The sequence below is a fragment of the Pelmatolapia mariae genome, linkage group LG4 (assembly GCF_036321145.2).
Source record: "Pelmatolapia mariae isolate MD_Pm_ZW linkage group LG4, Pm_UMD_F_2, whole genome shotgun sequence".
Classification (NCBI taxonomy): domain Eukaryota; kingdom Metazoa; phylum Chordata; class Actinopteri; order Cichliformes; family Cichlidae; genus Pelmatolapia; species Pelmatolapia mariae.
In genome coordinates, this window is record NC_086230.1 from 12,304,239 (window position 1) to 12,358,957 (window position 54,719).

At 40.3% G+C, this 54,719-nt stretch overlaps 4 protein-coding genes across 5 annotated transcripts; 3 read left to right on the forward strand and 1 right to left on the reverse strand.

Moving 5' to 3' along the window:
* Positions 1 to 326: 326 nt before the first annotated feature.
* rpusd1 (RNA pseudouridine synthase domain containing 1) lies at positions 327 to 8,505 on the forward strand. The gene is made up of 6 exons (XM_063470564.1): positions 327 to 408; positions 1,865 to 2,088; positions 2,173 to 2,296; positions 6,175 to 6,277; positions 6,433 to 6,534; positions 6,744 to 8,505. The coding sequence occupies exons 2-6, from the start codon at positions 1,901 to 1,903 to the stop codon at positions 7,160 to 7,162; spliced, it is 936 nt and encodes a 311-aa protein (XP_063326634.1). The 5' UTR covers positions 327 to 408; positions 1,865 to 1,900; the 3' UTR covers positions 7,163 to 8,505.
* A 3,129-nt stretch (positions 8,506 to 11,634) lies between these two features.
* Positions 11,635 to 28,912, reverse strand: clcn7 (chloride channel 7). Of its 2 annotated transcripts, XM_063471479.1 has the most exons (25): positions 28,670 to 28,912; positions 27,419 to 27,496; positions 25,593 to 25,658; positions 25,081 to 25,146; positions 24,807 to 24,939; positions 24,550 to 24,659; positions 24,072 to 24,152; positions 23,923 to 23,985; positions 23,713 to 23,796; positions 23,447 to 23,540; positions 22,441 to 22,505; positions 22,106 to 22,222; positions 21,957 to 22,011; positions 21,398 to 21,458; positions 19,883 to 20,024; positions 16,089 to 16,182; positions 15,840 to 16,012; positions 15,438 to 15,489; positions 15,209 to 15,336; positions 14,476 to 14,561; positions 14,227 to 14,359; positions 13,867 to 13,926; positions 13,605 to 13,781; positions 13,328 to 13,408; positions 11,635 to 13,187 (listed from the first exon to the last, which is right to left on the reverse strand). In XM_063471479.1, exons 1-25 carry the CDS (start codon positions 28,781 to 28,783, stop codon positions 13,101 to 13,103), a joined length of 2,400 nt encoding a protein of 799 aa, XP_063327549.1. In that variant the 5' UTR covers positions 28,784 to 28,912; the 3' UTR covers positions 11,635 to 13,100. The 2 variants fall into 2 exon arrangements, with proteins under 2 accessions (XP_063327549.1, XP_063327551.1); XM_063471481.1 differs by lacking the exon at positions 27,419 to 27,496.
* A 6,108-nt stretch (positions 28,913 to 35,020) lies between these two features.
* slc2a6 (solute carrier family 2 member 6) lies at positions 35,021 to 41,504 on the forward strand. The gene is made up of 8 exons (XM_063470565.1): positions 35,021 to 35,098; positions 36,680 to 36,951; positions 37,741 to 37,837; positions 38,693 to 38,792; positions 38,988 to 39,181; positions 39,300 to 39,475; positions 39,652 to 39,947; positions 41,069 to 41,504. The coding sequence occupies exons 1-8, from the start codon at positions 35,045 to 35,047 to the stop codon at positions 41,377 to 41,379; spliced, it is 1,500 nt and encodes a 499-aa protein (XP_063326635.1). The 5' UTR covers positions 35,021 to 35,044; the 3' UTR covers positions 41,380 to 41,504.
* An 11,602-nt stretch (positions 41,505 to 53,106) lies between these two features.
* Positions 53,107 to 54,032, forward strand: si:ch211-157c3.4 (Lipopolysaccharide-induced tumor necrosis factor-alpha factor homolog-like). The gene is made up of 4 exons (XM_063470566.1): positions 53,107 to 53,152; positions 53,253 to 53,351; positions 53,446 to 53,647; positions 53,915 to 54,032. The coding sequence occupies exons 1-4, from the start codon at positions 53,107 to 53,109 to the stop codon at positions 54,030 to 54,032; spliced, it is 465 nt and encodes a 154-aa protein (XP_063326636.1).
* Positions 54,033 to 54,719: the final 687 nt, after the last annotated feature.

Consider the following 54,719-nt stretch of genomic DNA (forward strand, 5'->3'; position numbering starts at 1 on the left):
ATCAAATATGGAGTTTCACGCTTGTTACAATTGTATAAACTGATACATATATTATATACTGTATTTCTCTGTATGTTTTAAAAGATCTCCTATTTCAAATTTTCCAAGCAAAATATGAAGAAATAAGGGGTGGTTCAAGACTATTGCACAATACTGGAGACTTTTAATCCTTGAACAAAGTAAACCAGCAACGAGGTGAATCATAAAATGTTTGTAAACGTAAATCGTTCATGTATGGTGAAATAAACACCGTCATACACGGGTGGTGGCGCTGTGCACCTTTTAAGCTAGTCTGATAACACAAAACACGCACGAAGAAGACGAAGCGCATGCGCAGTGCAGTGCGTCACAAGCGGCTGTGTTTACATCTGTTGAAAACATTTATCACTTTTTGGGTCCTTATTAACGGTAGGTTTTCCGGTTATATTAACTATAATAAGAAAGCCCTATAACCGGGCTTTCTTATTCAGAAAACATATTTTATCATACAACACAGGTTAGTTGTCTTATGCTAATAGCAAACCACTAGTTAGCAAATCAGCGGTGCTAACTAGTGGGCGCATGATTTACTGCCACACGCGCAGGTGGATGGGATGCTCTCACGGCCAAGGAAACGTCCTCGAAAATAAGACAGACTACGGCCACCGGTCTGTTCTCCTCACAGCCGTAAAGATGGTTTGGCGCACTGCGGTTGAGACCTCTGGAGGCTGTCGCTTTTTTGATACTGAAACTACATAAACGTTCAGGACCTTTTAACTCCTCCATTCTGGGTCAAATCTGATCTTTTTTTCTTTCTTTTTTTTTTTTTTTTTTAAATTTGACAGCAGTAAAAATAAATAATTAAACATGAATGTTATTGTTTTACCCTGAAATTCGACGCCTTTTCCGAAAGTTACACAAAATACGCAAAATGAAAGTTGAATCCCAAAAATATTGTTGTACACCGAGGCTATTCCGGGTCAAAATTGAGCTGTTTCTTTTCAGATGAATTTCAGATCTAAACCTGGAAAACTGTACATGTCAGGTCTGTGTGTATTTGTTATGGGAGAGCGCTGACAGAGGTGAAGGCGGAAGCTTGATTCAGTCATGAGAACTGTCACATTTGCCCAGTTTCCCAGAGAGACAGGCACCTGCTGGTTTTTAAAGGATCGTGGAGGACTCATCAAACAGTGTAATAGTAAAACACCGTAATTTTGCACATAAGGAGTTCAAACATAGGGTGTCTTGAGAGATTGTACCTTGACACAGACACGAGCATGGTGGTAGGTTGATGAGCACTGTTGCATCAGAGCAAGAAGGTATAGGTTTAACTCCTGCAGGGCTGTTCTGCATGGAGTTTGTATGCTTGACCAGCTCTAGAGGTACCTGGACTGAGTTTCCATCAGGTCCTCAAGCTTCCTTCCACAGTCCAAAAATATGCATGTCAAGATAAAGTGCTGTATGAATGTGTACTTAAGATGTTAGAAGACCTTTGAGTGATCAGTAAGCCTAGAAAAGTGCTGCATGAGCACAGCTATGTTGCATATCTATGCTGGTACTTATGCTTTGCACCTGCAAGCACAAGTATGCATAATGTAACAACAAAAAACTTAAAATCCATTTATTCCGAGTTAAATGAGATTAAAGCAGAAATCAAAGAAAGTTGTGAGAAACACTTGTGCAAGACCCAAACATGCAAGGTTTCGTACCACTGCCTGCTAGTTTATACTAATCAAGTTTTATGCTCTATAATTTATTGACTGTTGAATTAATATAAGTGGCAGCTATGAGGTTTTTTTTATACTGGTGAGAGAAAAGTCTTTAGTACTGTACTTCAAATAAACCCTCAGTGAAATGTGTCACGACAGCGACTTTGTCCCTGCAGGCCTGCAACGCTTGTGCCAGTTAATCACTGCACACGATGAGCACGGAGCCCGCTAGCCTGGAGAGCCTGCGTGTACTGTATCACAGTGATGACTACATCGTGGTGGACAAACACTGGGACATCCGCATCGACAGCAAGATGTGGTACGAGAAGAACACCGTACAGGCACAGCTTCGCCACCGCTTCCCTCAGCTGGCTGACCCACGCACCTACTATGGATTTCGGTCAGAATCCCTTTACTTCCTCTGCACTTGTCAGATGTTCTTGGTAGCAGGAGTAGTCTTATTGTTTTCCTCGTCTCTCACCAGGTTCTGTCATCAGTTGGATTTCTCCACAAGTGGAGCTCTTTGTGTTGCCCTGAATAAAGCTGCCGCTGGCCGGGCTTACCGCTGCTTCAAGGACCGCACCGTGACCAAATTCTACCTCGCTCTGGTATGGGCTGCAAATACAGTGAAACACATGCAATTGTGTTCTGACACGTTAATGAATTTAATGAGTTTTTAAGCGTTTTTTTGTTTGTTTGTTTGTTTGTGGTGTTAGAGTCCCTTAATCCATAGCATAATTACTGACAAAGATAAAATATTTTTTATCTTTCAGAATTTGATAAATAAAAATAGAGTAAAATAAAAATGATAACAGGAAATAATATAATAAGAGTAAAAGAGATAAGGATACAGTAAGTCAGATGGCGCATGGGACATAGAAATGTACAAGATCTGCTGGATAAATTAAAACGAGCTCATGTAAGCACTTATATGTGAGGAAGAATATTTTAAAATTGATCCTGTACTTCACAGGAAGCCAGTGCAACGATTTAAGAAGATGATCACGCTTCTGTGTGCCTGTCAGGGGTCTAGCAGTTGCATTTTGAAAGAGCTGCAGTTGTGTTATAAGTGTTTTGCAGTAATCCAATCTGGATGTAATAAAAACATGAATGACTTTTTCTAGTTCAGAATTAGAAAGAAATGGCTTAACAGCTGCTCTGATCTGTGCGTCTAATTTAAGAGAGGAATCAAACAGAACAGTTACGATTTTTTTTTCTGAGGCTTAAGAAATGATGCCAGCGATCATTATTTGAAGTGATAGTGGAAACTAGGGCTGGGCCATATCATGCCGTTCACTGTAATACCGGTATAATGTTGGGCAACGATAAGAAAATGAAATATCGCGATAGAATATGGGTAAAACGCGCATGCGCAGTGCCTTTGTTTTCATACGCACATGGCGGAAAAAACATGGCGGCGACGGAGAATGAGAAGGGCGAAAGCGGATCGTTGAATGAAACGGATGAACCAGAATTGGTTTGTAAAAATGCTGCAACTTCAGTGGTGTGGAACTGGTTTAGCTTTCGTCCGTCAGATACACAACAAAGCACTATTTTTGGTAGAGCATGCTAGCGGGCCGTCGTTATTACCGTGTTTTTTTGGAAAATACGGCACACTTAAAATCAATCCTTTGATTTTTCTGAAAATCGACAGTGCCCCTTATAATCCCGTGTGCTTTATGTTTGAATTCTGGTTGTGTTTACTGACCTCGAAATGATTTTATGTGGTACACGGCGCTCGAAAATCTGTCAAATGTTTTAGTACCACTTTGGAACCTGCACTGCTTGATGGATTGTCGGAGCATGACGGCTATCGTAGGCTGGAGCCTCGCGGAGTGATACGTACTAGTGATGTGTCGGTCGCGAACGAAATGGCTCTTAGAGCCGGATCTTTGACGTGAACGACGCGAGCCGTGGGTTGTTTTTTTGTTTTTTTTTCTCTTTCTCTCATCCTCTCGCACTTTTTTTCCGCTTCACTCCGCATGCGAGCCTTGTGCTTTGCGCTGAGCAGAGGGGGGAGGGGCGGTAGTTACACTCGCAGTAGCACAGGAACAGAGCGGGAGGGAGAGACAGAGAAAGAGAGCCAGGGACAACAATGAAAGGTATAGTAATCATCCACAACTATTTTCAGTTGCAGATGATTAAGGATTCAGAAAGTTTATTCATGCAGGCCCATATGACAGAGAATATGCATGTTCTTTTTGTTTTCATATTTTAATTTATATTTAATTGTGTTGTGGTTTGCAGTGTTTTGTGTTGTTTCACTTTAAATTTGTAAAAGGGAAAAGCTGAAAATTTAAATAGTTAAAAGTTGAAATGTGAATAGTTGGTTTTTGTATTATATGATTTATTTATTACATTTTATGTGGAGTGAAAAAATAAAAGTATATTTACGGTGGCCCCTAGAGACAAAGCACGTACAAACCTCAAAGCACGTACAACCCCCAAGGCATGTAAAACCCCCAAAACACGTAAAAACTCCAAAACACGTAAACACTCAAAACACGTACAAAAGACAACAGAAGTGCTCCAGGATGCTAGGCGCAGTGTTGAGCTTTTGTTACCTACTATAATACCTACTACCAACGACCGGATTTGGTGTGTGGTAGTAACAGGTAAATGAACTTTTTTTTTTTTAATTATTTGAATATATATGAGTGCTTGTGTATAAATACACAAACAATACACATATGCTTTCAATTGTGTTATTTAAGTGATCTAGGTAGCTCTGTTTTGGAAGTTCAGTTAACGCTAGAAATGTGTTTTGGAGTTTGTATGTGCTTTGTCTCTAGGGGCCACCGCATATATTTATATATAAATAAAACCACTTTTTTTACATTAGTAATTCCTTTTGTGCATAATTTTATATTATTGTTAATAATAAATTAATTAAAGCAACAAAACAACCTGAAGAGCCGGTTCGGATCCGAAAGAGCCGGCTCTTTTTAGTGAGTCGAGCCGAAAGAGCCGGTTCTCTAAAAAGAACCGGAAATCCCATCACTAATACGTACTGTGCTTCAACATAATATTAGGGCTGTGTGATATGACCAAAATCTCATATCCCGATATAAGACATCTATCGTCCTGATAACGATATATATCACAAAAATTTAACATTTTCTGTAAATTCTGTGGATCTCGGGCAGCTCGACTTGCGTGAAGTGTTTCCAGCTGGGCGTCGTGTACCTGGAGTCGAGTGTTTTAACCGATACATGAAACGATACATTTAGACATAAGTTGTAACGGCCGCCGTTTTCTTTGTGAGTATTTATTACACAGCGTGCTGCGGGGAAAAGCCTGTTCTAACGTTTGAGTCTAAGGTTTATTTTTTAGCACCTGACGGCTCTTTTTTGCTTCTCATCCGTAAACACTCTGCATACTCTTTCACGTGATTCAGTTTATTTTGAAAAGTCTCAACAGGATCTTGAACTTTATTGTGAAAGGTTTATGTGGAAAATAAACGAGCGGACACGCGATGGTTTTACCGTCGTTGTTGCTAACGACAATGCAGTCACTTGTCCGTCCGTAGTGTGGTTATATTAAATATAAGAGAAAGAGAGAACTTTAAGATATTAATATAGCCACTACAGTGACCTTCAAAAGGATGAAAAAATATTGCCGTAAACGGTTTATTTTGCGACACCACGAAACAAACGATAGCGTAAAATGAAACGATAGACGTTTTTATATCGTCATCCCGAGCAGCCCTAAATAATATTACCGTATTGTGTGTGTATAACCTCTTTTTAAGTTTTGTGGATATTATACACGGTTATGCTGAGGATATGTCGGCCATTTTCCACTGGAAATGCCTTTTGGTTAAACTGTCAGCAAGGATTTGCATTTGCACGGTTAAATTTTTATATAGCTTTAATGCACATAAAATCCAGCTGCTTGTTTAAGTGAAAATACATTGATGGGGTTTTTTTTGCACTAATAAAGTTGTGGAGTTGTAAAGTAATTTGTCTAGTGTCAATTATATCGTCAGTTATATCGTTATCGCAAATTTTCAAATGTATATCGTGATAAATATTTTTGGTCATATCACCCTGCTCTAGTGGAAACTGTAACTGCCTGCTGAAAAGGGGATGAATCACTAAAGTTTCAGTTTTATTTTAAGGTAGATGTGAGGCTTGGCAAAAGAAAACAAAAGAGGAAGAAGGCCATGAACCGGCCACAGTGTGGGTCATCAGATTCAGGCTACTTCCCTAAACTATTATGAGTAAGCTTAACTAATAGAACCAAAATTTCCAGCTCAATTAATGATTAATAGGACCTGACGAGTACTGCCGAGTTAAGGTAGAGCAGGCAGAGTGAGAGAAAGAGAGCTGACCTTCTGTTCTTTGACGACCAATCAGCACGAGGGATGAATGAGAGAGGAAAGAGAGCAGGTTAACAAGGATTACAGAAAAGAACAATAACCAGATGATGGATGTGCGGGTGCTCTGAGACACGTGTCAGTGAAAATACACTTTTTGCTTTCCAGATACGTGGGGCGGTCGAAGGAGAGACGCACACTGTGGACTTCTCCATCGGCAAGAACTCCACGGAGGGAAAAACACATATGATGTGTGTTGAGGGAACAGAAGGTACTTAAACTTGGCTTGGTTTGAGTCTTGTGAGTGTGAACAACAATGAGTAGAGACTCTGACATTTATTCCATCTGGACATCGTGTTGAAAGTAAATCATTAATTTCCAACAGTTGTTTGAATTATATTCTGTGTTCTTTCCTTCTGTGGTCAGGTTGTGAGAACCCCAAGCCTTGCCAGACTGAGCTCTTAGTGTTAGAATATGGGTTATATGATGGAGACCCTGTTACCAAGGTGCTGCTGCAGCCTCTCACTGGTAATTGCATTTGTTTCAAAGGAAAAATGAAGATTTTCTTCTTGCAGAGGAAAGCCTAGCTTCCATGTAAAGATGGCAATGCCAGGCCTGTTTTTTTGTGTGTGTTTGTTTGTTTGTTTGTTTTTTACTGTGACATTAATTTAGAAAGAAGCAAACACTTCCTAAAAAGTCTCCCTCCCGCTTCCGCTCCATTTTCCTTTTGTTCTCAGGTCGAACCCACCAGTTAAGGGTCCACTGCAGCGCTTTAGGCCACCCTATTGTCGGGGACTTCACCTACAGCTCGGGAACAGACAACTCCCCGTACCGCATGATGCTGCACGCACACCTCCTCCACATTCCCCTCGAACCTCAGCCACTGCGCGTCACTGCTGGAGACCCTTTTGTCCCAGCGGTTGATCCCAAGTGGCTCCCGCAGTACTCATTAAGGACACTAGAGGCCACTGTGGAGGCCCTGATACACCGCAGGGAGGAGGAGGACAGGAAGATTAAAAAGGAAGAGCAAGAGAGAGCGAGAAAAGAAGAGGAGGATGAGAGGAGAAAACGAAGCAAGGAGCAGAGCACTGAGGAGGAGAGTGAGGAGCAGAGGAGACAGTGCCAGCAGTGGCTGAGTGAATGGGCTGGAGATTGATTTATTATTACTATTATTATCATTATTACTTTTCATGGGTTTCGCTGTCTCCTCGTGCATGTTGAGCATGCATTTTATTTGAGTGTCCACATCTGTTTCATTTCAGCTGCATCTTAGGAGGTGGTTTAACGCCGTTACGTTCTCACAAACAAGTTAAAATCACAAAAAGGCATGTGTGAGCATAGTTTATGCTGCACTACTGGAATGTCCACACTATACCCACTGCAAGCTGCGAAACAAGTGCCTTGCTCAAGGTCAAGTTAATAAGAGTTCCTTGTTGCTTTTTTAATTTTAATGTGCCAACATTATAAGAAATTGGCCTTTTTCTGAACTACAAAAGCAGATGTTAGTTTCTCCCAGAAAAAAAACTGTTTTTAAACTCGTGTGATTGGTTATTTATGATACAAAGCACTGACATGCATGAAGTCCCACATGAAACATACTGTATCTGTAAACACTACTCAGCATCCTGCCTGGGACTTTAATGTTTGTGGGCAGTTTTACAGCTTTATGTCTGTTTTAGTCCAGTACAAATACCCTCACTTGCCACTTTGTTAGGTACACCCATTCAGCTGCTCATTAATGCAAATATGGGATCAGCCAATCGCATGTCAGCAACCCAGTGCATTTAGGGCCGTCAACATGGACAGAAAGACCTGCTGAAATGCAAACTGAGCATTTTAATGGGGCAGAAACATGATTTAAGTGACTAAGCTTGGTGTGGATGTTAGTGTTAGATGGCCTGATCTAATGTACTGGGACTTTACCACAGAAGGTTTTACAGAGACTGGTCCAAAAGCTGAGGAAATATTCTGTGAGCAGCAGTTCTCTGGTCAGAAATTCCTTGTTGGTGTCAGAGAACATGTGGGGGGGGGACAACCCATATCAGAGAGTTCAGGTCATCTTGCTGTACTCAGCGCCTACAGTCACCAGGTTTCAGTCAAATGGGGAATTTTCGCGATATGGTGGGACGGGAAATTAACATCATGGATGTACAGCTGAAAGATCTGCGTCAACTGTTTGATGCTGTCATATCAGTGTTTCCAGCACCTTGTTGAATCTGTGCTGCGAAGAATTAACGCAGCTTTGGAAACAAAAATGGGCCCAATCTGGTACTAGCAAGGTGTATCTAACAAAGTGGCCAGTGAGTGTACAGAGCACTGATGTGGTGTACAAAGTTCATCTGTCCACTATTTTTAATAATGGCATGAAAAATTTATATTTTTTACACTATTATTCTATAATTTTGGGGGGATTTTCCCCCTTAAAATCCCATCAAGTACCACAAACAACATTTGAATTTTAAACTGGTATATATGATTAAAAACTTGGGATCAGCTATATTTATGACTTTGATTAAGAAGCAGTGTTTGAACATGCCAATAAAATAAATAAAGTACCTGGCTGCCTTATGTGTTTTTTTTCCCCTCACTTCATGTTTGGATCCTGCTGATCAAATATAATGAAGAGTTGTGTAATAGATGAAATCTAGAAGTGTAAAAACAATAACACTGCGGACTGAATTGTTAGATTTGCAAACCAACACAATTTCAATCAGTGAAAAACCGTGTTGTGACACAAATGCCCTTACCCCGAGCTGTGGCGTCCTCAGTGGGTCAGGCTTTTTCTGGTGCATTCCATGGATCCTGGACTGGCTTTCAATCTTGGAAGTTTGGAGGCTGGATCAACATCTTGGTTTACAGTCATGTTGCTCGAGCGGCTCATGAGTATGTTTTGCATGTAGTTGGGGACTGTCAGTATTTGGGAGTTTGCTTGGTCTGCAGCAGTGTTTGGGTAGGTGGTCCATGTCAATATTACAAGCACATAAGACCCAAGGTTTCCCAACAAATTGCTGCTGAGGTAATTAAAAACTTCCTTCTTTTTAGTCCAACACAATTGTCCATCCAGTTAAAAAAAACTAATTCCAATCAATGTGTCATGAAATAACAGAAAATGATGGTTATTATCAGTTGCAACTAATGGAAATCCTAAATAAGTAAATATAAAAGGCACGGCCTGGGAGGAAGTGAGTCAGGGATTCTGCAGGAAGATGGTTGGACTGGACCTTTATCTTTCTTGTTACCTGATCTTTCTCGCAGTTCTCAGCTTTATGAGATGTCATCAGTCCAGATTTTCTAAGGACACTTGTGATGTTTGGATCTTGCAACGTACTTGGCACTATGTTTTTGTTATCAGTATCTAGCAATGCTCACATGGAAATGAACTTTGATTGCATTACATTTAACTTTCACAAATATGCTCAGTTGGGAAAAAAAGGTTTTAGTGAAAATAGTTGCAAAGCATTTATGTGAGGCTTAGCTCCACCTAACGGTGACACCTCTCTGACTGCCTGAGACAATTTACTCAAGCTAGTTTATATCTAGCTTTTCCTTTACACCTAGTGGACACAGACAGATGTGTGGTATATGTTTGAAAATTAAAAAAAAAACTGTTTTGTGGGGCCAATTCAAAGGATCAGTAATGAACAAGTTCTTCTATACCTTCCCATCCTGCTGTACAAACTGAAAGAAGCCTCTTTTGTTGTTTTTTTATTTATTTACAGAAATGATAACACAGTTCAGTAACATAAGTTTATAAAGTGCAGTGCTAAAGAAAGGTCAGTTAAATCTAAATCTAAATTTAACTGACTCCCCATAAGCGAGATCTGAATGACAAAAGAAGGGAGTAACAGGGAGGAGATCAAGACGTTCAAGCATTGATAGAGGATCTTCTTCAATGTTCCTGAAGAGGGTGGCCTCTGTCTAGAGTGCATTGGGTGCAGCAGAGGAGGCCAATAATGCAGATGAATTCATGAGAAGAAGGGTTGGTCTGATTTTCTTGAAGACCGGTGAAGAGGTTACCTGGTGAGAGGAATGACACTGAGGCTGAGTGGGCAAGGAGACAGCTTCACACTGATTCAGAAAAATATATTTTCTGCTCCTCCTTTGAGAGCGACTTCCACTGTGGATAGAAGATCACAAGAACACACTGTCAGCTCGTATACACAGCCACACTGCTACTACACATGACTACAGGACAGCTGGTACACATGCACATTAACAGATGCATAAATATATTCAGAGTTACACTTACTCTCTCTCCCACAGCTGCATTCACAGCTGCACTGTCACTGATATTTAGCTCTGCTTTGACCTTTGGCCTCTGCTCTTTAAGGTACAGCATGAAGGCATTTGGGGGGCTTCTTAATGTAAGCCTGGTCTGTACCCTGTTTGGTTTGATGCTTTCTGCTTCAACAGGAATAAAACCCAGAGTGAGAGCATGTGTTACCACCGTGTACAGCTGTGAGGAAAGTACTTTAAAAACATGAGTAACGCTGTGAAACTGAATGTAAGGCGACACCATTAAAGGAGGCTGATTACAATAATTCACACACACATCTGCAGATAAATGACAGATACCTGCAGATCAGTGAGAAAACGCAGCAGAGAAACTTACTTTGGAGCGCAGCTGTGGCGTGGAGGAGCTGGAAGAACAGTTGCTGTTGGGATGTTGTTTACAGGCAACTGATACAGTAGATTGTGTGGAGAGAGGGAGGACGACAAAAATCCATAATACTGACACTTAGACCAGCATTTCAAAGACTAATAATGATAAACAGCACAGAAACATGTAAACAAAACTGTTTTTCTTTCATTAGCCTGAAGCATCCAACAGGTTCAAGCACCTTTATCAATAAAAATCTAACAACAACTGTCTGAGTGTCTCACCTGTCCTTGGCTAGCTGTGCCTGGCTGACTGTACATGTGAGATGGCTGCATGGTGATTGGAGCAACTATACATGAACGTTGGTGCTCAGACAGAAGAGGAGCGGATCCCAGGAGGGTGTAGGTAACAGATCCTCTACTCTGCCTGCTGCTGGGTGAGGCAGGGCAGCTGGTCCAGCAGGGAAAGCAGGAGGAGGAGGAGGTGGGGAAAAGGGAGTGGGAGGGTTGGATGTTTCCCCCAAAATATTAACAAACACATCTTCAAGAGTGCAAGGCACCCTTTCTGACTTCATTCTTTCCCAAATACGATCCAGCTCTTCCCTGATGTCCATTTTTGGGACAGAGGGTTTATGTGCTGCTGTTCTGTGTCTGGGATCCTGTGACAAACATTCGTAGAAATTTGATCCTCTTAGACTGGGACGGACATCTTATATAATACAGAACTAAACTAAGGACTAGTATTTTGTGCAAACAGTTGACTAGTAATTACTCGTTCATATCAGGTGGGTGGCTACCCACTGACATGAACGAGTAATTACTACAAGCCACTGCAGTGAAAGCACAGATGCCCAACAATGATTATTGGCAGTAATTATTAAATTGTATCTTTTGGGCCAATTAATTGAAGTTAAATAATTTCCGATGGCACACTAGTGTACTATGGCACAGTAGTTGAAAACCACCGGTCTAAGGAGCTCGAAAAGAAAGGTGTCTGGACTCATTCTTAAATGTACAAGAGTTGTATGATAATAGTTAAAACTTTATTCATTCACAAAAAGGTTTATCCAGTGGTTATAAAATAGAGCAACATTTGCATGTTTACATCTGGAAGGGTAAAAACAATAAAAGCCCAAAGAAATCGATAACACTGCTGACTGAAATGTTAGAAATACAAACAGACACTATTACAATCAATAAGAAAAATGTGTTGTCAGGGTAGCAAAGAAGATATGTGGCACACTATTGTTTACATTCATACAGAGCTCCAATAGGGACACTCGTGGGAAGTCTTCAGTAGCAGGTCAAAGTGCAAACCTCAGAGGTGGAAAAAGTACCTTTGAGTACCAATCTAAGTAGTACAATAAATAACAGCAGTCTTTCAGTGCAAAACTACACAAACACAGATATCATTGCAAACCTTCAGTGGTCGGTAACTGTGCTTTAAACCAGCTCTTGAACACGACAACTCACAATCAGATTTTCTAAGCAAAACGCTTCAAAGTATCCTGTAGCGCAGCAGCAGGAATATAAAACACCCGTCTCACCCAATCTGAAGCAAGTTACCATCCTGTACACCTGCATTTCCACAGCATCCAGCTACACCACCTCATGAAGGAACTAACATTTAACAGTTTATGAAAGTAGGGAGGCAGAATGGGACTGACAACAGTAGAAATGCACTAGGAAAATCCTTTGGGAGCTGATGGTTGGGGAGTGGGTCCTCAGGGGTGATCCGATGCGTTCCATGGATCCTTGACTGGATTAAAAACTTGGAAGTTTGGAAGTTGGGTCAACACCTCGGGTTATTTATCATGCTGCTCATGAGTATTTTTTCCATGTAGTCGGGGTCTGTTACAATGAGGGAGCATGCTCAGTCTGTAACAGTGTTTTGGTAGGTGTCAAGATTACTTCCACATAAAACCCAGGACCCAAGGTTTCCCAGCACAACACTGCTGAGATGAGTGATTCACTTCATCTATCACTGGTTTAAATGCTGTGGCTAACAACGCAAAATATTTTCCAAGTTAACAAAACTTAAAACAGATTTGTTTAGAATATAAGCAAATTGATTTTCATTCTAACTGATCCAGTCCAATTTTATTTGGGGCCACAGACGTGTGTGTGTGTTGTGTGTATGTAAAACTCTGTAAAAGTGTGTGAAAAACAACTAAACAACCAAACGATTAAGAACAAAGACAAGAAAGTCAAGCATCATTTGTTGCCTCAGCGCAAAAAATCTGGTGAATAATTAAATAAAATACAGTTCCTGGAGTTATCCTGGAAAAACTATTAATCTGAATCCTTTAGAAACAAATTCCGTCATTCAGCGTTAACAGAGGGGTGGATGTTTTTTAGAATTATTCAAAAAAAAAAAAGAAAAAAAAAAAAAAGATCTTTGGCCCTTGAAAGCATCCTTCTGGGCTGCCAAACTGATGGTCAACAGCTTCTGAGGCAACATGTGGTCAGTCTATGGGCGTGTATATGTGGGCACACTATGTCTGGGCAAGCTGCAGCTCCTCCAGCCCATGTTTGCCCAGATGATATCTGGCCAAGTCCTTCCTTGTCACCAGTCCAATCACCTGCAGGAGGTGACAAACCAAAGAAAAATTAAAAATAAAACTAATCAGGACAATCATCATAGCAAAATAAATGTGAAGTATGTGGGGAAATACAACCAAACAAAAATCCTTTACACTGAAACATAAACACACCGTCTTACCCTGTTCTCATCATCTACCACCACCAGGTGTCTCAGTCCTAGTGCTCTGAACAGCTTAAACACACGAGGGAGTGATGTATCCTGCAGACAGAACACTTTGTTAAAATTTGACTTCATTCAAACAAAACATCAAAAACAATCCTGAAAAGCATTTTAATGAAAGAATGAAAAGAAAACTGTAAACCCACAAATTTAACATTTTGCAGCAGCAGTCTCAACTTACAAGTCTAATCAAATCTGTTGGTGCTTGCACAACTGCAGTTACTGCATCTGTTACCTGTGGTACAGTGTAAGGTGTTGGATTCATAAACTCAGTGAGGTCCATCATGCATTCTCTCTCGTCCTGGGAGACGTGGATGCTTTGGATTGGGGGAAAGCGGGGGTAGGCGTCCCTGAAGTCTTTCAGCTGGAGCTTCCTCTGAGACAGCCGGGACCGGGCCAACTCCACAAACACCTGGCAGGAGAGAAGATGGTGCAAACTGGCCTAACTGCAATTGGGTTTTACAGGCTCTCGTATCAGATCTCAGATCAGCTGTTACCTTGTGCTTGAGAAGAACAATCAGCTGAGAGCGAAGGATGAGACCGCAGAGTTTTGCTGGCTGAGTGAAGAGGAAGGTGTTAATAATCTCTTACACTGCAGGGCAACATGTCTCACATTTTTCTCCTGCGTCAACTCCAATCTGCTCTTCAAGTATCTTATGTACTAAAAATTTCTTTGCTAAAGTGGTGCTAAAAATTGACACAAAGAGACACAAAAACAACGCTTTCCACAGATTTGACTACAAACACCTTAACACGACCTTTTGTTAAGAAACAATACAAACTACTTAGCAGCGAGCAACCCTTTAACACCTCAAACACAAACTTTCAACAGAAAAAAAAAACATTCAAACAGTTACCTCATCACTATCCAAAACCTGCACGACAACAGGGAAGCCATTGTGATTTGTTGATGTGTTGCTAAGGACGTCCACGATTGTTCCCACCTTCTCTATCCTGTTGAAGCAGGTGACTGGAGAACTCATCACCTCTCTGGACAGCGAGGAGGACAATGGTGATAAGAAGGTAAACAACAAGAGTACAAATACTGATTAGAAAATAAAAGAAACGGTGAGAAAAACAAACACAAGTTCATCCATCCATCCTACCTGGCAGTCAGCCAGTGGGAGGTGGCAGGAGCCTCCCAGTGCAGGAAGGGAACACTCTGCAGCTTGATGTGAATGTCATATAAACCCTAAAGCAGGAAAGTAAGAGTGGTTAGAGATGCTGTCTGTGCCTTACTTTCCTATCATAAACTGTACACAGTAGATCCAACTGCAATTTCACCAGCAAGGACAACATCCTCAATTCGATCAGCAAGGTTTCTTGAAAGATTACAGTGGTTGGACTCTACTCTCTAAGCCTGAGACTGAGGTTTTGTGGAAGGCCTCAGTGAGGACTTCCAGGCCAACCAAACCCCTGGGTACAAATGAGTGGGGTAAGAACTGAGAAAAGAGGGGGGAGGGTTGGGCACGAAAATGAGAACAAAAAGCCTACAGTGCAGGAAGCCAATGTATAGGTATGGAACCAGAAGCTAAGTGTCTGAGGCGTGGTCGTGACGTTCAGATAAATCTCCAATTATTCCAGCAGGTTAGGACAAAGTGTCTGCTGTCAGACAAACAAAATAAACTTCATTTTTTATCTCCTCTCAACAGAAAAGGAAAATATAGAGGTTTACAAAAGACTAAAATGAAATTGAAATTTACGCTAAATGCATTTACTAAGCACTTGCATTCAGATAAAATACAGTAGCATTTATTATCCTGGGATCTGATCACCCTACACTGGACTAACTTCAGCAGTGTGGAGTCAGGAGTAGGTTGTGTCTGTGACTTCACTCACCTCCTCAAAGTAGTCTCCCACTATTTTGGCAATCATGAGAACGAGCATGATGGGAAGGCCGTACGTGACGTTTCCAGTTGCCTCCACCATGATGACAGTCAAACTGAGAGTCATTCTTACAATGCCACCTGCAGAGAGGAGGAAGTATGCAGCACATTGTAGAACAAATTTAAATATTTACAACAATATAAACAAAATTGCAATTTTCTTTAAAGTGACAGTTACTCACCTAACTGCGCTGCAGCTCCGATCAAAGCATATTTACCAGGATCAGCCCAAATCTATGAAAATACATGGACCAAAGTCTTTAACACGTTATCTGGCATATTAGCTTACTGTAACAGTAATCTAGACAAATTAATTAATAAAAATATGCATTTAACATGTTTCAGATAACACCTATTTCCCTATCCTATATTTTTAATAACACAATAATGCTAGCAAGTTTAGAAGTAATGTTTGTGAAGTAACTAAAAGTTCTCATTTTTTTAAAATAAAGACTACTTTCTTCCACTGCTTTGCTAATACTCTCCATGATACCGGTCATGTTAACTTGTTGGGTCAGCTCCATTAAATGTAGCTAGTTTTCAAAATGGGAACTAAAACAAATGTCACTGTGAGGAGCACCAACCGGGTTAGTGGGAGTGAAAGAGGCAAGCAGTATCCCACACAGCCTCCCCCAAGCTGCTCCTATTAGAAGAGATGGGATGAAGACACCAGCAGACACTGCCAGGCCGTATGTCCAACACGCCAGGAAGAAATAGGTCAGAGTAAACAAACCCAGCGTCAGAGGGTTGTAACTTCCTTTAAAACACAAAGAAAGTAATTAGTGAGAGTGTAATGGTTCAAACAAAGTCACTACAATAGTGCACCATCTTACCTGGCTGATTGTGGAAAAGACTACGAACGCTTCTCTCAGGAGTGTTAAAAAATGCTGTAGCCATGGAATTATACTCGCCATCTGCACAAAACAACTAAACAGAGACAGAAAATGATGCATGGCACAAAATACTCAAGAGCCACAAAATGCAGGGCTTTAGACAGAAACAGATGAACGAAAAACTGCTTATCACGTCTGATTTTATTAGGAATCGGTTGTCCACAGTGCCTAAATACAAACATGATGTCACAATTTTGCTACCCAATCAGAAGTGAAAAAAAAAAAATCTATAAAAGCATAAACTATTATAACATTTAAATCTAGTATTGCTTCCATCATCTGAGCTTATAATCTACAGCTAGTCTTAGTCACAGTAGTGCACTGAACCAAAACTGTTCCCGGACATTCTGTTTTCTAATTAGCAGAAAACATGGGAATGATTGAATATAAAAGAGACTTCTGAATGTCTCAACCAATTTTCACGGTAATACATAAATTCTTAAAATGTTGCACTCTGTGAGAGAAACATCCTGCATCCCCTTAGATCCCTTTAAAGTACCGTTTTTACGCCATGCTGGTAAACTTTATTGAAATGAAACTTTACTGTGAGGTTAAAAAGTAGGAAGTGCCAAGGATCATTATGAGAAGGGTCCTCTACAAATCTGCACGTGCTGGTCTGAATTTGCTTTGTCACACATTTCACCATCTCCCCGTCCATCTTAAAATTGTAATCCTGCCCGGCTATGCTGTATTCAATTCAATTCAATTTTATTTATATAGCGCCAAATCACAACAAAAGTCGCCTCAAGGCGCTTTATATTGTACAGTAGATAGCACAATATTAAATACAGAGAAAAACCCAACAATCATATCATATGACCCCCTATGAGCAAGCACTTTGGCGACAGTGGGAAGGAAAAACTCCCTTTTAACAGGAAGAAACCTCCGGCAGAACCAGGCTCAGGGAGGGGCGACAATCTGCTGCTACCGGTTGGGGTGAAAGAAGGAAAACAGGATAAAGACATGCTGTGGAAGAGAGACAGAGATTAATAACAGATATGATTCGATGCAGAGAGGTCTATTAACACATAGTGAGTGAGAAGGTGACTGGAAAGGAAAAACTCGATGCATCATGGGAATCCCCGGCAGCCTACATCTATTGCAGCATAACTAAGGGAGGATTCAGGGTCACCTGGTCCAGCCCTAACTATATGCTTTAGCAAAAAGGAAAGTTTTAAGCCTAATCTTGAAAGTAGAGATAGTGTCTGTCTCCCGAATCCAAACTGGAAGCTGGTTCCACAGAAGAGGGGCCTGAAAACTGAAGGCTCTCCCTCCCATTCTACTTTTAAATACCCTAGGGACAACAAGTAGGCCTGCAGAGCGAGAGCGAAGTGCTCTAATAGGGTGATATGGTACTACAAGGTCATTAAGATAAGATGGGGCCTGATTATTTAAGACCTTGTAAGTGAGGAGCAGGATTTTTAATTCAATTCTGGATTTAACAGGAAGCCAATGAAGGGAAGCCAAAACAGGAGAAATATGCTCTCTCTTCCTAGTCCCTGTCAGGACTCTTGCTGCAGCATTTTGGATTAGCTGAAGACTTTTCAGCGAGTTTTTAGGACATCCTGATAATAAAGAATTACAGTAGTCCAGCCTGGAAGTAATGAAGGCATGAACTAGTTTTTCAGCATCACTCTGAGACACGATATTTCTAATTTTAGAGATGTTGCGCAAATGGAAGAAAGCAGTCTTACATATTTGTTTAATATGTGCGTTGAAGGACATGTCCTGATCAAAAATGACTCCAAGGTTCCTCACAGCATTACTGGAGGCCAAGGTAATGCCTTCCAGAGTAAGAATCTGGTTAGATACCATATTTCTAAGATTTTCAGGGCCGAGTACAATAACCTCAGTTTTATCTGAATTAAGAAGCAGAAAGTTAGCAGCCATCCAGGTCTTTATGTCTTTAAGACATTCCTGCAGTTTAACTAATTGGTGTGTGTTACCTGGCTTCATGGATAGATAGAGCTGCGTATCATCTGCATAGCAGTGAAAATTTATGCTATGTCTTCTAATGATGCTGCCTAGGGGAAGCATGTATAATGTAAATAGAATTGGTCCTAGCACTGAACCCTGAGGAACACCATAATAGACCTTAGTGTGTGAAGAGGACTCTTCATTTACTTGAACAAATTGGAGTCTATTAGATAGATATGATACAAACCACTGCAGCGCAGTACCTGTAATACGTACAGCATGTTCCAATCGCTCTAATAGGATATTATGATCAACAGTATCGAACGCTGCACTAAGGTCTAGCAGGACAAGCACAGAGATGAGTCCACTGTCAGAGGCCATAAGAAGATCATTTGCAACCTTCACTAAAGCTGTTTCTGTGCTGTGATGAGCTCTGAAACCTGACTGAAACTCTTCAAATAAGCCATTCCTCTGCAGATGATCTGTTAGCTGTTTGACAACTACTCTTTCAAGGATTTTTGATATGAAAGGAAGGTTGGAGATTGGCCTATAATTAGCTAAGACAGCTGGGTCTAGAGATTGCTTTTTAAGTAAGGGTTTAACTACAGCCACCTTGAAGGCCTGTGGTACATAGCCAATTATTAGAGATAGGTTGATTATATTTAAGATTGAAGAATTAATTAATGGCAGGACTTCTTTAAGCAGTGTTGTAGGAATGGGGTCTAAAAGACACGTTGATGGTTTGGAGGAATTAATTATTGAAGTTAACTCAGAAAGATCGATTGGAGAAAAAGAGTCTAACTTAACATCAATGGTACTAAAAGTAGCTGTAGATAATATTACATCTGTGGGATGATTATTGGTCATTTTTTCTCTAATGATAAAAATTTTATTTCTGAAGAAGTTCATGAAGTCATTACTAGTTAACGTTAAAGGGATGGTTGGCTCAGTAGAGCTCTGACTTTTTGTCAGCCTGGCTACAGTGCTGAAGAGAAACCTGGGGTTGTTCTTATTTTCTTCAATCAGTGACGAATAGTAAGATGTTCTGGCTTTGCGGAGGGCTTTCTTATAAAGCAGCAAACTATTTCTCCAGGCTAAATGATGATCCTCTAAATTTGTGACACGCCATTTCCTCTCCAGCTTACGAGTTATCTGCTTTAGGCTACGTGTTTGAGAATTATACCACGGAGTCAGGGACTTCGGATTTGAGGCCTTAGTTTTCACTGGAGCTACAGTATCCAGAGTCGTACGTAGTGAGGAGGTAAAATTATTAACAAGATAATCGACCTCTGTTGGAGTAGCGTTCAGATAGCTGCTCTGCTCTGTGTTGGTACAGGGCATTGAAGATGATAACAGTGGGTGGATTATATTCTTAAACTTAGTTACAGCACTTTCAGAAAGACATCTACTTTGATAAAGTCTACTCTCCACTGCTGTGTAATCAATCATTGTAAATGTAAATGTTATCAGGAAATGATCAGACAGCAGAGGGTTTTCAGGAAACACTGTTAAATGTTCAGTTTCTATGCCATATGCTAAAACAAGATCTAGAGTGTGATTAAAGTGGTGGGTGGGTTCTTTTACATTTTGAGAGAAGCCAATTGAGTCTAATAACAGATTAAATGCAATGTTGAGGCTGTCATTTTTAGCATCTACATGGATGTTAAAATCACCCACAATAATTATTTTATCAGAGCTGAGAACTAAATCAGATAAAACACTGTGACCCATATTTAGCGTTATTATGCATCATCATCTAAATCGAAAAAAGCAGCGAGAGAGTGTTTTCAGTCAAGTGGAAACAAATGTGGGTGTACCTGCAGTGGGTACTCCTCATTGTGCTCGGGCCCCAGAGGCTGACAGTCGTTGGAAAAATAAATCATGGTGAATGACACTGTTGCGGTCACAGCAGCCACCAACAAGGCCTCCATCACTTGCAAACATGGGCGATGCACATACCTAACACACAGACACATTAAATTTAGACATTTTCATGTACAACGCCACGCCCTAATCTGCTCTGGGCTAAAATGCTGACACATTGCTGATCTCTCAGTCTGGACTTTCCCAAATGAAAAAAAAAAAAAAAGCAGCTCTTAGTGGAATAAAACAGGTGAGAGGGAAACAAAGCTTCTTTAACTTTGTGTCTCTTCAGGCCATGTGACTGGAAATGTCAAGTGTAATTACTGCTCAGAAATGTGACAGAAATACAGACTTCCTTAGACTAAATCATTGTGACTCAGACCAGAGGAGTTATTTTTAGAAACAAGACCATCCAGCCAGGCAAATATTTTATTTTCAAGTTTATCTTTAAGGAAATATTAAAGATAAACTTTGTTTTGTTTTCAGACTGCTTCAATTAAGTCTCTTTTTTTGTTTGTTTTTTAAAAGGATCCATTAGGCTTATTTGGAGGGTTAAGAGTTGCATATCAAAATTTTCCTCATTAATCTTATACTGGGCCTGTGCAGCACCTCAGTGCACTCACAGCCTCGAAACAAGCCATTAAGCAGTTTTAGCTCCTCACCACAAGTCATCTCTCGTCTTACTGGTTACTCTCGCACACAGAAGGAACAGCAGGTAGGTCGGGTTTCTGTGCTTACAGACAGAGCCGTGTGACTGACATGACCAAATCGGGCATGCCTCCTCTCTCCCTTTCTCTTAATACAGACTTTCCACCGTGGAAAGAGTATAAAAATTGCAGATATGAAATCAAATCCTCAGACCACCTGTTTCCCATATCCTGTCAATTAATATTGTAAATAAACTGACACTCATTTATTAAAAATCTGGTGTCATGACAGTTGGATTTAATGTTTTGATTATGACTGAGAATGAATAAGCATTAGCAAACTATTAGTGACTAATTTATAGCCATTGTGCCAAATTTGATTCCTCAACTGATCAAGTAGGAGTAGTTGGAAGACAGATAAATAGACACACACACACATATATTGTGTGTATTATATTAAGATCTGAGTACACTTATGTCAGCCAGGTCCAGAACAGGAAGCCAGAAACACTTCTTAGTACGAGTCGTCTCCCACATTAGTCAGCCTCCCGGTGATCGTACCTGTTCTTATACTGAGGCTATTTTTACACATGTCAATCACAATCTTCCGAGAATCCATTTTAAGTCTTCTCTTAAAAAACCTCATCTCGCACCCCACCCTGTCTGTGTCAGCCAACAACATTTTCATGCTCTCCATGTGATGTTTTTGTTGGCACAATGCACACACATGCTCTTCTTTATTCACAACCTTTGCTGAAATATTTCCTTTCTGAGTTAATGACAGTTTGGTTTGCATTTGCTTGAGTCCTATCTAAACTTTACCTGATCCTGAAGATAGTCAGCCAGTAGTTGAGTGCATTAAAGAGCGCTCCCAACAACCCACCTGCACAGGACAGGAACGGAAACAAATTAATGAAATGAATAAACAGGAGCGATAGTGTAAGTTAAATAGAACAGTGGTACTGTCATCAGTCTGAGAAACATTTAGAAGTGACACCCACTGGGTGCAGGACTGATGATTGATTTGCAATATGCAACTCTCAGGAAAAGAAGAAGAAAAGAAAAATATTGATCAAAGAAATTGGCAAGGTTGGATGCAAATGAGTGTGACTGATGAGTTGATGCGGAACTGGTAAAGAATTAGACGATGATTCTCATTCCTATTCCGTGTTTGGGGTCTCTGATTATGCAGTGAACTATTCCTGAGCAGCTTATGTTATGTGTTGGGGGGCACTGTGCTTCTAGGGAAGATTAGTGGCAGGAAATGCCACCTCTAGGCATCATTGGTTTTAGGTTGTAGCTGATAGTGTATACCAAAATGGACCACATGAAGAATTGTGCATATTTGTAGAAATTAAAAAACAAAACAAAAAAACTTTACCTAAAGCTCCCATACACATAAACAAAGGAAGCTCGTAGTAGTAATAGGCCACACTCTGAAAAGAGACAAAAGTCAGTGCTTTTACATTGACCACAAAAATTAATTAACCTCAAAAAGCACACTGTTTGTGTTTAATGTAAGTCTCTTACATCACTTTCAAAGCGTCCAAAGTTAATGAGACCTGGATTGGAAAGGTCTCCTGGTTTGCCATGATAGATACTGAGGAAGAAGTTCAGTGTGAAGGTGGAGATCATGGAGGCAAAGAACTGCAGAGGAGGAGGGCAAACATTTAGGAGATGTAGGAAATACTAAAACTTATCCACTTGCGTTTTAATCAATCTTTTAGACAACTTTTTAATTTTGTTATTTAAGCGACAATGACAGTAAAGATATTCAGTTCAATTTATTAGACTTCTGGATGAAATGCTGTTGATTCAACATATTGTGCTCACTAATAGGGGTTAATGCTCATTTCATGACTTACTATCCTCCATGTGAGCATCTGGTTCCAGAAAGAAGCTCCCTCCTCTAGAGAGAACAAAACTCCGCCTGTCGACCACAGAAAGAGAGTTTAAAAACCAGAATAGCATTACATTTTTATATATTCATTTTGTTTGTTTTTTCCTTTAGACTGAAAAAGTGACTTGGATAAGTGACAAAACACACTTGTGTGCAGACCAAAACAACCACACAGAGACCCTTTGGAGGAGGTAGTGTCTGTTTGTTTATGGTGTGAACATGATCCAACCCCAATCCAAGCCAACTACCAGGTGTATGTTAAAGTTTGAGCTTAAAAATGTCCCGTTGCCCCGTGTGCTTTGTATTCTCAACACAAGAAGGTGCTATAGATGTGCAAACGTCTGTATGGGTTAACGGCTAGCTGTTAAGTAAACATAAATGACTGGTTTTCTCACACAGCACCTTCTTCCTGTATTTAATTTTTATTACTCCTGCCACAGACACATCTGGCAAATAAGTGGACTGAACATTCTCATGTGGTTTCTAGTGACACAATTCGGTTCACTTGGATTTTTCTGTGTGAAAACAAACCAAACCACAGGGTTAAACTACAAATTTTTACTCAGCTGATTCGGACCAGAGTAAACAAACTACAGGTGTGATAATACCCTTAAACTAATCCAGAGTTAGCAAGCGTGATCACAACAGCACTCTTCACATGATAACGGCAACAGTCTACAGAGTGAGACATGGTTTGTTTTAATTCTTGTGAGAAACAGTTCTGCAAAAACAAAGCCTCAACATGCACAAGGCAGCGTTATAATCACAGCAGGCAGTTATCAACAGACTAATAAGAGTATGTCAGAGGGTTTCTGTAGATCCCAGTGCATCAAATTTAAGACTTCTAAAGATCTTGTTATGCAAATTATTATTTTTTGTTTGCTTTTAGTGTGGGCATAAATAATCATACTGTTGTAGAGCTTAAAGCAGCTAAACTTCACACACAGCAAAAGCAGATTATGTGTTTTTACCAACTGGTGCCCCAAAAGCAGCAGAAACTCCAGCAGCAGCTCCAGCAGAAACAAAGTCTCTCTTTTCTGTGTCTCTCCGGAAGTATTCAAACATCTACACAAACACACATATATTTCATATTATTAACCACTCCTATTGTCAAACACACACAAATTTAGTATATTAGGATATATGGAGTTTGTCACAATGTCAATCGATGTGACACACTAAATATATACTGTGACCCACAAGCATGTTAGTGTTCAGGATCTCAACACACTCTTACCTTGAAGTCCCGTTTTAAGGAGGTGCTTCTGCCCTGTGAGACTCCCGCAGCTACAACAGCACCAGAGTGAATCATGGGACCTTCCTGAGGATCGTGGGCAAACAAGAGGACAGCTTTAAAAGCATTTTTTAGAAAATGTGTTTCAAATGTGTTCAGAACACAGATTGAGTGTATGTTTACAAAAAGATGAAGGATTTTGATATAGTTTACCTTTCCAACAGCAAGACCGCCAGCTACTGAACATATAACGCCCAACACTTTCACCAACAGCGTCTACGAAGAACAACGGGACATAAAGATGTAAACGAGGATCTAGTGTATCCATTATTCTAAGTTACTGGTATTTTACGTGGCCGTACCTTGAGCCGTACCACCCTGGGAATCTTGACTCCATTTAGGTAACATTTTATCTGAGGAATACCACTTCCAGCTGCTATTGGCTACAAGAGAAAGAACAGGAAAAGATACATATGAAGATTCGTGGTACACACAGTGCCTCATCACATGCTAATAAACCGCACTGTCACAAAAACAGAAACACATTTAGCTTAAATTACCAGTATTTCACAGAAGGACTCAGACATTGACAGACATGCTATTACTAACCAAAAATCTTCACTTCCACAACGATTTGTATTGTTTGTAGCTAAGGAATATGTAAAAGAGCAACAAAAAAGGGGAAAAAAAAGCAAAAGTTTTTATGTCACACTTCTCCAAAACCCATTCTTGCACTTGAGGAATGTTATTATTAAACCACACAAATGGGGAAGAAGTGGCTCCAATTCAAAATTTAGGCTAATCAGAAAAGGTCAAGAATATTTTTGCTTTCTGTCTTACCTCAAAAAACGCAACCATGATGCCCCCCACCAGGACGAAGGCACAGTTGAGAACGGCCCAGAGGATGAGAGAAATAGACAGCCCACCCACCTCTGTAAACTTTTCAATGTCTGTGAAGGCTCAGAGTCAAGGAAGTGTCCTTTTTTTTCCTGAAATCACTTGAGTGATTTGGAGAAAAATTAAAGTTCCTTAAGCCTTGCATATTTACGTGGTACTAAAAAAATAGGACTAAAAAGCTGTACAAGTCTAAAGGATACTCTCTTTAATAACTTGATATTTGCACCCAGCCAGTTTCTCCACCATAATGTCTATAAAACAGGCGATGAGACCCGTTAGAATGCCAATCAGACCGCAGATTACCCAACGACTGATCTCCAGACAGCGGAAACCCTAAAAACACAAGATGAGAAGACAAGAAGTGATGCAGGATAAAGCAGCCAGACACAAGACTCGAGACAGAAAGAAAATAATGGAGTTCATACAGAGCCCAGGCAAACTACCATTTCTGCAAAAGATTCCTGCACCACTCACCATGTGACTCATTCTTCTCTCCTCTTCAAGAAAGAGCTGGTTTTCAATGTTGTCATAATCCAGACTCTACAATGAAACAGACAAATGAATACATTTAATTTCATCAAATACATCTGTAAAAAAAAAAAAAAAAAAAAAAGACAACACAAAAGCTCTTCCTGCTAGGTTCAATTGTATAATCTATTTAAAGAAACTGACATCCAAAAATCTGACCAATTTCTGTGTGCATTTTTTAGATGTATATACAAAATTTCAAAGACAATACAAAGCATATCTCCTCAAGTACTGACAGTTCCACTCTGCTAAGAACATTATAAACAGTTGCATCTTTATAGCTGGCTCAGTTTTTAGTTTCTTCCTTTATTTGCTAGAACTTGGCGTTACCACTGTAAGATGGCAAAAAAGGACATTTTCACTTCTTGTGAATACAGGCTTAAAAACATCAAGTGTAATCCAGCTTATTCAAGACTAATCTGAAACACAGGATTCTGATTGGTTAACAGCAGTTTTACCTCATATTTAAGTGACAGCAGCTTCTCGTTGTGTGGGATCTCTTTCGGTCGGCCCCTAATAGGGTCCTGCAGGGGGTTAGGAAAAAAAAGCATTAACACATCACCTCTAACCTCAGTTATGTGGCTGGAAACTATTTTACTGCCATTAAAATATTTTACATACAGCAGCAGGGAGTGGAACAATGAATCACAAGCATCAGATGCATTTTTTCTTACTCAGAAGAAAATTAGGGGACAGGTTTGACAATCAAAAGTTAATCACATAGCTGTACAAGTCTTTGAATTTTCTCTTTAACAACTCAATCGCAGCCAGTTTCTCCAGAAAGTCTACATCATAGCGGTAACCACAAACCCCTCTGAAACACTACAGTGTAACCTACGCCATAACCACACATGCGCTTCTCTAGAAATGAAGCTACAATAATAATAATAATTGTAGCATCAATCATAATCTTAGCATCAATACAAGGAATCACAGATGACAGTAAATTCCTGGTGGATGAATTGCTGAAACTATTTGAATGGATGTGAAGGAATGTACAAAGAAGTGTTAAAACTTAAGGGACAAATATGTTGTTGTTTTTTTTTTTTAAATGACCACAGTAAAAAAGAAATTTAAAATTGGGACACAACCACAAGGTGATTTATACACATATTGTGCACTAGCACAAGCATCAATGCCAGCAATGGTGGAGGCCACTTATGTAGGTTCTGTAGGCTCTGGGCCTCTTTAAGTTTCTTGAAGATATTTCTATTGATCACATGATAGCTGGGAGTCTCCATCATTACTTAAAAGTTGAGTCGCTTTTTTTTTTTCCAAGCTCCTTAGATTACCATGACCTGGATGACGGAGAACCTACACAGATGGTTTTTTTGGATATTCAGTGACCTCCACTGTCACTCCCGCCCTATTCCAGCCCACTTGTTAGCTAATCAAACTCAGCAAACGCATACATCATCCGCTTCCCGCAGCGAGACGACAGGATCTTGTGAGGCTACACAAGAGCACATCTGCGATGGGTGAAAACCCCTCTCCCTGTCCAAATATAAACACGTAGGCAGACGGACACATTTGCAGCACCATAAATTACGCTTTAGCTTGCCATCCATCTGTGCAGCATGCAACTAAGTAAAGAAATTACTTTCACAGAGCCACAAACAAGCTGGAAATAACATTTTGTTTATCATACTCAAGCAAATCACAAGCCTGAAATCACATTCCAGCCAGTCAGCCAATGAAAACGTAACTGAATCAGATGGTTTGTGTGAAGAAGCAGAACAGATGGGACATCCTGTCGTGCTAACGGAGCCTCAAGTATCAGTATGTGGTCCTGTGTGTCAGAGTGTATGTATGAGGATTTCTTGTCCTGGTTTAAGTATCCTAAGCCTGGAAAGAAATAGTTAAATAAAATGTAATGAATGAATGTAATGAACATATATTCAAATGCATGGACTTGATCAATTTGCCATTTGCAGTGCCTCACAGTGGAAACCAGCAGACAGTTTCCAATCACGTGCCCCTAGTGAGTCAAGCATTACTGGACTATTCTGGCTGGTGAGGGACTAATTTCTGTGTCAGTTTTCCCAAATCATTCAGAGGGAAGCAGCTCAGTCTCAACCTTCAACTTTATCTCAGTCAAGGCATTGGCAAATAAACAAATATGAGCATGTGGCTGAATCGCATTAGTCACAACTGCAGTGATTTGCTGGGGAATGCTGGGAAAGATTATCGTAGTCTAAGAGGCTAAAACAAGAACTGCTAATAAAGGGAAATAGAAGAGAAAAAGACAAAGAGAGAGCAGAGATGTTGGGAGCTCAAACTTTACCTCTTCTGATGTTATATCATCTTCCAAATCCACCGTGCTGAATCTGCCTATGCGAAATACACTGCCTGATCCGGACAGCTAAAGACATCACAGACAGCAACATAAATATATGAGTATGGCCATGTGTAGCACTTTTCAGGGTGATATGTTACATTGTTAACTGCTGGTATCCATTTAAGAAACTAACACAAGAGTCTTCTCCCCTCTACTTGGAGACTAAAGTCTATTTTTGGACATCTTTTGATGTTGGACTCATATGAAAGGTTATACATGTCGGGTAAGATTTTTAAGAGTAAGAAGCTCTATATTTCTCCCTTTATTGAAGAAATGTTTGACTTCAAAACAAACAAAAAAAATCTACAACAGAAAATGCAGACAAAAAGCATGTTCTTTTCCACAGCTGTACATTTTCTGATGCAAATGAGAAAACATCCGTTTTTGGATGCGCATATTTGGAAGGGGATTAACGTGAGACTCTACTTTCATGTTGGCTAATGCCACACAGGCAGAAACGGTAACAGTAAAAAAGGAAGTTGGATTTTCCAGAATATTTCAATATTACTCTGACAGGCAGACGTCTGCAGGTCTTGTAACTGGATCGTGCTGGGATAATCACACTTCCCAAAGCAGTCACATTACAGTCTACCTGTAGCCCAGGTAATCCAATTTGTCCCCATCGCTATCAGGATGTTTTCCAGCGCCAAACAGGTTAGGAAATAATGGAAGTAACAGCGGATTACTATAATCTGATTATTTTCCAGGAGGACTGAAACAAATTAAGAGCATCATGTACTTAATTTGAATAGGCCTAATTCTATTACTTTCGCCCTCTAAACCCAGTCACAAACAAAACTTGTGGTTGCATTTATCATCCAGAATTGCAAACCAAAACACACTCTGCATGTTTGGTGGTTTTCTCTTGTTTTTGATGTGTACTCGCAGTCTTCGTGAATTCTTGCACACTTCCATCCTCAATTCATTTGACTTTATGCTCAAATGCACTCTGGGTCAAGTCATGTTGCTTTTAAACCTGCTGCTATATGAGTAACAGTCACCAGACATCAACAACACCTCAGTAAAAACTGTGTGCGCGGCCGTGCATTAAAATGATTAAAAGCATTCATAGCCCATGCAGTATTTATAAACATGAGTCAACATAAGCCTAGGATAGCTAATAAAACATGACACAGCATCTTCTTTGGGAAGCAGCGGAGGTAATAGCTGTTAAGGTAAATTAGCCACCATGCTAACCTGTCTGGAAGGTTTCGGTATCTCGGTGCCGTTGAGTAACGGTGTCCCCTCCCCGGTCAAACCAGAGTCGTCGCCCCGGCTGGACCACGACACTTTCTTGGTGATGTTAGCCATGGTGGCTCCCCGCTAATTCGCCGAGCTGTCAATAGTTTGCTTCATTAACTTCAGCCGTCGTTGGCTAACAACTGTTATTCTCTCTCAACTCCCCATGATCATTCCTGCAACTCGTGACGCTTTGTAAGGTTCGCGTGCAGGGTCAAAACAATCCTGGGCCGCGTTGGCTGCTGGGATTTGACGTTTTTCAGTATTTTAGACTCCAGAAAGTTATCGCAAAAAATTATATTATATCATATTATATTATAAACAATAATTAGGTGACTAAAGACTGTATATGCAAGTAAACTGTATTATTTTCATCTGAACTCTAATGCAGCCAGACTTTACCATTTCAGAGGAAATGGGAGTGCCTTTAAATTGTTGCAGCTCCAAAGTTTGTTCCCTTTATTTTAAATATATATAATAATAATATTTGTAAGTTAACATGTCTACAAAGAACGTAGAGGTTATGCCTGTTATTTACACCTGTGCAGTGGTAGAGGGGTAAGGTGCAAAAAATTGTTCTGAATCAAGAACCAGTTCGAGATTTTTAAATCCTGCATACCTCCAAGCATATCAGTTCCTTTTTATCAATGTTTTCTGCACTACAATTATTTCAAACTTACATGTAATGTAAATAGTTTTGATGAACCTGAAAAACTGTCATTCAAATTTTTTCCACATGGAAAACAAGGAAAATAAATAAGAAGATTTTAAAAATACATAAAGCTAAAAAGTAATTAATAAGGAATAGGGGCATAAAAGAATTGCTAATGAAACGGGTATCAGTTTGTGAAATGCCATAAGCTTCATTGTTTCATTTGATTTAGCTATAAAAATGTGACTTGCACTTGCAGAAGGAAAGCACTGGATTCATGGAGAGTCGTGGAGAGCGGAGAGTTTTTATTCATAAGAACACAACATTATTGACATTCACATAAGCTGCTAAAGTTCAGTTTGCTTGATACATTGGCTATTACAAAAACAGGCAAGAAACAAGGTAAATAGTAATAAGTAATAATTATATGTGTAGCATGTATCATACTGTGTATGGATTTTAATTTTAGAGTCACAAAGCAAAGGCAGGAGGCATGAGTAGGCATATAAACTGAGCTAATTTGTTAGTTACAGTCTCTTAGTTAGTTTGCGACACTTGCTATTACAACGCTAGTTTTGAAAGTAGTTTTAACATTATAATTATATTTATATTATATTTTGTTTCAGTAAGGATACTTTGAAATCTTTATCAAAGCATCCTTTATATTTGTGTAGTTATGATTATTATCACATAGAGTGGATTCTGGCATTCTCCAGCTGTCCTGGTCTCAGGCTTGACCCTGCTACAGAGTCCAGGAATAATAATACTTCTATAAGTGCTGTAGTTAAAGTAGAAACTGACAGCACGGTAGTGTTTACATTCACAAACACAAACTTTGCACAAAAAAAGAAAAGGAATTGCTTAAATGACCACTGCTTTTTTCCTTGATTATATCATCAGCCACAGTACTCTAAACAATCACAGGCCACATGATGCACCGCCCCATGCACCTCCTTTATATCCTCCATGCCAAGCACCACTCCTCTGGGCACACCTCTTCCTGCCACTACTCCTTCTACCTCTGATGGGCTAAGCACCCGGTTCCATAACCTGAACCCAGCCATTTGCCCAGCAAAACCCTCTGCAGGATCAAACTCTCCACCAACAGAGTCCTGCTCCTGTCCCAGCACCACAGATCCACCTCCGGGAATCTCCCAACCCTTCCTGAAGTCAGAGCCTGAAGAGGCGAGGAGGTGGTCATTGTAGTGCCAGAATCGACCGTGGATAGAGGACCAAAGGACACAGACATGATGCCAGTGAGCGTCCAGAAGCGGTGACACCTGGAGACGACGATACACGGGGTCTCTAATGACAAAGTCCAGAGAGGGTGAGGAAGAAGGTGAGGATGGCGAAGAAACAGAAAAGGGTGTAGACGAAGACGAGGACCTATGTCCGTAAAGAACTAACTGATTGTCACTGTCATCTGTGGCATAGGAGAGCAGCGTGCCAATATGTGGTGTCTCCACACGAAGCCACAGGCACAGAGAGAGTTCAAGAAGAGCTGGTAGACTCAGGGAGAAGGTGACATAGTTTTCTACTGAGGCCGAGGGGAACAACACCATGGAGTCCACGTTACAAACTGCAGACAGAGAGAGAAGATGCATTCGAATTCATCTAAACATGGTGCCAACACATACACATGAACAAACTGAACAGTGCATGGAAAAGCTAAAATGTTGTATGAATGCAACATCAAACTGAGCTAAACAGCAAAAACAGTTGCATGAGAGGCAGTACATGAAAGTTAAAAGAGGGTTTACGCAAATCTATAAAGAGTAAATGTGATGCTTTTCACTCGATGATAACATGATACAATTTTGAAATGTTTCTTTCTTTGACTTTTTCAGTCAGGGGTATCTGAGTAGATACTTTACTTACTGGTTGCATCCCTCTTAGGAATTGGCTGTGCTGGGATCTTGTGCTCGAGAGGAATTTGCAGAAAGCTGTGAATCATCGTGTGCCTTTTGTCCTCCTCTCCTTCATCCCATCCACTAACACTTGGCTTATAAGGCCGTAGAGCCCCCGGACTGGTCCTGTTCTGTATGTCTTCTGGTGTATAATGGTTTGGAACATGGGGCAGCATCCTAGAAGGCTGTTTGGGGTCTTGTAAATGTGGGGTTTCCTCAGGATGTGAATGGGAATGGGATGGTTGCTGTACCTGGGGATCAGTCTGGCCCTGTAATTGAGACAGAGCCTGGTGGGTGGTGTTGATGCTGGGGAGAGTTAGTTGATGCTGATGCTGGGAAGGATAGGGCTGTGTCTGTGCCCAGGTTTGGATCTGGGCCTGGGGCTGGGAAGGGTCTGGATGTGTTTTAGGATTTTCCTTTTGGACTTGTATTTGTAGATAAGACTCTGGCATCTGAGCTTTTGAATGTTTAGGCTGCCTTGCTGCATGGAGTTGGTCTGGCTTCGTTTCATGATCAGTGTCCGTCTGGATTTGGCTGCTTCCTTGCGCTCTGGGTTGGATATGTCCTTCCAGAATCCTTCCACGCTTTCCTCCTCTATCTGTCTGACCTCTTCTGCATGGTTCATTGTATTCCTGAGGTGTGATGTTGGAGCTAACAGGCTCTCCCATCTTCCCTGACCCTCTCATCTTCTGCCTTCCATTCCCTTCTAGGACTTCACTGAGCCTGCCCTCGAGTTGGGCCAAGCGTGTTGCCTGGTTTTTCAGGGATTCCAGCAACCCTTTTAGTCCAATCAGCAACTCATCACGCTGGATTTGAAGAGCAGCCAGTCTCTCCTCTTGACTTCGGAGCTCTATAGTGAGGTCGAAGAAGTCCTGATCAGGATCGGCTGTCATTTTTTCAGTCTGGTGGCAGTTCTCCCTTAACTTTCTTTCCATTGAAGTCAGGCGACCCATCAGCCGCTTATTCTTCTTCTCAAGCTTCCTGTTTGTCTCCCTGTGATGACAATGTGAGAAAATATTTGATTAAGTATTCTTGTGTTCTTGCTTCTCAAATCCAGCTTTTAGTATCAGACTAAGGCTGAACTGCTACATTTTATCATGTATGGCATGTAAATAGCCGAACGACCTGAAAAATTACAGTTCAAAACTAATATTACTTTTCATATAGCGGGCCTCAGTGCAGCCCTTCAAGTCTCCCTGAACAGAACATTTACCCCTGATTGCTCTGACCTGAGATCCTCTATCTCCTGTGTTGTGCTGTGCTTTAGGTGTTCCAGGTCCTGTGATACATGGTGGTAATGGTCGTTCAGGGCTTGAACACGCCGCTTTAGCGCCTGCAAGGAACTCCTGTTCTGGTTCAGGGCCAGCATGTTCAAACGGGCTCGAGTCAAAGCCTGGAACTGTTGGAACTATCAGGGAAAAAACGTTTTCATGAGTCTTCCTGCAGATGTTTGCTCACTGACTTCAAGGTCAGGAAAATACTGAAAATCTCCAGTAAATACTGAAAAACACGTGTCACATGGTCGTGACGACTGATCATCGGGTGCTGCAAGAGATTTTCCATCATTTCAGTGCTTTTACAGCATGACTAATAACATGTATGACAGCAGAAGAGAAACAGTATTGCGAAACAGATATTCAACTTTAATCTGATAGCGTCACATAAAAAGTAAACAAACTAATAAAAAGCAAATGTTTGTGTTTCTTTTTTAACCCTCTCGTGCATTTATTCAACAACATTCACCCCCAACTACTGGCAGCAGATTGCTGCTCGGTCCTGAGCCTGGTTCTGTTTCTTTCTTAAAGGGGAGTTTTTCCCTCCCGCTGTTGCCAAGTTCTTGCACATAAGTGGTCATCTGTGTCATTTTAGGGTCTTTACCTTGCACTGTACAGTAAAGCACCTTGAGGTGACTGTTGCTGTGATGCTGAGTCATTCCTGTACAAAAATGTCAAATTCCACGATGATGCTTTTTGATGCTGCAATGAAAGAAATGCCAAAACTAACATGGAAGAACATTTCACAAGTGAGGTGTTATTTTTATTTTTATTTATTTTTGGTCATATGGCTATAGTCCTATATTTCAAACCAAACTTTTTTGGATCAGCTGAAAATTATGATGATTTTCAGATTGTGTGGAGACCTCCCTATGGGCCCAGCTCCTTTACCTTCAGAACAGCCCTGATTCTTTGAAAACAAGAACATTTTTGGCCATATTGAAATGGTAGTACCACAGTTTTTCTGACTAGTGAACAGGGATGGATTTGAGTTAGCATAGGATATAACTAGCACATAAAAAGTCATTTAAAATAAGCCGCACGCATGCAAAGGCAAGTAAAAATGTGAGTTTATGATACTGCAATAACTACTACTGTATATTATTTGCAATATAGGTAATAAGAGACTGACCTGCTCATTAAGTCGTTGGAGTTTCTGGGAAACTGGATCAAATCCCTGCACCTTTACAGTCTGAAGCTGCAGTAGAAGCGTGTAAACCAGGACCTGCATCCAGATGCCCACCACGAAGCTGCCCATGGTGCTGGGCAGTGGAGCAAGGATAGATGCAAGCTGTCGGTCTTTGTCTGGGAATGTGTAGTTGAAGGAGAAGAGAACGACATAGCTGAAAAGGGTTGGCCTTGAAACACACTATGTGAAAACAACACTTTCCACAAAATCACTGGGGAGCTGGGAGGAAATGCAGATGGCTTCAGCAGGTGCTCTGCTTCTGTCTTTCTCCCTCGTTCACTGTCAAATACAAATTAACAAACACAAAAGAGAAATGAAGTGCCCGCAATAATCGGATACACAATATTTATTAAGTGTGTTATTATAAAAGCACATTTATTTTTTTTAAAGTGCTGGAAATGGTCGTTCAGCTTTGGATATGAAGTTTAGATTTATTAAAAGCTTTCATGAACTTCCTCAAAACACAGCAATCTGAAAATATATTTTCATAAAAACATATTTCGGTTAACTGAAGTAAGTTTGCAGGCTTTTATGTGTGAACTTGTCTGTGTATGTGGCTGTAAAACTCATGATGTGTGGGCTGAGGGAGAAGCAGCTTGTACTTTCTTCTTCCCCCTTGATTCTGCTGGGGGGATCTGGCTCTCTTCATCTTCTGCTTTTTGTGCAAATGACCCAATCCAGGAATCCTTTTGCAGAGCCCTCCCTTCTGCTTTAATTCTTATGACTCAGTTGCAACACTGCAGCTTCAATCTGCAGTGCTAAACATGGACAATCTTACTGCATTGATGCCAATATGCTACTTTAAATACACGCTCATGTTAAAGTGAAGTGTTCCATCAAAAGTTACACTAGTTTTCCACATGTGAAAGTCTAGTGCAAATAGAGGTTTTACTTTCGCTTTCATTCTGACTTCCCACAAGTCCCACATGCAGCGTCAGTGCCTTTGTCATTTCATTGTCTCACCCTGGAAAGCCCTACACGGCTCATTGTCCACCAGAAGATCGAGATAATACTTTGATCAGACTAGATGCTGTGCCGTACTCTTTTTTAAACAAACTTGGCTGTACTTTTATTCAGCCCTTTTTGTCTCCTTTTGTCTTTTTTAGTTGTTTTTTAAGTCCTTTGTTGAAAGCTGTGCGGTGTATTTTGGCACACTGTGATAACGTTTTATCACACGGTGCTTTTGTGGATTTTTGTATCTGTTTTTTTTTTTTTTTTTCTTTTAAACAACAACTTCAGTTTCTTTCGTGCAGAGGATCATCAACGGTCAGAATCTTGAGTCTGGTTATAAAAACCTCCCATAAAGCAAACATGGATGAAGTGACTCCACTGCTGCAAAGACAATCAACATCATCGGAATCCAAGGTCTGATCTCACTGATTTTCATTTAAAATCCTATAAGCTTAAAAGATTTAATGCAGAAATAAGATCATGTCTACATCGCTTTGTTTATGGTCTAACTCATTTCTCATTTCAGACAGACAGTATTTTTAAGCTGTGTTTATAGTGTGGGTGTCGAGCTGTTTTAAACTCTGAGTTTATGCAAATTATGTGAATAAAATAACCGTTCAGTGCAGCAGCTGAATGGAGATGTCTATCTGCAGCCTGATGGTTAACAGTCCAAATCTTTCTTTGTTTGACGGTAAAGTTGACATGTGTGAAAGATAAAAAGCATGATTTATTTTACAATGTGATTCAAAACTCTGATGATAAATGAAAACTTGGCCTGAGTGAAAGAAATCACACCTGTTACTATACTGATTTAACCTTCAATGAGAAACACAAACATCCCATCCTCTGACTTTGATTTGCTCTTTGCTGAAATGTTGATTTCTCCATTCAAAGCAAACCACTCATAGCTTTGCTTAGCCTGACTGCAGTGTTGCATTTTAGGATGACCTCAACAGGAAAATGAAACAGAAGTCAAGAAGCTTGTGAACTCCAGACAACTTGCTTTATGTCACTTTCTTAACTGATTACTCAAGAATATTTCAATTAAGGGTGAATCCAGAGTTTCTTGTTCTGCTTTTTTTTCCTCCACTTTTGGAAAACACCACAAAACTTTCCTTAACTAAGTAATCGCCTGATAATTTTGTTGCATTTGTTCAACTGGTTTGATTACTTTTTGCTATTTTTGCACATTTAAATACAGAAAATACACAAATCTGTGCGTGACTTCTCTTCTGTAAGTTAACTCCTTTCAACACTTCCCACCTGCGTTTTCTGTCATGGTCCCTGCTCCTTCAAAGTCACGCACGGCTAATGCAAACATGATCGCACACTTGAATAGAGCAGGTGCAGAAATGCAGGTGTAGAAAGATGGGTTTGGCTCAGTGTCCCATTTTTGTATGGCAGGGGCCTAATTGATGATAACTGAATACCAGAGCTTTCATTTTCTGCTTTTCAACCCTTTTGTTTCATGTGGTCACTTTTCTTCCCAAAAAATCCAGCTGAGTTGCAACTCTTACTGGTATGTGACTTTTAATTAACCAAATTGCTTCACATAGGTTTGTTTTCCTGTACCTAAACTCCTTCCATCTGTATTTTGTGAGACGCTCAATCTAAAATAGTTTCCACAATACTGCTTTTTAGTTATTCTACTGTCAATAGAAGAACTGTCACCAGTCATGCAGGCAATAATCTCATCCTTCATTTATCTTTGAAACTCAAAACATCAACCAAGCAAATATAGTTTTTAAATATTAGATATATTTTCATTATTCATTATTATTTATATTAATATTATATTATTTTTATTATTATATATAATTTTCCCCCCCTTATATCTACTCTCTGGACAGCATGCTGATTTTTAATTTATTTGAGATCACAAACCTCTCGGACACTTCCACACCTATCATTGAGTCACTGAACATTCAGATCAGTTTCAACTCTATATGTGCAGTTGATCTTGTGTTTGAACGCGTCCACACCTCTTTGTCTTAGATTAAAAACTCTGGACTGTACCTGGCCGCATTTGTAGCGGTCCTGGGGAACTTCAACTCTGGTTACTCCCTTGTCTACCCGTCTCCCGTGCTGCCAAATTTCCAGAGTCCCGACGCTGACCCTCGGCTCAGGATGAACACCGAGCAGGCCGCCTGGTTCGGATCTATCTACTCCCTAGGTGCTGCAGCCGGGGGGCTAGGGGCCATACTGCTCAACGACATGATTGGACGAAAGCTGAGTATAATGATGTCGGCGTTGCCCTCAACTATCGGGTTGGTCTCAGTCACAGCATACACAACATGAAGCCCTCTTTAACACTTTTAACAGATAGATTTGCATAGAATAGAATAGAAAAAATAGAAATGCTCTGTTATCATAGTACACATACAACAAAATTGTGAGTGCTCCACACAAACTGTGCAGGAATAAAATATAAATAGTATGACAGCAGAACAAGAGGAAGATTATAGCATATAGTATAACATCGGTAATATTGTGTAAGCAGATCATTTATTTCTAAATTCTGTACTTTGATGCTATGACATACCAACTTTAAACATTTGAAAACCTAAAATACCACTGGCTAAAAGCACATAATGCACTAAACTGGGAAACACAACATCATTACTCTTAGACCTCAATTTGGTGTGTTTAAAAGCATGTACGACTGCGTGGAAAAACTAAGTACACTGTTACTAATAATGAATTAATCAAATGGACTTGATTAGTTGATAAAAATCAGATTGGAACACCTCTATGAAAGCAGAAGAAGAAGAACACAATGCCACAACCATCCCAGGAGTGAATGTCTCAGCAGATTAACTCCACTGCTCAGAGAAACTGCAAAAAACCCAAGAGCTAAACCTCAAACAGGCCTCAGTCAGCATGTTAAATGAGCAAGGCTGAAAAATTATGGCTTATTTGGAAGGATTGCCAGGAGTAATTTTCTTGTCTTGGCAGCATTGCTTAGGTCTGCAAAGTTGCACCTGGTGATGTGTTTCATGAATATTACACTGTAGATTATTTATTTTGAATGAATAAACTGTGTATGTGTGTCTCAGGTACATGCTGATGGGAGGAGCTATAAACTTGTCCATGCTCCAGGTGGGCCGTTTCCTAACTGGCGTTGCCGCGGGGATGACTGCAGCATCCATTCCTGTAGGTAACCATGGTTATATAAGCTTAAAAGAACCTATTTATAATTTTTTGTATTCTCTGAGTCCCTAATACGTATATGGATACCTGACTACAGCATCCTATAAAAATGTTGACAAAAGTGTTCAGTGTTCCCAGAAAACTATTAAGAGATTGCAGTTAATTCATCCAGTTTTAAAAACACTGCATTAAACTAGATAGACAGTCACTTCTTACTATGAACATAGTTTGTCTAACATGTCCCTCATTAATGGGATAAGCTACACCATTGGTTACTTTTATGACAAGTACAGAACTGAAAAGACAAGTGAGCTTAAAGTAAATTTGTATCATCACAGCAACCGGGTTTGTCAGGAAGGAAAAATCTAGTGTCCTGTAAAGCTGGAAATATTGTTAAGTTAAAAAAAATGGAGTACTGAATCTGACCTAGACCCACAGAGCATGGATGCATGAGCTAAAACAACTTTGAGAATTTCCACATGCTAAAGAAACTACACGTAACTATTATAATGGTAAGCGCCTCTTCTCTTCTCTTCTCTTCTCTTCTCTTCTCTTCTCTTCTCTTCTCTTCTCTTCTCTACTCTTACATATTTAATTAAACACTTAAACTTTACGCGCTTGATATAAACTGAATGTATATCAGTCAAGTAAATTTCACTGAATATTTTACATTTTACGTAACACAAATTACATGTAAACTTTACATGAATTCCAGAATTCCTTTTATGTTGAATAACTTATTTAGCAAGTGTGCTTGTACCGTCTTTGTGACTCATCTCAGTGTAGTTGAGTTGCTTTTTGGGGACACTACTGGCATCTTTTGACTTTGTGCAACTGTAATATTATGTGTGTTTGCAGGTTTACATCTCAGAGATCTCCCACCAAAAGGTGAGAGGAGCTCTTGGCTCCTGCCCTCAGATCACAGCTGTAATTGGGGCCCTGGCGCTCTACGTTCTTGGTAGGAACAAACCAGTGGTGGTGCATACCCAGTTATGCCAGCTTTATACATAGTTAGCTGTCTTTGCTAAAATTGGTTGTGCATCTTACTTTTCTTGCTTTAAATGGTATTCTCATATAAAACCATGTTGTGATGTTTTAAGTGGTGTATCTTAAAAAAGAAACTGCCTCTCTTTTTTTTGTATACAATGGACAGGTCTGGTGGTGCCATGGAGGTGGCTGGCTGTGGCAGGCGAGGTGCCAGCTGTGTTGATGGTTGTGCTGCTGGCGTTCATGCCCTCCTCCCCCAGAAGGCTCCTCTCAATGGGAAGGCAGCAGCATGCTGAGAGGGTGCTCCGCTGGCTCAGGGGAAATCAGTATGACGTCCAGACTGAGCTCCTTGCCATACAGGTAAATAGGCAAGCAGTTGATATACTGGGTTTCATTGGAGATGAGTATGAGACACCTCAGTATACATCCTACAGGGTTCATAGACATTAACACATTTGTTGTAACTCCATTAATGCAGCACAGCATCGACACACAGCCCAAAATCACATGGTCTCAGCTGGGAACACCAACCTACTACAAGCCAATCCTGATCTCAGTGGGGATGCGTTTCCTGCAGCAGATGACAGGCATCACACCAATCCTGGTTTACCTGGAGCCCATCTTTAAAAAGAGCAATGTCTCCTTGCCACCCAGGTTGGTGGTTTATTTCCCATGTGGATTTTATTGTTTTTAGCCTTTTGTGCTTTAATGATAATAACACAAATGATACATCTAATTAATCATTTAAATTGACTTTGAAACTCAAGAATAATCACGAAACACATCGAGTTTGTCCTTAAACTCCATGCCTGTGTTTCTGTATCTGCCAGGTATGATGCTGCCATCGTGGGTTTGGTGCGCCTCTGCTCTATTGCCGTGGCAGCGTTTCTGATGGACAAAGCAGGACGCAAGGCTCTGCTGTACACATCGAGCATGCTGATGTTTTTGTCCTCTCTGACTCTCACCATGGTTTCTCACACCACACCTTGCCCTCCTGGCCCTGCTCCTCCAAACCACACCGCTCTGGACTACACCTCCCATAATGACTTTGGAAGCACTTTTATGAGCAATGCCCAAACTGCAGGGAGCATCTTGCCGATCATTTGTACCATGGTGTTTATATTTGGTGAGTTCTGAAAGCAACAGATATTTGATTATTTGTTTCTGGCAGTCAGTGACGTGGTAGTGAGAGGTGCTAAGGGGGAAGCTGTGAGTCTCCCGCTATAGTAAACAGCTCAGCAGCTCTTGGGTGGACAAGTATGACACTTGGTACACTTGTGATCTATGGCTTACTGACCACATGGTTCTTCTTAGTGGTTCTGATTATAACAGGCTGACGAGTAACGGATAGATTGTCATAACATTAGTTACAGAATTACTTGGACAAAATTTTAACTTATCGGAAAGCTAAAAACCTTGGTTTGCAAGCTGCATCCATAAAGTATTTGAGTGCGTCACACAGACATAGACTCCTGCTTATCAGTGTTAAAAACTCGACCATGCAGAAAGTCATATTATCTGTAAGATTATACACTGAAAGTACCTGAAAAATCAGTTCTGCTAATATGGTTGAAATTGGTTTAGGCTAGAATTTGCTATGGCGACGCCAATGACTGTATATCAAAGATGGACTTGAGCAGTTTGGGGTTTTTAGGTCGTTGTTTTTCTAGTGTCAGCCTCAAGTGGTCATTTAAGGAACTGCAGGTTCACTTAAGCGTCAGCTTTATTTTTCAGCAGCAGAGATTACTGCTTGGTAACAAACGCCATAAACAATTAAGTTAGCATTTAAACAAATACATGTATACTTTTATGGGTTGTAGAGGAGAAACTTAGTAACCTGTCAGGCATGTGCTTTGTGTAAATTACATCAGAGGTGTTAAATCATCAGCTCTGTTATATTTAGCTGTTGGAGCCTCATTAACAGGCTATGACATGTCAACATTATATCCTCATAAAAATATGATGGACAAATATGTTGTCACACCTGCTCAGCTAAGAAAACCCCCAATGATTTACATGTTGTAGCATTAGCATGCTGTACTGTGCTTCTTCCCTTCAGGGATTTTGTTTTCAGACGTCGTTAATCACACCTTAAAGAAATGTCCCAGTCTGAACATCCTAAAATATGCCGTCTCTGTGCTGTGACTGTGCCTGACAAAGGGCGTCTGCTACTTTCATTGTCTCATGATGTCATCTTCTTTAATGTGGGCTGTTAGCTTTGTCATCACATTGTTGGTTGTCTCCTAGGATACGCCATGGGATGGGGCCCAATCACATGGCTGCTAATGTCAGAGGTGCTTCCACTGGCTGCCAGGGGTAAAGCTTCTGGTGTGTGTGTCACCGTCAGCTGGCTGACGGCCTTCGGGCTCACGCACGGCTTCACACACTTAGTGGACACGTACGGCCTGTATGTGCCCTACCTGCTTTTCACGGTGGTGTGTGTCGTCTCTCTGCTCTTCAATGCTGTGTGCATCCCAGAGACTCGCAAGCGCTCACTGGAGGAAATAGAGAACTACTTCAGGACGGGACGCACATTCACCATCAACCGGTCGAGCTGAGGCCTGCGTCAGTCTCATTCACATGATGTACTTATAAAGCAGGCATGGGGGTCTTAGAAAAATGATCTGATAGCTTGAGAGGTTCCAATCAATCAAACTTAACCATCATTAAAGACTGATTTCAACTAGCTAAAAATAGTTATCACCAGCTCAAGTAGAAGGTTTCCATTTAGGACCTTCATTAAAGGTCAGAGCAAATACACATAACTGACAATTTTAACAGCTACATTTTATCATATGATTACTTTATCATCTAATCATCTATTTTTCATCTAATTGTGGTAATAATTTTTATACACTAGTCTAGAATAATTACAAATTACAAATAATATACCTCTTATTGTTATTTTGTAGATTTATATATGTCCGACTTCCAGCACAGCTTGGAGGCGCTACTGTATGATACACAGAGACGAAACTACTGAAACAATGAGCAAACAAAGCTTTAAACTAAACTTCCCAGAGGAAGTGGCCGGAGGGAAAGCACAGCAGTAGGTCCACAGAAACATGTACTAGAAAAAAAGACAATTTTCTACAAATGAACAAAAACCTTCTGTTTTTAATTACTTTTTCTGTCATTTTACAAATGTATTTCTTACAATTTCAGCCCAAAGAGTAATGTTGACGGCAATGTTTGTCTTATCACTGGAATAATTTAGACATACTGTTGAAGATGCCCTTCTGTTTTCTTATTAAAAATATCTGAGGGATTAAATGTGCATTTAAACTTCTTTACATTGGCATGAACAGCGAGTTTAAGAGGTCCAGCCCACTTGAGATCAAAGCTGGCCCGCGATGTAAAATGAATTTGACATTCCTGATGTAAACCATGCATTTTATTTATTTGAACACATTTTGGCTAAAAAGGCCATGTAGGTAGCCTTTTAACCCCCCAAAAACGTTGATCGGCAGAACGTCTGGCAAAGAAGAAGAGCGCACTGCCACCTGGTTTAGTGCAGCAGTGGCAGGTGTGGTGCAGAGACATAGGGAAACATAGGGCAGGAACTCCACCTTAAAAATCATTCTTGAAATCACACACACGGTCTGTTGGCACTTATAGAGCTCCGGCAAAGGCTTAAAGTAATAATAATAAGTGGGAGCATGTGCATGAAAACTTATTAATCAAAGCATTGAAAAAGTGGGCTGTCAGCTAAGGGCAGAAAACGATGGCATCAGGCTGGATGTGACTCAGCAGGCCGGGTCACATGCCGCAGGGCGCAGTCAGTGTTCAAGGTTTGGGTCTGACTCACCGTCCAGTGTCACCACATCCTCCCAGTTGTTTAGTAACACCACAGAAACAAACACACATGATGCTTTGCAAAAGTTTAAGGCGCTCTGAGTTAAGCGTGAACCTCTTCTGTGGAAGCTGTCTCAGTGTCTCCTCATGAAATCTCACATTGACCTCACTGGACCCAAACTCTAAGAGTGGGACACCGTAGGTCACAGGGCTTCTTGTTCTTCTTGCCATGCTGCAGGGTGAAATGGGACCAACCAGATGCTTCCATGAAGGTTGTCAAAGCATCTTAACTGCTTTTCTTGAGCGGCCGTGACAAGCGATCAAAGAATGCTTGGGAGTGGTAGGGACACCTCGACACACGTGTGTGACACAGTGTGCGATTCTGTAGGGATGTTTAGAGCCGTTCAACACCCACATTTGCGAGGAAGGTTACAGGTGTGTTTAATAACTGAGGTATTGTTTTTTCCAATGCGAATGAGTCCATTTAGGTGACACATACGGTTTGCTCCTTATAAAATCAAAGAAAAGCTTTGTGGAAGCTGCTGTATTGAATGGTGCGAATCTATTGATCTCATTTTTTACATATAGATTGTAATTAAATCACTTATAGACAGATTTATAAGAGATGGCACACAGAAGGATTTCCAAGGAGGATGCCAACCTGTTGACCCTGATTCAACACCAGAACCAACACATGAGCTCGTTAGATGAGCATTCCTGGAAGAAATAGTTACAGTAACACTAAAGTCTTAACACACACACACAAACCACAAAAAGGTACAAGTTCCTCAAGATGAGCGGCCTGTTCGACGGCCTTTTCTTGCCTGCAGCTGAGGCGTTTCTATCACATTGTTTAACGTAAAACAATTCTATAATAGATTTCTTTATTATCCATATTTTGCATTTTATGAACTGTTTTTTGGAAAAATATACACAAAATGAATTATTAATAAACATTTTTGTAGCCCTGCAAAAGTATCTGATGCTTTCTTTTTGCACCAGTGTGTACTGTAGGTCTGAAACATGTGTAAGAATAATGGTGACCGTGTAGGGTTACATTTATTTGCTCCAGTCACCTCAGACACTCTGAACCACCAGTAACAATGGAGCAATTTATATTCCCTGTCTGGTTGGCGAGTGGTTATTGGAGGTTGATGGACAAGCCTCGGTTGCACAGGTCTAGAGACCAGTCAGCGACTTTCCTGGCAACCACCAGTCACTAGGGAAGAACATGTATTCCCCAATCAATTGGAGAGGCTATGTTGGGATTGCTTTGGTTGCTAGGAGGTTGCCACGGTTGTATTTGGTTGTAGTGACTTTACTGCAAATATTCACCAGCTGTAAAACATGCAACACAAACTGGAAACAGGGATCATTTACCTTCAAAGTAAAAGCTGCACCTTTTCAAACATGTTGGCAGCAGTGCTGTGGCACAACTTTTTATGTTATTTTAGGTTTTTACTATCATATGAAAATACATATACGTAATGGTATCTGTTGCTTTAACAAACTATGATTTAGACAAACTACAGTTCTATGATTGTACATTTGGTAAAATATTTATTTGATCCCCAGCTGAATTTTTAAGTTTGCTCACTTACAAAGAAATCAGCAGTCTCTACATTTTCTGGTAGTTTCATATTTCTGGGGAGAGAAAGAATATCAACCAAAAATAAAATAAAAAAAACACTCATTGTATAAACGTTAAGAATTCATTTGCATGTCACTGAGTGAAATTAATACTTGATCCTCAAATAACCTTTTTGGTTGGGGGTGGTAAGACGTTTCTTATAGTTGGTCAAGTTCGCACACATTTTTTTTTTTACTTGGCTGCCACTTGACAACTTGAAGTTTCATCTCGCTGCACAGATGCAGATGCTGTTTCAGATTGAGGTCTGAAGACCAAAACCTTAATGTGCTTTTTCTTTAGCTACTCTTGTTGCCTTGGCAGTATGTTTTGGGTTTTGTCATGGTATCCCTCTTCAGTGTTGAGGGAGTTTACTTGGAGTAATACTCAGCACTTCTGTTCTTCCAAACATGCCAGGTCAAGTTGCTGTCAGAGAGTTTGATTTTGCTTTCATCTCACCACAGTACTTTTCCCCCAACCTTCTTTCAGTCATATATATGTTTATTGGCAAACATAAGTCAGGCCTGTGCATGTGCTGTCTTGAGCAGGGGATCCTTGGGAGCTTGCAAGATTTCCGTCCACTATGGCCCAGTATGTTACCAGTGGTGCTCTCGGTGACTATGGTCCCAACTGCCTTCAGAGCATTAACAGGCTCCTCCTGTGTAGTTTTGAAAGGTTTGGGATCATTCACCACCTTTATCATGGTCATTCTTATCTCATGAAAAAGATCTTGGATGAAGTTTGATTGAGAGTGCAATTGATGGTCATTTTAGATTCATTCCATTTCCAAATATTCGCACCAATCTTCTTGCTGATGGTCTTGTATTCTAGCCTTGAGTAGTTGTACAGTTTTATTCTGATGTCCTTTGACAGCTTTCTGGTCTTGCCGGTGGTGGTGGAGAGGTGGAATGAAAGAAACCGATTCTGTGGACAGATGTACTTTATGATTGATTGATTGATTGATTGATTGATTGATTGATTGATTGATTGATTGATTGATTGATTGATTCTTCCTGGGTGAGGTGTTCCAGGCATGCGCCACTGGGAGGAAGGCACATCCCTGTCTTGGGTCTCCTCGCTGGAGAGATTATATCTCTTGGCTGGCCTGGAAACACCTTGGTGTTGGATGGATGGATGGATGGATGGATGGATGGATGGATGGAAGACTGTAATCTTTGTGCCTCATGGGCAGACAGCCAGTCTGTGGGAGGCAAAATTCTGTCTGGGTTATAAGAGATCAAATACTTATTTCACTCAATCATATGAAAATCAGTTTATCAGTTTAACTTTTGTGTAATGTTTTTTTTCTTAATTTTTGGCTAAAATTGTGTCTCCCTCCATTAAAATTAAACAACAAATAAACAATAAAAATAAGAGACTGTAATTATTTTTCTATAAGTGAGCAAACTTACAAATTCAGCAGGGGTTCAAATAATTATTTCCTACACTGTGATTCATAACCTGTTCTGAATTTCCCATTAGTTAGATCCCTGATTATTAGGCCTATGGGTCTACTTAAGACTGAAAACAAAAGACTAAAGGCTAAAACCTTGATAGCCTTGTTTTCTTTATCAGCACATCTAAACTTTCTGATACTAGCAGATTTACATCTCAAACCCACTTTAGATTATTTTCACTTTAAATTACCAATTTTGTGAGTAATACTATAATACTATAATACTAGGTCATACAAATTTTAATCAGCTCTAACTGACAGAGTTTACTCCCCTTTGTTCCCTGCAGTCTTCAGTTATAAAACTAGAATTGCAAAATGAGCTGTTACCATTATCATTATCATTATTATCATCTTTAACATTGTGCCTGGCTAAAAGAAAGGATCAAATTGGATGAACCCCTGCCCGGGCATTTCCTGCTCTCAGTTTATATAAAACAGGGCAATAAACACAAACACAAATTATGTTGGAAACCCATTCTTTCTAAGGAATGTCACACTCTTTGGGGATTGGTCTATCGCTGGAATGTTGCTCATCTGGCCCATCGAAACATACACACACACTCATACACGTACAATTACCTCACCCACTTGTCATAATTCAGACACACCCAGCACTCTCACCCATACCTGTACAACTGACGTTCCAAATGACTGTTTTGGGGTGAGGATGGGATAAACAAACCCAAATAAATATATGTAATAGTTTTAATGAAAACTCTGATATTGCATTGCAACCCAGGATTTTCTTTATAGTGCAGATTTTCCTCAGATTCCTCTCAATCCCAGGTGTTATCAGTGTTCCCCTTATAATTCATCTTCCCATGCTTCAAAACTGAAACATTTCACCATGTTCTACCTTTACATTTTCTATATTTTCAGCCTGTTTCATTAAAATTTCCTTGACCTACTTGTAACATTTAGAATATGTGCTTCATTAGTCTACAGCGATGAAAGGTCAGCGGGGCCGACTCTGTCGAAATGGGTTTCTGTGTTGGGAAACAAGCTGTAAATCTCACACCACAGACATGTAAGGTGCACTCAGGCATGTCACTGAACCCCCAGGTGTACTCTGCAACCCAGTGACGAACATAAAAATGTGGTTAAACTGGACTGCTCTAAGGTGCTTTGGAAAAAAAATCAAATCTTTAAGAACATCTTGTAAGCTGAAATGACGCCAACATGAAAAAAACAAGAAAAAGAAAAAGAGGCAGTTCTCAGGTTTTCACCCGCATTACACAAAAGGCCCGCAGGGGGAGAAAAAAATACTACATTTGCTGTGAGTCACTGAAGTGAGGACAATTTTTTATTTATTTTTATTGGCAAACCTCTCAACACCTCATCATTCATCCCCTTATGTTGCCTGCTAAAAACAACAAGCAGCTGAGCTGGAGGGTTTGAGTTTTTCTTTAATCTTTTCAGGTTTTTATATTAAAAAAACAACAAAATTCCATTTTTATCTAAAGAGTAACACTTGTAACACTACACATGTGTGAAGAGTTGGAAGATAATATCAAAGTAGATCATATTTACATACAGTATATGTCTCCTGCAGTATAGCACAAAGAATAAATGCCATGTGAAAGCTTTTCAGGGTGAATGCTGGGAATGATTCTGGGAATACTCCACATCGGTTGTGTACCATTTAAAAAGAAAAAAACACGAAGTTCATAGCTGGAGTGCATTCCTCTGCAGAGCTGGAATGAAGTGGTTCCAGAAAGTTCCAGAAATTGTTTGATTGTTGGGGTGGAGAAAAAAGTTACTGGATCATCCATCCAGCAATGAGAGTAAAGTATAATTTTTCATTAGAGGTAGTTGTAGCCTTGAATTAAATGTATTTATTTGAGACTGATGTATTTGTTTTTAACTTTTAATTTAAAGAATATTTTTTGTAGTTTGAAATACCTGAATCTACTCAAATTAGTAAGCCAACAAATCTGAAATTTAATACACTCGATCTTAGATCATTTAAATTTATATGACATTTATCCGAGGATAGCTATCTTAGGCTTCACATTTGCTGTCTTTGCATACAGTATTTTAAGTTTTACTCTCTTCAGTATCAAGCATACCAGCTCCACAAGGCCTTACTGGGACAAAGTCTTCCTTAACACCAAGTGTATCATATTTGTGAAGTTATATGTAGATGATGTGTGTAAATTTGTCAGGAAATTCAGGCTTTACAGGGTTAATATGTTTCTGCAAACGACCACAATCACACTGACATCACTACAAAACTTTCACCATTGAGCTCCGAGGCCTCCAGCCCAAGTGCATGGATAAAAGGAGGGTCTGAGGTGACTTAACTTCTACCACTCAATACCATTAAACATATTTGCAACAGTAACTAGACTGCATCCTCTTTGTTCCAGCGTCTCCCAGTCTCAAGCTTCATTTATACGCTATATGATCTACTGTGACGTCACTATCAGTTTATCCCACAGCTTTTCAGTCGGGTTGAGGTCTGGGCTGACCGGGTAACTGCAACTTCTTGACACTTTTTTGTTTTTCAGCCATTCTGTTGTAGATTTGCTGCTGCGCTTGGGATCACTGACCTGTGGCATGAACCAGTTTCAGCCAACCTGTAGCTGTCGGACAGAAGGTCCCATATTTGACTCTAGAGTAAGTTGGCATACGGAGGAGTTTATGGTCAACTCAATGAGTGCAAGGTGCCTAGCTCCTGTATCTGCAAAGCAAGCTGAAATCTTTAACCTCCACCACCGTGCCTCAAAGTTTGTCATGTTCTTTTTAGAAAGCAGAAGCTTTCTTCTGGGAACTCTTCCAAACAAGTCATACTTGTTCAGTTTTTTCAGTCTTTCTAAATGTACTGTCATGAACATTTTTAACATGTCTGATATGTAGCTCTAGGGCTTTTACTCTGAGCAATGCACAGTCTGAAATTTGGGGGAACTTGCTGGGTCGCTTTCTCCTGTGAAGATTGCGATATCATGTTACCATACACCTGAATCCTTCAAATCAACAAATGGCCAAATCTTCTGCTTTTACAGGCATTTTATTTATTTCATTTCCTATTAGGCCCACTGACTGGTCCTCTCAAAAGACTCCTAGAAATGCTCCTTACTACAGCCTCAGGCCTGGCTAGATTTCTTTATGGTCACAATCCTCCTGGATGCAGAGTGAGTACCAAGGGGAGGTCACTGGTGTAAGACTGCGTGAGTCTGTATGTTAAAATATCCTTGGACAAGAGCCCGAAATTGCCTTCTATACACCCATCAGTGTGTGAATATGAATGATAAAAAGCACATGAGATAAAGAGCTGAATTAAAATGTTAGTCCAGCATAAGAACCCTGCCTCTTGCCCTATGAGAACGAAGGGCTCCAGCCTCCCCTTTGAGTCTTTTTGGCTGTCAGATAATAACCGATTCAGTGTTACTGATTGACGAAATAAAGTCTGTTAAACCTCTCAAGGTTTCTTTTGGTCCTCATCTTCAACTTTTCTGTGTTTTTTAGTATTCTCTAAATTCTTGTAATATGTGTCACTTAGAGTTTGTTGATGGCCAACAGATCAAATTCCAGGACAAAAACAATTCTACAGCTCAGTCTGCCTTGCAGGGAAACAGGTTATTGTTACTAAAGTCACACACACACACACACACACACACACACACACACACACACCCTCAATAATCTCACAGAAACAAAGAACATTTCAAAGATGACGACCGGTTCAGCCTTTGAAAGCTACAATCAAAACCATGGAGTGACTCATCGCCACAGCATGTTCATGGTTTAAATGGTGGAGGTGGAGCTTTGGGTGTGTTGGGAGAGGTTCACCTACAGGTACAGGGACAGGTGGAGATCTTAACCAGAATCTGTCTGGACTCTGCATCAGCAACAAGCTCATCTCTGCATTTTGACTGCAACAACCCAGCCAAGGTAAGTCTGCCAGATGTTTGTGTGTTATAGGAAGAGAACAACGAACTGTGTTCAGGCTGACGGAGTGGAGAATCAGGTTTGGTTATTTTAATGGGAAGGATTCAAAGAATTGAAAACTGAAGACATAAAAGGACACGACAAGAATAAGAATAAGAAAGCCAGGTTTAGGATTTTCTGACAACAAGTGAATTTAAAGTGAGTTATATCGCACAAAAGAGACCAATTGGAAATCAAATATCACATGATTAAAATTAAAACATTGCATAAATCACACAAGGGAACAGAAATACACAGGAGCCAATATTGATTTTTATTTATGCGCATGTTTCTGCTAATCTGCCAACGTTTTCTTGACTTTTATGTTGTTACTTCAAAGACTGAGGTTGTGCAGCATAATGCAGCTATAAAGGTGTGTTACCTTTACAAAAAAGGGTTCACTCTAAACGCTTTAATTCAGGATTTACCATGAACATTACTGTCTGACTGACTTACATTCTGGACCTGCAGGGATATTAAATTAGACTATAACTTAGTGCATTTGACAGAGACGGGGCCTGGTGTAGGATTCAAATCATCTTCATGGGTAAAATTTCAGGTGTTACGTTTTAGATTTCTTGACATAATTCAGCTGGGTCTTAGCTGGGTCTTGAAAAATCATTATAAGTAACTGATCCAGAGTGAGAGTGAGGACGGTCTTTGCAGCAGTTGCTATAGCTGACATGTAAACAATGTGAAAGATTGCATTTTGAATGCAGTGAAAGGACATGCATGTGCACATAGTGAAAAAGTTCCTTCATGTTGTTGTAAATAAATATATACATTTGTTCTGTATCCAAGTATTTCATTTTCAAATTGCATGCACAGTTAGAGTGAGTCTTTGTTTTTAGGGGATTTCTGTGATTGTTTTGGCTGATTATCAAAGGTCGGACTGAAAATCAAGGTCAGAGAATGTGATGATTGGTTAATCTGGGAATTTCCAGATTTAAACTGCCCACTGATTCATCAGCTGAATACTGAAATGCATCTTGGAAAAAAATGAAAAACAAAAGGTTCCCTCCCTCTCTCACACGGAGACACAGGTTTGACCGGCACCGGAGTCTCGGTGAAGCCACGCCTGCAGCAAGGTGTTAACTCATCTGTAACGAAAAGTTCTACTCCGTATCTCATTCAGTTTCACTGAACTCATCATAAGCCGAAGACTGCACTGCATATTTACCTAAAACTCTACCTGCTTAATTTCCACGAGTTTCCTTTTTCCCCCAAAAGCATACGTACATCCCATGCTAAATGATCCTTATGTGAAGGGAAAAAACTCTGGGAAGCTTCTGGGAAGATCTTTACGGATCGCCCAACTTTATCCAATTAATGTCCCACCGGCTATTCCGAGCACAGAGATCGAGCAAGAGAACAAGCAGCACATTAGATAACGTTAGTGCTCCTTGTTAACAGTCATCAAACATTTCTGCAAAAAAACGCACAATAAAAATCCTGCTCTCTCACGACCAATTTCAGAGGGTGTTGTAACAGTTTTGGCTGGCACACCCAGAGGGAAGCATGCAGCTCAGTCGCATTCCTGCGCCATCATATGGGCGTATACAAGTTCTCAATGTCTATGTGTGATACAACGATAAAGCAGTCGATCAGCTTCTGTGAATCCGGTGACAGGTTCTGAATCGGACTTACCTAGGCTGGTGTAGCAGGTGGAGACATTAAGCAAGACCCAATAATGTAAATAATTACATTTTAGGGTGACGTGTCTTGGTTAAGGTTAGGCTAGTGTCCTGCAAATGTAGCGAGGGAAACAAGACTGTTTGTGTAAGAGAAACAGAGAAAACCATTCAGAGAATGAATGGTTGGTCAAGGTAGCGCCCAGTTATTGTGCATGTCTGTGTGGAAAGAGAGAAACGAGAAAAGCGAGACAAAAGGAAATGAGCTAAACGCAGAGAGGAATGCACAAGTATACTTTAAGCACTGTGATCCTCCATCAAACCAGTCACATGACTTTTGACTGTCAAAGGGCCTTTCTCACACTGCTGGAGCTTCAGAAGCACAGTGAGGATGTAATAGAGTGAATAAATGAATGTGTTCAGTTTGGGAATGACTCTGTAGAGTGGATTAAATTTTACAGGCAAACATCCAAATCTATAAAATACGTCTGACAGCTGTATATGGACACATTTAAATTACAGCATGCTCTTCCAGAGGGAGAGGTGTCCAGATAACACTGGAAACAAACAGACATTTTTTATACTGTGAGCCATGCAGCATCACATTTGTGCCTTCTATCATAAGAATACAGATTATGTTTAAATGATGTAACATCAAATGATTTTCCACATCCCATCTCTGAGCTTTAGATTGACATAGTAGTAACTGTGGAACGACTGATTGGACAGTGATGCTTTTTGGCAGATATTCAGCTCTGATTTTGACTTTTACTCAATCTATGTTCACATTCTCTTAGCTTATCTTATCATTTATCTCCACTTCCTCTGGCTCGTCTTATCATCACAGTCTGGTCACTGGTCAGAGACACCAGGAGCACTTTTTGGATACCAGCAGTGTGTATCGGAGATGATTATGTAGCATGTGCTCTACACGCTCATGAAATATATAAATAATCACAATAAGGTTGTGTTACACCTGGCACACAGCATCCATGTAACTCATACAATCTAATACTTTAAATATCAGAGCCAGCGTTGGATTTCTTGACCTTTTGGCATGTACCTTGGGGGATGGCACCTGCTTCACATGTGGAAGCGTTTTGTTATAATATAATTAGAAAGACTTCACGCAAAGTTTGTTAGTCTCAACATCTCTTTTTTAAAGTATTAAAGTCTGAATTTCAGTATCATCTCAGAGTATACAATCAAATTCTCCAAGCAGCAGATTCCACTGTTATTTATTTCCTACTGCTACTACATATATAAGATTGTCACATATGATACATATACTTTTATCAAGTACATATAGAAAGCTGTGCGCACGAAATGCCTTACGAGTAACATTTCAGCCGTACAAACAAATGAAACATTAATTAATTCAACAAATATCTTCGGGTTTATGTTGCATTTAAGTCAGTAATATTGTAATTTCTCTGGTAGCCTGATATTATACATGAAATGGGGAAACAAAGCACTAATGTGATTCCAAGGATTTTCTTTTAGAAGGAGGTCAGAAAGAAGTTTCTGTGAGCGGCCACACCTGAAACAGTCCAACTGACACTCAGACGCTCCTAGGCGTTTCCCAAAAGCTGCTCACATGAAAGGTCCCTACAATGAAGGGCTAGATATGTGTCAGACAGGAATGAGAGACATTTTCATGGTGACCGAACCGGCAATGTTTTAGTTCAATCGCCAAGGCTTTGGTTCCCTCTGGTGGCACAAAGCAGCATTGCATTTGTCTTGCACATTGGAAAGAAAAAGGGAAAGCAGTATCACAGGAGAGATCTCAGGTATTTTGCCCTGACCGCACCCTTCATTACAGTCCTTTTTGTTTCTATGCAGCAAAATGAGTGCAGACGGAAAAAAGGAACCCCCTCCCTACATCATACCAGGTAAGCCCACAGCTCACACATGCTCAGTCAATATTCACGATCATCATCGTCGTCTCCTCACCAGCTTGATTCTTTCCCTTTTCCTCTTCATATGGTCCAGTAGAAAGTCAAGGTGATGGCGTGAGAGTTTACCACCCCCACACTCCTTTCACCCCACCCCCCATGCAGACACAGCAATCGTCTGCCTCTGTCACGCCAGGTATTCTTCTCACACCTGATTCTCACACTTTTTAGAAGATTTAAGGTAAACATATTGTTGTTCATTTTTTTGCATGTTTTCTGTCCTCTCTCAGTGTACACCAGCGGAGGGGGAGGCGCGGGTCAAGGTTTGGACTCTGGAGAAGGCAGAAAAAAGTTTGTAAGCTACGACATGGGACTGGGGACTGAGCCCGGCATGACGACCTGCGCTTCCTGCCAGCAACAGGTTATGACCAATGTCACCTACAAGGCAGGAACGTACGCCTGGCTCATGTGCTTACTCTTCATTTGCTGTGGGTGAGTGGTTTTAATCAGTTAGCTTCTTTTTAGCGCCCCAACACAGATGCACAGAGGCTTTTGAACACAGATCTTCTTTGTTCAACTCTGTTACTTGATTTTTATCGATTTTATCTTTTGTAAATACACTGCATACAGCACACTTCAAAGGATGAAGTGGAAATTTTCTTTCTTTTCATGTCTGTATATGAATGTAAAAATGTAATAAAGAATGATCTCATCTGGTGTATGATAGCACGACTCTAACCTTCTGTGTGTGTGTTGCAGGTTAGTCCTTTGCTGCTGCCTGATTCCGTTCTTCATGAAGAGATTCAAGGATGCTTACCACACCTGCCCACGCTGCAACAGAGTGCTGCATGTTGAGAAGAGGAAATGCTGTAAATGATGAGCACCAGGGCTGATATGGCCCCGTAGAAATAAGAAATAGCCTCCTGTTATCTTTCCTGTGTCTTATGTTCACCCGGTAAGAAACTGGCATTTTCTCAAACTGGCAGAGAAAGGTGACAGGGGTAAATGCAGCTTGTTTCTATGGATGACAAAGCCAAACATGAATGACTTCTATCAGATTATTAGGAAACAGACTGGGAGTGATTGTGTTGTCCGAGCTTCTGTTTGTTTTTGTTTTTTTGCTCTGGCAAGGTACAGCACACCCCATGCACTTTGAAACTGTTATCATTATACTCAGAAATTTTTGGATGCGTAATGTTAAAATGAAGGTTTGTACATAGAATATATTGCATGTTTTATGCATAACGGGATTGCACAATTTCTGAATAAATCACAGCGGCAGTAAATTACACATTGAACGATTAAAGGGTGCAGAAATAAATATATTTGCTCATCTCCAGTTTCATGAGTCATTGCTCAGTAAACTGATACACAAAGCATACTGGGTTAATGTCATATTTGCATATATGTCACTCAGGCAAGGCAAAAACAAGCTTACATGCTGTACAGTGGAGCGCTGTAAATATAGTTAAGCCTTTTGTTCAGACTATTTGAATGTATTCATTCATTATATTGCAAATTACAATGCAAAAGTAAACCCCCCCACCCCTGGATGATGAGCATG

What these genes read in the sequence shown, in the direction of transcription:
- si:ch211-157c3.4 (XM_063470566.1), top strand. Translation starts at nt 53,107, where the DNA reads ATGAGTGCAGACGGAAAAAAGGAACCCCCTCCCTACATCATACCAG. An exon ending in GTCTGCCTCTGTCACGCCAG is followed by an intron (nt 53,352 to 53,445) that starts GTATTCTTCTCA and finishes GTCCTCTCTCAG; the next exon opens with TGTACACCAGCGGAGGGGGA. An exon ending in TTACTCTTCATTTGCTGTGG is followed by an intron (nt 53,648 to 53,914) that starts GTGAGTGGTTTT and finishes TGTGTGTTGCAG; the next exon opens with GTTAGTCCTTTGCTGCTGCC.
- slc2a6 (XM_063470565.1), top strand. Translation starts at nt 35,045, where the DNA reads ATGGATGAAGTGACTCCACTGCTGCAAAGACAATCAACATCATCGGAA. An exon ending in CAACATCATCGGAATCCAAG is followed by an intron (nt 35,099 to 36,679) that starts GTCTGATCTCAC and finishes TCTTTGTCTTAG; the next exon opens with ATTAAAAACTCTGGACTGTA. An exon ending in GCGTTGCCCTCAACTATCGG is followed by an intron (nt 36,952 to 37,740) that starts GTTGGTCTCAGT and finishes TGTGTGTCTCAG; the next exon opens with GTACATGCTGATGGGAGGAG.
- rpusd1 (XM_063470564.1), top strand. Translation starts at nt 1,901, where the DNA reads ATGAGCACGGAGCCCGCTAGCCTGGAGAGCCTGCGTGTACTGTATCAC. An exon ending in CGCACCTACTATGGATTTCG is followed by an intron (nt 2,089 to 2,172) that starts GTCAGAATCCCT and finishes GTCTCTCACCAG; the next exon opens with GTTCTGTCATCAGTTGGATT. An exon ending in GCTGCTGCAGCCTCTCACTG is followed by an intron (nt 6,535 to 6,743) that starts GTAATTGCATTT and finishes TTTTGTTCTCAG; the next exon opens with GTCGAACCCACCAGTTAAGG.
- clcn7 (XM_063471479.1), bottom strand. Translation starts at nt 28,783, where the DNA reads ATGGCTAACATCACCAAGAAAGTGTCGTGGTCCAGCCGGGGCGACGAC. An exon ending in AGAGAAGAATGAGTCACATG is followed by an intron (nt 24,940 to 25,080) that starts GTGAGTGGTGCA and finishes TTGTGTTTTTAG; the next exon opens with GGTTTCCGCTGTCTGGAGAT. An exon ending in CTGACTATCTTCAGGATCAG is followed by an intron (nt 20,025 to 21,397) that starts GTAAAGTTTAGA and finishes TCTGTGTGTTAG; the next exon opens with GTATGTGCATCGCCCATGTT.